The 71230-nt window shown below is 32.0% G+C and overlaps 5 protein-coding genes and 1 pseudogene across 7 annotated transcripts; 4 read left to right on the top strand and 2 right to left on the bottom strand.

Moving 5' to 3' along the window:
- The first annotated feature begins 3785 nt into the window (after positions 1–3785).
- Positions 3786–5876, top strand: LOC137836511 (non-specific lipid transfer protein GPI-anchored 14). The gene is made up of 3 exons (XM_068645187.2): positions 3786–4524; positions 5383–5484; positions 5603–5876. The coding sequence occupies exons 1-3, from the start codon at positions 4188–4190 to the stop codon at positions 5743–5745; spliced, it is 582 nt and encodes a 193-aa protein (XP_068501288.2). The 5' UTR covers positions 3786–4187; the 3' UTR covers positions 5746–5876.
- A 2097-nt stretch (positions 5877–7973) lies between these two features.
- LOC137837635 (uncharacterized) lies at positions 7974–27456 on the bottom strand. 2 transcript variants are annotated; one of them, XM_068646702.2, is made up of 8 exons: positions 27333–27456; positions 27155–27219; positions 26517–26870; positions 9514–10073; positions 9196–9388; positions 9015–9079; positions 8648–8858; positions 7974–8519 (listed from the first exon to the last, which is right to left on the bottom strand). In XM_068646702.2, exons 3-8 carry the CDS (start codon positions 26706–26708, stop codon positions 8157–8159), a joined length of 1584 nt encoding a protein of 527 aa, XP_068502803.1. In that variant the 5' UTR covers positions 26709–26870; positions 27155–27219; positions 27333–27456; the 3' UTR covers positions 7974–8156. The 2 variants fall into 2 exon arrangements, with proteins under 2 accessions (XP_068502803.1, XP_090157669.1); XM_090301543.1 differs by having other exon boundaries at positions 27155–27447.
- A 5584-nt stretch (positions 27457–33040) lies between these two features.
- On the bottom strand, positions 33041–36282 carry EMB2394 (Ribosomal protein L6 family). Its single transcript, XM_068646703.2, has 3 exons — positions 36153–36282; positions 34877–35185; positions 33041–33608 (listed from the first exon to the last, which is right to left on the bottom strand). The coding sequence occupies exons 1-3, from the start codon at positions 36185–36187 to the stop codon at positions 33272–33274; spliced, it is 681 nt and encodes a 226-aa protein (XP_068502804.1). The 5' UTR covers positions 36188–36282; the 3' UTR covers positions 33041–33271.
- A 4444-nt stretch (positions 36283–40726) lies between these two features.
- LOC137837637 (Heavy metal transport/detoxification superfamily protein) lies at positions 40727–43058 on the top strand. Its single transcript, XM_068646704.2, has 3 exons — positions 40727–41160; positions 41518–41599; positions 42519–43058. The coding sequence occupies exons 1-3, from the start codon at positions 41155–41157 to the stop codon at positions 42845–42847; spliced, it is 417 nt and encodes a 138-aa protein (XP_068502805.1). The 5' UTR covers positions 40727–41154; the 3' UTR covers positions 42848–43058.
- Positions 43059–56087: 13029 nt separating this feature from the next.
- On the top strand, positions 56088–57665 carry LOC137837638 (heavy metal-associated isoprenylated plant protein 39). Of its 2 annotated transcripts, XM_068646707.2 has the most exons (4): positions 56094–56257; positions 56450–56528; positions 56613–56890; positions 57351–57665. In XM_068646707.2, exons 1-3 carry the CDS (start codon positions 56249–56251, stop codon positions 56864–56866), a joined length of 342 nt encoding a protein of 113 aa, XP_068502808.1. In that variant the 5' UTR covers positions 56094–56248; the 3' UTR covers positions 56867–56890; positions 57351–57665. The 2 variants fall into 2 exon arrangements, with proteins under 2 accessions (XP_090158013.1, XP_068502808.1); XM_090301887.1 differs by lacking the exon at positions 57351–57665 and having other exon boundaries at positions 56088–56257; positions 56613–57133.
- An 8758-nt stretch (positions 57666–66423) lies between these two features.
- LOC150028098 (uncharacterized) lies at positions 66424–67541 on the top strand (annotated as a pseudogene).
- Positions 67542–71230: the final 3689 nt, after the last annotated feature.

The following is a 71230-nucleotide window of genomic DNA, read 5'->3' on the forward strand; positions in this document are numbered from 1 at the left end:
AGAATAATTACCTTTAATTCTAGTTTTAAATATTATTTATAAAATAATTATGGTTTTCAGTTAGTTAATTTGAATTTGAGAAGTCTATTATTAGACTATATAGTGATATTGTACCCTCCATTTGAAGAGCAATGATAAAATAAAAATATATTCTCTCTTCATAAATTGATATCAGAGTTATGGTCCCTATGACCAATAATTTGTCACTACCCCGATTAACAACGACAACAAACTATGACAATTGGAGCATCCAAATGAAAGTCCTTCATGGATCTCAAGATTCTTGAGAAGTGGTTCAAGAAGGTTTTGAAGAACCAAAAAATACCGCAAGATACCCGACAACCCAAAACACAACATTGAAAGAGACACGATCGAAAGATAAGGCAGTTTTGTACATGTTGTATCGAGTTGTTAATGAGTCATTTTTGAGAAAATTGTTGGTGCATCAACTTCAAGGAAGCCTGGGACATTTTAGAATGTGTTTAAGGGTGTCTTCTGAGTTAAACAAATGCATCTTCAAACTCTACGAGGTGATTTGGAGGCCATGAAGATGAAGGATTCGAAATGTATCTAGTTACATTACTCGTGTGCAAACAATAGTCAATCAAATAAAACACAATGGAAAAACTCTCACGGGTGCAAGGGTTGTGAAAAAAATTCTTCGATCATTAACCGATGACTTTGAAAATATTGTATGTGCAATCAAGGAGTCAAGAAATATGGAAGAAATGACCAATGATGATCTCGCGGATTCTCTTAAAGCACATGAACAATGAAAGAAGAAAAAGAAACAAGAAGTCTTGGAGGAAGCCTTACAAACAAAGATGGTCATCAAGGAAGACAAGGTGATATATGTGCAACATAACCTAGGAAGAGGTCGCAGATTTGGTCGTGGTCATGGATAATGATGAAGAGAGAGGACAAACGAACTAGCAAAACTGGCATGGCCGAAGCCGCAGTCATGGAAGAGGTGGTCATTCAAATTGTCCAAATGTTGAATGTTACAACTACGGAAAATATGGACACTACGCAAAGGATTTCCATATCGAGAAGAAAGTGGAAGAAAATGCAAATTTAGTCGAGGAAGATGAGACAAAAGATGAAGGGATTTTCATGATGACCAATGAATATGTCACTTTGGATAGTGATATGGTATGGTATCTAGACATTGGTGCTAGTAATCATATTTGTGGGCACAAACACCTTTTTGTTGATATTCAAGAGATATGAGATATACATGTGTCTTTTGGAGACTCAACTAAGGTTCCAAGACCTGGGGAAAATATGTTTTTCCCAAAAGGACGGAATAGAAGATACTATGGATGACTGTTAGAATTATAGGGCTACAATAAGAGGGGGTGAATTGTTTATTGCAGGTAGAGTGAAAGGCTATGAAGAATTAATCAATTGAAAATCTGTCCAGTCAAATAAAAAATTGTTTTTAAGCTTGATGCAGAAAATCAACCAGTTGTTTTTACGAAACAGTCGGTTGTTTTTATCAGCACTTTATAAAAACAAAGTTAAAGCATTTTAAAGAGTGTAAGGATAGAGAGATTCACACAGAATGTTTATACTGGTTCACTCTTCACCAAGAGTTACATCCAGGCCCCAGAAACCACTGGGTATTCCACTATGTAACCAACAACAGATTACAAATTACACACACACCAAAGAAGTGATCTTGAACCCCTCAAAAACACTCACTTCCTTTGGCTACAACACAACACAGATCAGAACACCCTTTGACTCTGTGCAACACCAGATCTTTACAGAAATACAAATCAAAGAGAGAAGGTAATAAAATACATCTGAGACTCCTGACTTCACACTTGATTTCCTTACAATCTCCCCATCAAGTGAGTCTCCTCTATACATTGCAAGCTCCTTCTCCTCCTTAAAATTATTCTACTCACGAGTCTCTCTTACTCGTTTAACACTCTCCATAGGCGATGCCAATTGTTTGATTCGTCAACAATAACTAACAAGAAAAACACACAAACAACATTGAAGAAAATATTTTTATTAACAATGGGCAGTCTATACACAAAGTCTACTTACAATACAGTGTGTAGTGTCTAAGCTCATAAATTTTCTATATATAGACCCTATACTAAGGAGTAATATAAATTGTTCGAAACAAACATTAAGACAGTTACCACAAACACATTAAACAATCTAACTTGTGTTAATACTACTACATTGTTCTTAGTAGACAAACTTTTTCTACTTCACATCATATGGTCTAACCAACCGTCTGACTAAGCTTTGTACATGATTTAGAGCCAACGATCGCAAAGTTATTGACGAAGATCGGGGTAAGATCCCTATAGAAGATTTTCCAATGCTCAAGTCAGTAAGAGTTAGATAAACTATAAAATATAAGAAGTATATGAGTATTAAGTGTGAAAAGTGAGTGAGTATTCCCTGTGGGATCAATATATATTTATAAACTTTTGGAGTTAAGTTGAAATATTCAAAAGATAATTAAGATGAACAAGGAATATGGTTAGTTATTGAGTACTTTGTGAGAGGTGTATTTTATAAGCGTTAGTTAGTTATTTCGTTATCCTTCATATATCTAATTTTTAAATTTGTATTTTCTTCAACCCACTTCAAGTATCACAAATACATATTCATATGATTTTTGCATAAGATTTTGGATAATTTTATTGAATCCTTTTGTTAGTAATTAATAGTTTCTTAGTGATTAGTAGGTTCAACTGACTCATTAGATAAGTTATGTTCCTCTTGATAAGAAATGAGACTAACTAAGAGCAACGATGGAGTAAGTAACACTTTGATCATGACTACGTGTAAAATCCTTGTGCGTAACTTGTAAGAAATGTTATTAAGACTATGAGTAAGACAACCGTAAATGATAGTTTTCAAACTTCACAATTTATGTCAAACATAGTCTTCAACTTTTGTCCTTTTATTATGATGGAAAGAAATCAAATATAAAGGTAAAATATTCGATATATGGAAGAACCGTTTGGTTTGGTGTCTGAAAATGTCATAATTCCAAATCTTTTGTTAGAAATTGACTTAGTTTTTGTGAAGAAATATTTGTTGAGCAAGTCAGGGAAGGTGTTCATATGTAATGGGTGCCACAAGGACTCATGTACCAACCCATTAGTGCAAGTTGCTTAAGTATTTTAAGGGAATTCTTCCATTCTTACTTTTTGAATTTATAATGCTTAACTCAAATTTCCATTTTGGTGAACCTTTTTTCAATCCCAGGGATCGATTTCATGACTTTTACAATCACCTTTTGGTGATTGGTACGAAAGTTATGCAGACAAATGATGTGCAAGCTCCATCTCTCCATTAATTGCAAGTTGCTAGCAGATTTTAGACAATAAAGTAATGACAATATGTATCACAACTTAATCAGTCATTCTTTTTATTGTAGTTTAGATGACTTGAAAAAGATACCAGTGATTTATATAAATAAATTAGAACATCGGTTATAACTTAAAAATATCAAAATTACAAACCATTAATGAAAAGACCATGTTCACAATACTTTTCTTTTTGGAACAGAAAAAACTATTTTAGGCTAATTTTCACTTTGAATTGCAAAACATGCTACTTTGTTTTCATTTTCTTCAAAAGCTGGTATAAGGAACAGAGAAAATAAACTATTTTCACTATTTCTTCTCAAATTTGTTCACAGTATGTATTGGTCCTTCCACCTTTCATTAGCAAATTGGACATTAAAGAGATTCTCTCAGAAACAAATAACAAGGAAGAACTATAAAATGATAGGCTTCAGCACTTATAGTGTTGGAAACATGTACTTTGGAAGATAAAATCCATATGTACAAAATTGGAGGGTGATTAGTAGCATATTATTGTCAAAAAGGCCTTCTTACTGTGGAAAATAAAATAAGCTGTTAGTGCACAACTTGCCTTTGAAATGACAGATCCAAGTCTACAAGCTGGTCAGCTTCAGTGAGTTCACATTCCAACCATAGAATTTTTTTTCTTCCCAATTTCCACAAAACCTTCTGATACTACAAAACCTTCTGATAAATTCAATCATGAACAAGGCATTTCACATGTAGTTAACAATTTCTACCAATAACCCTGTTCTGTATATAATCATAAATCTTGTTCCATACCCTACAACTATAAGTCTATATAATCTATCTCCACCTCACTCATTCATTCATCAGAATTGAAAAATGTATTCCAGAGCTACACCACCACAAATGCTAGTGTCAGCAATAACATTGGTGTTGGTTATGCATGCAATGGGGGATTCAGCTCAAGAGAAACAGAAATGTGCAGAATCACTGACAGGTGTTACAACGTGTCTGCCATATTTGGGTGGTGAGGCGAAAACTCCAACTGAAGATTGTTGCAGTGGACTCACGCAAGCCATGAAGAGCAACAAGAAGTGCATCTGCATTATTCTCAAAGACAGGGATGATCCTGACCTTGGCTTGAAGATTAACATTACAATTGCTGTTGGTCTCCCCTCTATTTGCAAAACACCTGATAATTTCTCACGGTGTCCAGGTATGTTCAAATCAAGCTTTCCTTTTCCTTAAAAAAATTTGCATTAGTTTGAACATCGACTAAAGATAAAAACAATTTATAGTATATAAATAGGTACAAATCTCACTTTCTCAACTGATTTTATAAGGTTGAATTAAACTTAAACTCTACTTCTTAATATGGTATCATCACTCACAAATATCTAGTATCACGTACGATTTGAAAATCCTCGATGTGTAGGGTGTGTTGAAGATATTAAAAATTCTCGATGTGTAGGATGTGTTGAAGATATTATTCTTATAAGGACATTTCATAGTATATAAGTGTCTAGAAACCTTAAACCAATTTATAAAGTTTAATTAGAGATAAAGTCCACTTCTAAATACATTAGATTCTCTTATTCCATTTTCTATCCAAAGAATGATTTATAAGCCTTGTTAACTGATATCAAATGACTTACGGTTTTATCTTTTGTAAGTTGATGGCAACATGTTATTAAGAGGGAAAAAAGTGTTTTAAGGGTATGTTTGATTTTTGTTTCCAGAGGCTTGTGGAAAATGGTGTTGGTGCATAGAGTGAAATTGAAGGAAAACAAATTTTAAAACTTGTATTTTGAACAAGAAACTGATTGCTTAGTATCAAAAGAGGGTCATATTCCACTTACTATGAAATGAATGGTCCTCAATTCGTGTATTTCAAAGTTGTCTACTTTTCTCTTTCATAACTAGACAATAACATGTTTGAAAGACTGGAAAAGTTTCTAAATCTGTCATTTTTTTTCTCTGTGAAGCTACTATTTCTGACTTTTCAACTCTGAGAGTTAAAAATATTTGGGTTTGATTTATCTCAAAATATTCTTGTCTGAAATTATTTGAGCAGCACTTCTGCACTTGGATCCTAAATCACCTGAAGCTCAAGCTTTTAATCAAAAGGGTCAGAACTCCAATGGTGGCTCTTTGAGTCCTTCTGCAAACCCTTCTGGTAGTGATTCTTTCAGAGAAATATTCGATTTTGGATATTATTGTTTTACTTTGAGGTTTGAGTTTAATGGTGTAGCATTAAAATTTGCAATTATTTATAATGTATTTTTGTTATTCAGCTGAAGGAAGTTCTGAGAATGGTAGAAACCAGGGAAGAGATGAAACGGTGACAGTAAAGAATGATGCATCTTATAAGGGAAAGAGATTGTTAGAAAAATTTGTTGCAGCTGCAGTTGCAGGGCTTGTAATTTTGCTTTTATGAGGTTTACCAAGATTCTAGATTTGGGATTTTTTTTATTATTAAAGCTTTTTTATATTTTTCAGATTTTTTTATTTTGTTGAAGTCGTGATTTGTATCACAATTTTAATTAATGTATTTCTTTTTTGTTTTTTTTTTTAAATCGTGTTTCAAGGTTAAATTTTTTTGTAGTTTTTTTGAAAATTTTAAAATAAATATTGTGACTTTAATTTTGAATTATAATTTATATTTAATGTAACTTGTGAAAATAAAAAGAATAATATTGTATAAATTAAGGGAAATGATTAACATGTAAAAAAACTTAATTAAATAATAATTAATCAAAAAACTTATTTATATTACACTTAATTAAATCATTAATTTAATCAATAAACTTTTTTACATTAAAAAAAATTATAAATGTTTAAAAACTCAATACAATTACCAAATTAAAATTAAAATCAATACATTAAATACACATTTTAATTTCAAATTAAAATCTAAGTATTTATTTTAAAATTTTAAGATAAATATTTAACTTTAAAACAAAACATACATTAAATAAAAAATAATTTACAAAATCAAGTAAAAAGAGCCATAAACCATTAAATATTTTTTTTTAAATTACAACACACATTTAAGTATGTATCAAAACTAACCTGAAATGACAAAAAAATAGCATGCAAACGTGCTACATCATATGATATTAACAAAACAAATTTAAAAAAAACTTCACAATAAATAAATTCGTCCTCCCACTTAAGACTTCAAAGTAATTTAAAAAATAAAAAAGCCTGAAAAATAATGAAAAAAATATTAAATCTTAAAGTTATCCTCAACCTATAAATGATGGATATTATGTCATCGAATAATGCCCATGAATCTGATTTAGTGAAGAAAAAAAAATATTTATTGTCTCCTTTTATAAATATATTTGGCAATCTTTCTAGTAGGTATTGTTTATTCAACCTTAAAAAAAAACTAATTTATTCTCTAAATTTTGAGTTGAAAAAAAATAATAAAAAAGAAATCATTAACAACTAAAAAGACATAAAACATAAAGTATAAAAATTAAGAAATAAAATATTATTAAACTCGGTTAATTCTTCTTTCTTTGCAAATATATGCAAATATTTAAGAGAAAACTACGGTTAAACTTATATTATATTAAATATACATTTTATAATTATTAAAAATTTACATAATACTATTATAAAATCAAAATATTCCTTAATTTTATTTGTATCAAATATTTAATAATATTATTATTAATAATTAATAAAAAAATATAGTTATTTATATAATAATATTATTATTATTATAAAAAATGAATATATAAATTAATTAGTTATTTTATTATTATTCAAATATTTTAAAAGACAAGAGTAAATTTATAAACTTACATTTTACACCTTTTAAAAAAATTAAAAATTTTCACACAATCATTACATCACTTACAAACTTCACTAAACTTTCTTCACAACTCTACTCTAACATATTTCAATCCAAACAATCTCGCATTCCTCTCAAATCACTCAAAATTCATTTCCTCAAATCTTCTTCCTAATCCAAACACAACATAAGTGACGAGGATGAACAAGTTAACATCTCAATGGGATCGGACGTTCTTAAAGACCTCCAAAAATAGGTCGGCCCAAAGAAAAATAAAAGTAGTTATGTGCATTAATAATATGAAATTTTATTATCGTGCAAATGAGTGTTAATTTAATTGGATTTTTTAATTCAATTGTTCTTCTTTATTTTCTTTATGGGAGTTATCTATTAGAAAATGTTCTTTTGTTTGTTTTAATGTTTTTATTTGATTGTTTTTTCATTTCTTTCTATTTAAACTCTCAATATATAGTTTCTCATGCTATTCTTAGAAGTTTCTTTGTTTTTCTTTACGTGAATTTAGTTAATTTTCTATCTTTATTTATTTGTATTTTATTTTTTGATTTTATGTCATTTCTTATTTGGAGATCTTTGTCTCCTTCCATGCGTCGTTCTGTCGAGGGTTCAAGTCTACCAGTACCACCATGTGATCCATCATTTCTCTTCTCGGAGGGTTTTCGGGCGCTGACCTCCCTGCTCTCGAGATCGGCCCGTGGTGGAGTTTTTGTATATTATGTTGCTGCATTTTCATTTCAAAAATAATAAGTTCCTAAATGTAGAAAACTTACTAAGTATTTCTAAAATTCATAATGAAAATATAAGGTAAAGATATAAAGCATAGATGTATATTAACCATAACATTTATCAATAAAAAAATCTAAAACTCATATTTTATGTGGTAGGGCATGGTTTATCTAAAGTCTGGTACAATATATATAATCTAGATTCTACTTTTATCCTCCCAAGATAACTCTATATGTGTGTTTGAAAGGGGAAACATGCTATGAGTGAATATGTTGAATTGAACATGGGAAAAAGATTGATTAAGATGCTATGGTTTGATTCTCCCAGTAACTTCTCTCCCATGAGTCAACTTGTTGAATTGAACTTTCCTTTCTCTGTAATTCTGCGTACAAAGATGGAGGCTCAAAAGGGGCAGGCATGGTGCAAGGGTTGGTGTTTGCAGGACCCTTCACCAATGATTCCATCATAAATGCCTTTTTCAATCCTTCTGCTTCACAAACCATTGACTCCACACATAGTTCAGTAGCATTGCCACTAATGGAGGGTTTGTATGTAAATAGTTTAGCATATTCATTTAGGAGATGAAACATGTAGTCGTACACATAATCCATCTTCAACTCTTCTTGAATGAAGTCATTTGCAGCCTTTCCAATTTGAATTGCCTGATGAATTTCACAAATAACAATGGCTAAACATTGAGAATGTGTTCAAATATTCAGAGGTGAAAATTTTCAAGATTAATCTTAGAAAGCATATATATTCTGCAGAAAAAACAAAACTTGAAGATTACCCTTTGCTTGTTACTGTTCCCCCAATCTACAGCAAACTTAATGGACCTGCACTTGTCATCTTCCTTTATGGGCCAATAGTGGTGCAATGGAACGAGTCCTCTTGTGAAAAAATCATAGTAATGTGGTTTTACAAGTAGAGTGGTAGAGTCACATGCCAGGATATATTTTTCACTCACTGACCAAGCAGAACCTTCAATGTACAGCTTATATCTGCACAAATCATGAAGAAATTGAAACATGTCCAACAACAAAAAATGCATTACTACTGATAAATTGAAAATGTACTATTACACAAAATAATAAGAGGAGTTTAGAAATTGTCCCTTCCATACATCATTAAAAACACTCTTCCATGTTTAATTATACCTATGAGTGCATTGGCTTGCCAAGTCTGATTGCTTAAACCCTTGTTGTGATTCTCTTCCCCAATCCTGGATAATGTTCATTAGTCAAGAAGGAGAAGAGAATATATATCTATATATAATAATAAAGATAAAACAAAATGAGTGTAATTAAAGAGAGCTAAGAAGAAAGATGATATATATACCTGAGCATATAAACGAGCATTCCAATCTTGATTTTCAGAAACATTGCATTTCATGAGGTCTTCTCTGGTTTCTGCAACAACTGGATTACCTTTCCAATATGCATAAGGCTCTCTGTTGAGCCATGGTATCTTCTTGTTCCCTTCTTTCAACTCTCCCAACAAAACTTGCCATGGCTTTATATTGACCTCAGCCCTATGCACCAATGATATACAATAATATGCCATCAATGCTAGCTAAATCGTTTTCTACTCAGTAAAAGCTTAGTTTATGTACCATGATGACAAGAACAGTAGAAGAAATAAGTGTAAGGGAGTTACCATCCCCAGAAGGACCAATCAGGAAAGACAATGTCCAAGGTATCATCATTCCCACAGTATCTAAACAATGGTGGTGGCTGCTGAGGAACAGGTCCACTATATTGATTAGCAGAAACCACAGGCCAATCCACACAATCAAACATGAGTTCCAAATCAGGCACTTTTCCAGGGTACCTCCTTAACAACTGCAAAATGCCCCACAATGTAAAAACATCCCTTGTTTGGAAGGCCTTTTCGTAGGTCTCCAAATAAGCCCTACCCTTCAATATCACCAGCTTGAAATTTGCTGTTGCCTTTGCCTTCTCCACCATCTCTTGTGTTATGCCTGTGTGGGCCCACGGTCTCAGGTCCTCGTGGATCCAGCGGAAGTAGTCAGGACACGTGGCAGATGAACGGCTCTGATCATCCTCTTGGATTGGGTTTTGGTTGGTGGGGCATGTTCCTGTGTTGTTGTATACATTGCAGTTCAAGGGAGTCTCTCGTTGAATCCTGAGAGGGATTGTGAAGGGACTTGTGGTGCTTAATGAGGACTTGGCAGATGAAATTCCAGAAAATATAAACTACACATAAGCCAAAGTGAATCACCACAAAGATACTACATGGTGTTAGTAGGGCAATTCTTGAAAAAATAAGAGATACCATAGATTTAAATACATTTTATGAATAATTAAAATTTATAAATTATGAAACTAAGTAAAATTGGAACACATATCTAAATTGTTATGATAGTTCCCATTTCAACTCATTGTAAATATGTGCATATTAAAATAAGTGTACAACAAAGAAAAGTAAGGATATTCCCTCACAACCTCTTGTAAATATTTGCATATTAAAATAAGTGTCCAACAAAGTAAGGATATTCACTGACAACCTCCTCCACTTCCTTTTTTTTTATCAATTATAAATAAATTATTTATAGACAATTCAAGATGTTTCAACCCTTATACAAAATCATTGAATTGTGAGAACAGAGAAAACAACCTAACCTGCACCTGCAAAATGGGTGCATCACACCACACAACACCGCAACATCCCCTTAGGAATAGAGTCCTAGCCAAGTTTTACTCCCCTTTCTTGCCCATTAAGGAGAACCAAAGTATCCACCCATCATGCAACTTCCATGTATCAGGTGATTAGAGGTAATTATTCCATCTGATAACAACACCTTCAGATGCAGAAGAACACAGCCACATCACATGATTTGAGCCTCCCCTTTTACATACAACACTTGTGACACCTTGCGAGCCAAAACCAGAGAAAAGACTTATATTCAGGGTTAACTTCAGCTACATAATCAACCGTCTTTGGCCCTTTGCTTGTATCTACAAGTCATAACCATTTAGTGGCATTGACAGAGGCTTCCCGAAAACCGCCAAGACCAGAGACGAACAAACCACTGCAGTGAAAAAACTGGCAGCTACAGAGCATACCTAAGGTCTTGAACTTTTGATATCTGGTTCAAGAGTTGCTTCAGCTTCATTACCATTCTGTCTTAGTGTCTTTGCTTAAACAGGTTCAAACCAGCTCCAACAGTCCCGACAACCAGTACAAAACCAGCATGAACGCTGGGAACAAACCTGCATCAGCAGCACCAAAATCCAGCACTGTAATCTACACAACACCAGTCCATTCCATGACCACCTGCAGCACCTCCTTCCCCCTTCTACACAACTTGATTCCTCCAATACCCACTTACTTATAGCTTCTAACGCAAGACATTGGGTTCAGGACCCAATCCACTAAGGAGTAATTAAAAGAGTCTGACTTGTGTTTCATCCATAACCAAGATTTGAGTTGTGCTTGTTGAAACATTTCTTCTGCATCTACTGCACCTTGCTTGTGTTGGTGTTGAGGGAATAAAACAGAGCAACGTGAACAGAAAATATATATTTTATTTCACTGCTGTTTTTCAAATAAGAATACAATCTCTCTAAATAGTCTTACAATAGACTTCTCAAATTCTACCTTCTCTCTCATAAAACCTATACTATAATTTACATTTAAATCATAGTATAAAGGACATTCAAAACTAGAATTAAAGATAATAATTATTGGCTATTCAGATGCTAAAATAAAACTAATGACGGCTCAAGGCTTTGAGTTTAATGCTAACAAATTCCCCCTTAAACTCAAACCTTTCATATTATTCATTCAGATTGTTGCTTTTCTGATTGTCATCGCTCACACTGCCTCCAATATTTTTCTTCACTGCATCAATCTGTGCAGAATTTTGAATTGAATTACTTTTAATTTTCCAAACAAAATCTTCTCCACTTTCACCCTTTGAATTAAAAGGATTTAAGAAAGACTTTGACTTCAATGAGCTTCGAAGATAATGATTATACCATATTTCCCTTTCAGATGATGTCTCAACACCATTCCATTTATGGTCTTCTCCTAAGTCAAAACCATTATTTTCAAGTAAAACACATGAACGAAAAGGGGCTTTTAATTTGAATTGTAATTCATTCACCTTTTCTTTTTATGTCAAAAGCAACAAATGGAGTTCTTCAACTTGATTGACTCTACTTTCCTTGTCTTTCTCCATATCAACATATTTTTCTTCCAATTTTGTAAACCTTTTTTTCAGGTTATCAAATTTTGCTTCAACACTCTCCAATAATTTTCCCATACTGAGAATATTATTCTTCAAGTCAGGTACATAAATTTCTGTGACATTTTCTTTGGATTTAAAGGCAATGTGCTCCTCCTCCATTGGATTGAAAGCAAAACTTTTTCCCTTCATTTCAACTTTAAACAAATCTCTGCCATCAACATCTTTGATTAAACAATGTTTATTTTCAAACATCACCTTATAGCCTTTTTCCAACAATTGACCAACACTCAAAAGATTTTGATCAATCTCTGGCACAAAAAGAACATCTGTAATGATTTTTATACCTTTATAGCTTGTGATAGCTATTGTGCCTTTTCCTTTTACTGCAAGGTGTTCACCATTTCCAATCCTCACCCTTTTAATATCAGTAGTTCTCAATTCCTTGAAGAGTTCCTTGTCATGTGTCATGTGGTTGGTGCAACCACTGTCAATTAACCAAGATGCACTTGAAATATTGCTGCAAAAACTAGTTGCAACGAAAAGTACATCTTCCTCCTCATTTGCAATTTGAGCATCTACATCTTGTTGCTCACTTTGGTTTCTACAAATGATTGCTTCATGCCCAAGTTGATTGCACTTGTTGCACTTAGCATCAGGTCTTCTCCAACACTTAAACGGTGGATGACCTAACTTGTTGCAATGCTTACAAGGAGGATAATTTCTACCTTTGTTTCTCCAGCCACCTTCATGTTTGACTAGTAAGGCTCCTTCTATTGCTCCATCTTGTCTCATGGCTCTCCTTTGTTCTTGTGCTTGTAAAGCATTTAAGAGCTCTGCAAGAGAAATCTTTGATAGGTCCTTTGTGTTCTCCAGGGTTGTTATGGTGGCTTCAAACCTCTCTGGAACTGTTACAAGCAGTTTTTCCACAATTCTTGAATCTTTTAACACAGATCCAAGCAACCTCACTTTGTTAGCAATGCTTAGAAGTCTGTCCAAGTACTCTTTTACGGATTCCGACTCCTTCATTCTCTGCAATTCAAACTCTCTTATTAGATTCAGAGTTTGCATTCCACGAATCCTCTCTTCACCTTCATATTCTGCCTTGAGGTAATCCCAGATTTCTTTTGTTGACTTCAAGGACATTATCCTTGTGAATACCATAGGAGATACAGCTGCAAATAAACATGCTTTTGCCTTTGATTTCTTTATCTTTTTTTCCTTCTGTGATTTTATTTGTGCCACCGTAGGGTTTTCTGGAAGGGACTGAATTTCATAGTCCTCTTCTACAGCTTCACATAAATCCAATGCTTCTAGGTAGGTCTCCATACGAACAGCCCACATTTGATAATTGTCTCCATCAAAGACAGGTGGTGCCATTACTGAAAAATTTGATCCTCCTTCCATTGGTGCACTCTACTAACCTCACAGATCCCTCAAGAAAATAGCTCTGATACCAATTGTTGGTGTTGAGGGAATAAAACAGAGCAAGATATTTGTGAACAGAAAATATATATTTTATTTCACTGCTGTTTTTCAAATAAGAATACAATCTCTCTAAATAATCTTACAATAGACTTCTCAAATTCTACCTTCTCTCTCATAAAACCTATACTATAATTTACATTTAAATCATAGTATAAATGACATTCAAAACTAGAATTAAAGATAATAATTTTTGGCTATTCAGATGCTAAAATAAAACTGATGATGGCTGAAGGCTTTGAGTTTAATGCTAATAGCTTGAACACTACCGAATTCCTATGGTTCCAAATACACCTAACTACTGTTGTCCAAACCCCTTTCCAAACCAGATTTTGATTATAACTAACCTGGAACAGGTGAAAACTCTCGAAGTGGGTCTTAATATCGTTATGTTGGACAAACAAAATACCAATCCACTTAAAGCACATGGACCAGACACGTGTTGCATATTTACAATCTAGGAAGAGGTGTTGACAAGATTCATCCTTGGTCTGGCATAAAGCACATAAGGTAGAGTTCATCAACACCTCTCTCCTACTCAAACACTCTCTAGTTGATAGTCTATCCATCAGAATTCTCCACGCTACGGTCACCACACTGGGAAAGCCTTAGCCTTCCAAAGAGACTTGAACACATCAAGTTGAGGGCCTCTTCCATGTTTAGATAAGCATTCATAAGCGGAGTTCACAAAGAAACATCCCGCTTCATCATTCCCCCACACCTGAACATCCTTCTTTTCTTTAAGCAAGATTGTCGTGGATATGTGCACTACAAGCTCTTCTACCAACGAGGATTCCCACTCAAATCTTTCACGCCTCCACCTTAAACGCCAACGCCAAACCGACTCGTCCCACTCACCTACCTCTTCCACCTTTTGCCCCTGGTTTAAAGACAAAGAATACAATCAAGGAAACAAAGTTTTGAGATTACAATTACCAACCCACACATCCTCCCAGAACTTTATTTTGTCTCCACATCCTAATTTCCACCCAATTTCTTTGTGAAATCACCCTTCTCCTCCACCCTCCCTACAAACTTTAAGCAAGTCTCTCCACCACCACAATTGATGTTTGACCAGTGTTTGCAATAATTCTAGTTCCGAGTCATACTTCGAATCCAACAAATCCTTCCATTTCCCATTTTCATCTGATATATACCTCCATTTCCATTTAGCCAGGTGAGCAGCATTGAACTTTCGGATGTCTCTCAAACTCAATCCACCCTCCTCTCTAAGTTTACACAAAACTTCCCAACTTACTCATGAAATAGCATATTTATATCATATTAGATAAATTCTTCAATTTGATACTTTTTTACTTATTTTTTACTCAATTATATCTTAAAGTTCTTATTGACTTGAACGTTGTTGAATAATCTTATTAGATGAATAACCATTCGATTTCTATTATAAAATTCTAACACCCTTTATAGAAGAAGTTGATTCACGAGAACATCCACATCAAATTACTCCAACTTATTCTCAAACAGTTCAAACAATAAGTATTAACAGTATTTATCTTTTTCACATATACAGAACTTTTAGATACAATATCATCAATTAAAAAATATGTATTGAAATTATTGTAATGCTATCTGAAGTAAACTTTTTTGAGTTGCTGTTGTTGTAGAGCTCACGAAAGTTGAGTGGCTTTCTTTATGAATGAGTGAAAAAATTTCAGAATCCTTATTAAATTTATTTACGTATTTAGTCAAGACTAATCATTATTGGAATCTTTCACATTTTATAAAAAAAATCTTACAATTTTTTGTAAAATATTCATATAAAATGTCACATAGATTATGAAAATTTCTGATAGGGAATAAGGATGTGAAATAGACGATGCAACTTATATAAAAGTTGATTACATATTTTCAACAATTTAGCTTAATCTAACCTCAATTACTCTTTCCTAGCTATTTGGACTAGTTGAATGAATTAGTTAAATAATTTTTATAATAAGTACATAATCAATGAAGCTCCTCCAACAAGGTAAAACAAAATCTACGTGGATATGATGCAATCTTAGTTTGTATCTTCATTTGTAGATTCTTTTTTTTTTTATTTGATTCGAATATCTTTTATGAATGATGAACACTATTGTGAAAGCATGAAGAATTGTAGAAATTTGGAAGAGATAAAAATTATGACGATCAATCTAATGAGGTTATGCCAACATTACTAGGAGGAGTCTAACAAGAAGACAACTCTAGAGACACTACAAGAAATAAGAAAAATAGTGTAGGTCTTTGAGAGACACAAACAGGAAAACGCCCACGCAAAATTGCTTTTAGCGTAGGTTCAGCGTCAAACATAAAATGGAAGCTAATACCTTTGACGCTAACACTCTAGCGTGGGATTGAGTGGTGGACGTAATTAGAGTGGGCTAAACCTACGCAAAATGGAAGCAATTTGAGTGGGCTAAACCTACGCAAAATGGAAGCAATTTGAGTGAGCTAAAACTATACAATGTGGACATATTTTCAGTGGGTTAAACCTACGCAACGTGGACGCATTTTGCTTTAAATTAGTGTGGGTGTAGCCTACACTTCTTGGACACTAGGAGGAGTCTAGCAAGAAGACAACTCTAGAGAGAACTTTGAATAAGTAAAAGTGTCTCAAATTGGACAACATTTCATTACTCAAATCAAAGTTATAAAAACATGTACAAGAGACTACTATTTATAGGAAAAAGTCTCTCAAAACCTCTCAAATGAGAGTGTGAGAAGTGTCACCACCTTATTGGTGCAAATCCTCTTCATTGGAAGAGTGACAAATGGCAAGCCTTCATTTAATGGAGAAGACATGTAGAGCATCATGTCTTCCTTACCTATATTTCTATTTGCACCCCTCTTTTACTATTTTACACTTTACTTTCTCTCTTATTTACACCATACTCTACTTTGGTACAAGGCCCAATATTTCCTAACTACTTTATACAATTTTTACAAGGCTAAAAAGAAGAAAAAAACTTTACAATCTCTCCAGTAAGTCTCGATCATCGTCTATCTTATTAGCCAAAAGTTTCAAGATTGGATGATTTTCATCAAGATATTATGCAATTTGAAGTTATATCACAAGAATACAATATACGAACATAAAATTTGAATATCATTATAAAATTTAGAAAGAATAATAAGTATAACACTCTTTATATGACTAAAGTATAAGTTTTTTTTTTTTACAACAGGAGTAATTTCTAACATATTTGATAATTCTCCACATCTCACCCCATATTCACTAGCACAAAAAGAGTGTTTGACAACTTTAAACCCTAAACGTCTATAAACACCTGTTCAAATGGAGCGTCGTCTAATAAAATGCAATCACAATTTTAAAATTAATATAATTATATAGACGACAGTTCAAGATAAAAATGTAGTCTATAACACATAGGTTACGATTATTCATATAAATCGCAGTCTGCTAACAATTATCGTCTATAATTTTATTATAGACTACTGTTTCAAAACTATAAATAACATGTACACTACAGTTCTAAAATTGTTGCTTAAGTACTTTAAAAAACGCTATTTAAAAACATTTTTGCAATTCTCACATCTTATCATCTTATTAATTTTTGTTAATAATATATTGGTCAATGCTTTTTGTTTTTTACAAGTTATAAAATATGATTGAGTGACGTATAAGAGAAAATGGTGAGATAATGAGGGTCAACTTTCTGTTAGAGGAATTATATAGTATGAAATTTTACAAAATAATAAAACATATTGTGTATCAATCGATACCAGATGAGCTAGTCTCGGACTTGGTGATCGACCGACCGAGTCAAAGTACACCTCAACTCACGCAATACATAATAGTAATGACAATTATAATAGCACTTAATGAGTCACATTCATATCCCGGAATATATGAGAAATATCTCCGACAATTGTTGAGATTTTATCTTGAAAGAATCATTATTGCCTCCATGCGATCATAATTATTATAGCCCGTGTTATCAGAATTATTATCGTCCCAACATAATTTTTGTTATTTAAATATGTTATGATTTAAATCTGTTGAGAGCTTATCTTGAAAATAACAAATATAATTGTTGTTATTTAAATATGTTATAATTATCATCATTCAAATCTATTGAGATTTTATCTTGAAAATAACAAATATAATTGTTGTTACTAAAATCTGTTATGATTATCATCATTTAAATTTGTTGAGATTTTTATCCTGAAAAATAAAAAAACATAATTTTTGTTGTTTAAATCTGTTATAATTAAATATGTTGAGATTTTTTTATCCTGAACGAATTATTATCGCCTTGTGCGATTAGAATTATTGTCGCCTTGTGCGATTAGAATTATTATTGCCTCATGTGATTAAAATTATTATCACTTTGTGCTATTATAATTTTTATTGCCCCGTGCTATCAGAATTTTTATCGTCCTAAGATAATTGTTTTAATTTAAATTTGTTATGATTATCATTATTTAAATCTGTTGAAATTTTATCCTGAAAGAATTATTATCGTCTCGTGCAATCATAATTATTATCGTCTCAATTTATCTTGAAAATAACAAACAAATTGTTGTTAGGATTATCATCATTTAAATCTATTGAGATTTTATTTTATCCTGAAAATAACAAACATAATTGTTGTTATTTAAATATGTTATGATTATCATCATTTAAACTTTTTGAGAGATTATTCTCGTCAAAAAAGACGAATTGGAGGAGTTCAAACAAAACTCTATAAATAGAACATGAATTCCAAAAATAAGATAAGTATTACTCTATGGAAGACATACTTCATTCACATATTTTATCCTCTTACCCACTTGATTGTTGGAATATTAGCAACATGTGGAATCTAAGGAGGGTTCTCAACCGAGAAGGTTTTAACGAGGTACTTTACAAGTATATATTATATTTTTGCTTATACGGTTGAATAGAAATCCTACCGACCGCATTATCTCCCCGAGCGACCATGATAAATTATCGCCCCGAGTGATCAACAAATTATTATCACCTCGCACGATCAACAAAATGTTATCACTCCGTGCGATCCGTATAAATTATTATCTCCCTGTGCGATCAAAATAGTATCGCCCCGCGAGATCAGCAAAATGTTATCGTCCTGAGCAATCCGCATAAATTATTATCGTCCCGCGCGATCAACAAAATGTTATCACCCTGAGCAATCCGTATAAATTATTATTGTCACGCGCAATCAACAAAATGTTAATCTCAACTTTATTTGATGAAAAAGGCCACTAATAGGAGTTAAAAATGTAAGGAACCCTTCGCCCTACGTGATCCGCATAAATTATTATCGCCCCGTGCGATCAACAAAATACTATCGCCCTGAGCGATCTGCTTAAATTATTACCGCCCCAAGTGATCAAAAAAATATTATCGCCCCGCGCGATCCGCATAAATTATTATCGCTCCGCGCAATCAACAAATTACCCCGAACAATCAACAAATTACCCCGAACGATCAACAAATTATTATGGCCCCGTGCAGAATTATTATCGTCCTGTGCCATCAGAAATATTATTGTCCCATGCGATCAAAATTATTATCGTCTCGTGCGATCAGAATTATTATTGTCCCATGCGATCAAAAATATTATTGTCTCGTATGATCATAACTATTAACGTCCTGTGCAATCAAAGAATTATTATCGCCCATTGCAATAAAAAAACACGCATCACATCTCTCCTTAGAAAGCGCAAACAACCATTGTAAAGGTGATGAGAGGAAGAGAGAGAAAATGCAAGGTCCAGAGAAGAAAAAGTTAGAATAGTGTTTTTCTAATATATCAGTGCATGGATACATTGATGTATTTATAGTATGAAAAGCCAAAGTGCTTTAAACTGAGGCAAAGAGAGTTACGTAGTTAGTTACGTAATGCAGAGAGAGTTGCGTAGTTAGTTATGTAATGAGTTCATTAACAGTCCCCCTTAAACTTAGGATGGGTAGATCAAGAACCCTAAGTTTACATTTGAAACTGTGAAATGAAGCACGAGAGACAGGTTTGGTGAGGATATCTGCGACTTGAAACTGGGTTGGAAGGTGAAGAAGGATGAGACATTTGTCTTGGACATAGTCCCTAACAAAATGCAAATCCAACTCAAAGTGTTTAGACCAGGAATGCATCACAGGGTTTGCAGCAAGCTGAGCAATTCCCATATTTTTAGAATAAAGGTGCGATGTAGAAGTAGGAAGACGGAGTTCAGCCATTGGAGACTTGATCTAGAGAATATCCGCAAGAGCATCTGCAACACTTTTGTATTTGGCCTTAGTGCTACTGCGGGAGACAACCTTCTGTTTCTTCGAGGACCAAGAAATAAGGTTGCGGCCAACATAGATGTAGTACCCTAGAAAAATTTGTGGTCATCAAGATCAGTGGTCCAGTCCGAGTCACTGAATTCAACAACCGAGTAGTTTGGAGAAGGATACAAACGTAGACCTTGTGTTGTAGTGCCTGCAAGGGACTAAAGAATACGTTTAACTGCAGTTCAGTGTGGGAGTTGTGGGTTGTTCATGAATTGGCAAACTCTGTTGACAGAGAAGGAGAGTTCAGGACGAGTGAGTGTAATGTATTGAAGAGCGCCAACAACTTAGCGGTAGAGAGTAGGATCTACAACCGCGACAGAAGCATCAGCAACGAGACGAAGGGAGGAGACGATGGGTGTAGGTTGAGGTTTGGAGTCGAGCATGTGGACACGCTGAAGAAGATCGTGAATATATTTATGTTGTGAAAGATGAAAAGTGTTATTGGGGAGCCATGTAACTTCAATTCTGAGAAAGTAATGGAGTGGACCAAGGTTCTTTAACCCAAAAATTGTGTTGAGGTTGTGAATGAAATCCTGCACCAGAGGTTTAGAGCTACCAGTGATGAGAATATCATCAACATAGACTAATAAAAAAATTGTGTCAGTAGGTGTGAAACGAGTAAGCATAGAGATATCATTTTTGGAGGATGAAAACTCATGCGAACAAGTGTGGTTGAGAGTTTTTGAAACCAAGATCGAGGAGCTTGCTTGAGACCATAGATGGCTTTGTTGAGACGACAGACAAGAGATGTATCAATGCTGGAAAATCCTGGAGGTTGGTGCATGTAGACAAGAAAATCAAAGTCACCGTGAAGAAAAGCGTTGTTGATATCAATCTGATGAATTGGCCAAGAGGAAGATAACACAATGGTGAGAACTAAGCGAATAGTAGTGGGTTTAATACCAGGACTAAACGTATCTATAAAATTCTAGCCTTCGCGTTGATGAAATCCTTTTGCTACCAAGCGTGCCTTGTATCGTTGTAGAGAGCCATCAACATTATACTTCTTTTCGAACACCCATTTGCACCCAACAACATTAGAAGTTGGAGAAAGAGTAGTCAGGGTCCAGGTATTGTTTTGCATAAGGGCGTCATATTCAGCTTGCATCACGTGAAGCCAATGAGGTTAAGTCAGTGCTTGTTTATACGTTGAGGGTTCAGGAAAATCAATAGAGAGAGAGGATTAGAAAGCTTTGGGCTTGAAAATGTCATCCTTAGCACAAGTAATCATCGGGTTAACATTAAAATTAGAGGCAGTTGTTGGCGTCAAGGAAGCAGTGGAGATCGAAGGTGAAGGTGCATAAGACAGCAGAGATGGCAACTCGGGAGAGAGACAGAGGAAGGTGATGTTGAAGGAGAAGCATAAATAATAGTAAGCACAGGTGAAAAAGTAGAAGAATCAGTGTTGATATTGGCAGAACTCGTGAACAAACTATTAGGCATAGAATATAGAAAAAAGAATTCACTAAAGAGCACATTGCGTGAATAGATAAATTTGCCATACGATGTTAAGCATATAGAGCCTTTCCAGTTAGAAGCATACCCAAGAAACAAGCATAAAGACAAACGAAAATCAAATTTGTGTTGATTATATGGGCGAAGCAAAGGATAACAAACGCATCCAAAAACTTTCAGAATGGTATAATCAAGTTTGCGAGAAAAGAGCATTTCATACGGACTAAGATTATGTAAAACAGGAGTGGGTAAGATATTAATAGTGAAAACTGCATAAGAAAAAGCTTCACCTAGAAATGCAGAGGTAGAGAGGTAGCAACAAGGAGAGCTAAGCCGATATCAACTATGTGGCGATGTTTGCGTTCAACCGAACCGTTCTGTTGCTGGGTGTGAGGACATGTGAGTCTATGAATGATGCCATATGTGTTTAAGAGTTTGGTTTTCAGCAAGAGCTTTAAATTTTAGAAAAACAGAAGTAGCTTGAGATTTGTGTGAAATGAGATAAAACCATGTGTATTTGGAAAGAGCATCAACATAGTACAGGGAACCATTAGTGGAGGCTACATGAGAGGGGCCCCAAATATCAACAAACACAAGTAGTAAAGGAGCTATATAAGTAGTATGGGACTAAATAAAAGGAAGTTGATGAGTTTTGGCTTGTGCACAAGAGTCACAAAAAGAAACATCAGTATTACATGAAATATTGTTGGAACGCATAACAAGTTTCACTATTTTAGATGAAGCATGAACAAGACGTTTATGCCAAAGATCATAACTATGCAAGTAGAAGTATAGGAAGTAGCATTAACAGAGGAACATAAAGGTCTATGTAAAGTGCGAAACACGTAAAGACCATCATGAATCCTTCCTTGAAGAATAATCTACTTGGTAACCTAATTTTTAACACGGCAATGGTTAGGAAAAAATTCAAAAAAGACACCATTATCACGTGCAAATTGAGAAATGCTGAGAAGGTTCTTGTTAATACATGGTACATGTAGAAGATTATTAAGAGTAAAAAGATGATTTGAAGAAGAATTACATAGAGAAGTATAACCAACACTGTGAATAAACATACCTGAACCATTACCAAGTTGAACATTCTCAGAACCATTATAGATTTGTTTCTTGTTGAAAACAATAGGATCATTGGTGATATGATGAGTAGCTTCGGTATCTGGATACCATAGAGGATCACTCACCATGGAAGGAGTACCCAGAATAGATGGTTCAGGATCATGAAGAGGTTGTTGAAAAGAAGATGTATTAGCAGTTATGGGTGAAGAAGAAACAGCGTCAGACTGGGTCTAGCATGTTAAAGTTGTGTAGCCAAAATTGAAACATAGCTGACACTGAACCCATGGTTGAGAAGATGAAGAAGGAGCACCAGATCTCCAAGAATTAGGGAGAGGGGGACGAGAATAATTATGACGCTTTTGGTGAAACGGTGCACGAGAGGAAGAACGACCTCCTCGCGAAGAAGATTTAGAAGACAACGAGGGTACCCAACCAGTGGAAGAGAAATGCACTTGAGCAGGAGATGAATCAAGAAATTTGTGTTTATCAAAGCGATCTTCTTGAGCCAAAAGCAAAGACTCAATATGTTGAACTGTGTAAGGATCAAGCAGTGAGGTGATAGATGTGACGAAGTTGTCATATTCTTCAAGGAGACCATCAAGAATTGAATCTATATGGTCTTCGGCAGAGATTGGAGAGCCAATAGAAGCAAGAGAATCAACCACACGCTTGAGAGAAAGGAGATACGTGGAAAAAATACGTTGACGTTTCTAAGTTTTAAGTTGAAGTTTTCGTTGACGAACCTTGGCACGTGTATGTGAAGCATAATAGACAGTAAGTTTATCCCAGATAAGATGCACAGTGCAGAGACCAACCATAGGGGTTAACATGGAGGTGGACATAAACGCAAACAGCCAGGCAACGAGGAGATGCTCTTGCTATTTGTGCAGAAGATATGCAGGATTAACATAACCATAATCATGGGTGAGATGTTTGGGCAGCGTAGAAGAGGAAGTCAAGAAATGGAGAAGATCAAGCCCTTCAACCAGAGCAAGAATCTATTGGCGCCAAACAAGAAATTCTCATCATTAAATTTTAGTGTGAGAGGGGTGGAGAAGGTGTGAAGCGATGGGGAGGAATGGGAAGTGGAAGAAGAAGAAGAGGGAGACTTGGCTGAAACAGAGGAAGGAGATGTTGCCATGGTGAAAAAAAAAATCACCAGCTCTTGATACCATGTAAAGGTGATGAGAGGAAGAGAGAGAAAAGGAAAGGTGCAGAGAAGAAAAAGGTAGAACATTGTATTTCTAATATATCAGTGCATGGATACATTGGTGTATTTATAGTATGAAAATCCAAAGTTCTTTAATTTGAGGCAAAGAGAGTTACGTAGTTAGTTACGTAATGCAGAGAGAGTTACGTAGTTAGTTACGTAATGGGTTCATTAACAACCATTTTACAAATCTTTAGAATTTAATCTCTTCGAGCCTAGGGACAAGTGTATTGGTCAGTATCGGGGGAACCAGTCTCAGGCCTAGTGACCGACCAACAAATCAAAGAACACTTCAAGTTACGTAATAAATAACAGTAACGACAGTTACAATAACACTTAATGGGTCACATTCATATCCTGAAACATGCGAGAAATATTTCCGACAAATTAGCTAAATACTGATTAACTAAAAGAGCTAAATATTGATTAACTAAAATATGTTATAAATATTCTTCAGATATTCCAATATACCAATATATATCCCTATTAATCAGGTATCACAATGAATATCAGTCAATAACTGATATCCGACCCATCATGGCAATCAACACTATAAATAAAACTTTTTGCGAAAGTGTAAGGGACACTTTAATCGGCTTTATAATATACATTCTTTATACATATTACTTACTTGAGTGTGAGAATACTTTTTTCAGGTCTACTCCGATCAAACTTCGATAACAAAAAGATAAAACTTAAAGGAAAAAGTAAAAAAATTATTGGCACATAAACAATTATGTAACCAGTTCCATATATTATTTAAATTATCTTTATCCATAGAGATACATATTGTGTTTCATGAAACTTACGCAGAAAGATACATATTGTGTTTCATGAAACTTACGCAGAAATAGTCAAACAAACCCCAAAATAAAAACAACGACGTATTATCCACGTACCTCTTAGAGAGTTGAAGTAGGAAAACGCAAATGTAGCGCTGTAAATGACCTACTTAAAAGCTTTGAATAGGTTAAAAAAAATAGAAAAGTGAGAAGAAGACAAAGCTTCCCTTAACATATGGTAAATTAATAACATATGTACAACAAAGTTATGGGTCCAATGAAATTTACGTGCATGAAACAGGTGGCGCAAACTTACAAGGCACGTGATCCCTTACAATCAAGAATTGGTTCCCTTTTTTGGGTGTCATAAAGTTTTTAAGGACACGTGGTCACCAAAGCAAGAGTAAGATTTCTTATAATTCACGTTCTTTGGAACCGACACTAGCGGCGTTTATTTTGGTGAGGCCATGGAAATGGAAATTTCTAGCAAAAACACTAATGATTTCAAGGAAAAATTTAGCACATTTTTTTAATATATTCTGTTTGATGTATCGAAGATTATTAAAAGAGACATTGTGTCATAGGTCTTCGACAAAATATAGTCTTAAATAGTTTAAAAGTTGAGATAAATGACAGTTTAAATATGTTTTTCTTACCAAAACATTGTTTAAGGGTAAAATTGTGACGGAGTACCAATATCTAAAGCTGACAATACTTTAATTTGCAGTGATTGTCTCTAGCGATGCTATATTTCGGACTTGAGGTCGAAACATTGGCATCGTCTGTAGGAATTGTAAACTCTTTCCCTTAACCCTCAACGGAAGGCTATTATTCTGGTACGACCAAAATATAGTCATACATCGCTTAGAAATCGAAATCCAAAGCAGCTTAAATACTTTCCTCCCTTAATCCACAAAAAACCCACAAAAATGTCTTTTAAGGACAAAACTGTGAAAGAACGCCGATCTCTAAAACAAACAATATATTGATTGTAATGATTCACCCTAACTATGTTAAAACAAACAATATATTGATTGTAATGATTCACCCTAACTATGTTAATTTTCCGAGATCAAAATCAAAAATGTAAAATTCAATACATTAATGAAGTTCCGTTGTCAAAATTTAACGTCGTTCAATTGTTTTCTAGTTAGTCAAATTTTTGGACCATTTAGATACTGAATCCCCCTAGCGATAAGCTACCACGAGGAGAGTTTGTATTTTTTGTTTTGTTTCTCACTTAGGTTTTCTACTTTGGTAGCGAGGTCTAAACCTACCACATCTATATTTCACTTTCCATTACACCTAAATTAGTTGACATACTTCTCTTTTCCACATTTATTATCAATATTTTTTATTATAAGTTTTTCTTAATTTAATTACTTTCCAACATCAATGATCAATCATTTATGACTAGTATATATAAGTCTCATCTTAGATTTAAACAAGTCTAAAAGTTTATTTTCTAAAATAATAAAAGTTTAGAAAAGCTTAATCTTGTTATTATTCAAATGAACTTTATTAAATAATAATGAAATTTAAGTTTAATTTAATTTTATAAAATTTATAAAATTGATTTAATATAAGATTTTTAACATATATATCTAATGTCGAGACTTGAAAACCGTAAGAATATATATTTATAAATGATTGGATTAATCTAACAAATTATTTTAAATAAATTTTAAATAAATAATATATTAAGAAGTGAATTTTAGATCTAATTCAATTTTACAAAATTAATTTATAAGTTTAAATTCACATATATTATAAAATATTTTTATTTTTAATTGATATGTTTTGTGATTACATTTTTCTGAGTAAAATTATGTGTAGTCTATATACACAATGTTTAAATAAATTTATCTATAACTAATTAGAATTATTGGTGGGTATAAGTCTAAGAGAAGAAACGACAATGCCGTTTGGTGGTTTGTTCACCGATGCATGCCAAGGGCCAAGGGAATTCACACACGCCTAAGGGATTGCCCAACGTGTCTCTGTTTCAGAGAGAACCGTGACGTAACAAGAGCATCCAATAACGTTAAAAATAGCACACACATTGATCCAATCAACGTAGGAGGTAAAAGGATAACAATAACGATAATAATATCAATAATAATTAGGAAGAACACTCACTTCTGTGTCAATCACGCGCGTGTAAGCCAACGCGCCGACGATCAGCACGACGGGGAAGAGGAGAGCCGCCGCTGATCGCGGCAGCGATTTCATGACCGGCCAACAGATTCCATCCTTATTGGAATGACGAAAATGCCCCGATCCGCTGTACTCTTGCATCGGCGTCACTACAATTTCGTCGTTCTCTCTCATCCTCTGTTTCTTTGCCTCTGTTTTTGTCTCTGCGCCACTTCACTCTTACCCTTTTCAAGTTTTCAGCTTCTTTTAAATGGTTTTAAATGGAAAGTTTCAAAGCTGAAAACTTTGGAATGGGTCTTCAATTGGGTCGGTGAGTTATACCCAATTGGATTATCTCTATAATGAAGAAGAAGAAGAAGAAGAAGAAGAACAGAGAAAACTTAGTCCATGTTGCATAAATGTGCATAGCATATATAATGGTTGTTTAAAAGTGATTACTGAAAAGCCAAAAACCACGTCTGATTTGCTATAAAACGTAGATTTATAACTACTACTTTTTGAATAAACTAGATAAATCACATATGAAACTGTGCTACAAAACGTGAAACTTGTAACTAATGTGGGGTGTGTGAAACAAAACACAGATCATGAGAACCGACACAAAGAGAAACATAACAAACCTGAGATTTTTCTTGTGTTGTGTAGATTGGAGTTGAGTATATGTGAATCTAAGAAAGGTGTTTAACTTTATTACAAAAGTGAGGGCATGTAGATGAAAGAAAGATCAAAGGTGAGAGAAACATATAAAAAATTTAACATGAGAGAGAGAGAGGAATGAATGAGTGAGTGTGGATTCACCATGGAAAGGGAAAAAAAAACTATGAATCTCGTGAGCACACTGCTGTGTGGGTTTGTCTCAGTGGTTGTTATATATGGTGCTATGAATTATGTGAAATGTGAAATGAGACAAATTAAGAAAAAGGGTCATTTTGCAAATCTTTCTTTGATGGCCACAATTTGGAAAAGAAGTGCACACATGTTGCAGTTTCATACTTGCTGGTTTTGGGAATTTTTTAATTTTTTTTACCTCCATTTTGTTATTCCTTTTTCTCTCGAAAGAGACCATTTTCCATAATTCGACAAATTTAACGTCTTTGTCACTTGAAACAATTTTTTAGTTTTTTCCATCCTTAGAATTCTCGAAACAATTTTTTAGTTTTTTCCATCCTTAGAAATCTCCAAATTTTTTCATGATTTTGTGATTGTAGTAGTCCAACAAGTTTTCACTGTGAGTTTTTCGCATAATAATTATTTTTCTTTGATTCACCGTAATAGTAAATGTGCCTGAATATTCATGGGATTTTAATTGGTGTGAAGATTGGTTGTGCTTTCCTTCTATTACCATACCAATTATGTGCATTCATATTGGCTGAACATTAGAATCAATTGTAATTCCACAATTAAAAAACATAAATAAAATTAAGAAATCTCTTCTTTAGTAATTTCTTGTAATAATTGATTTCAATTTTCATTTTTCATTTATTTTACTATAATAGTCTTTTTATTGTCATAACATTAATCACAGTGCATTTAAAGTTCTCGTATTATTTTAAAATTGTTTCCAAAAACTTATGCTAACATTAATTGGTAAGAAGATGCACAAAGTTTCTTTATTATTATGTTATCACATTTAACAATCATTTTAACCGTGTTTCAATGAGCCACCATGACTTAATTCTTCATATTACGGTAATTTTATCAAAATGGTGCAGTTTTTTTTTAATTTTATCAAATGCAAAGCATTGGTCAAAATTGACAATGTTGTAAGCAAGATCAATTAATTAATCATAAAATTGGACATCGATTGACTATTTCTCTCTTAATTAAAATTGTCAATTCGGTTTGCAAGTTCAATTGATTTTTTTTTTTCAAAAGAAATGACAATTAATAACCCTAAACCATAAAGTTGAAGTTTAAAATTACTTTTTTTTGCAATAATTTTAAATAAATTGAGTTAAAAATGAGTTGTGTGATAAATTAAAAATATTTACTATTTTTTAAATATTGTTAAAGTTAAAAATACACTTATAAAAAGGTGATATGATTTATGTATAAATTTTTAGATTATATAATATATGAAAGTATAAATTATATAATATGTAAAAAGTAATAATATACATGTATTTATGTAAAATAAATGTATTAAAAAATAAATTAAAATATTGAATAGAAGTCATTAAAAGAAGATGATATTAAAATATTTGATGAGAACAACTTTACAAAGGATGATTCTACTGTCTAGATGGACAATTTCTTCTGTTATGACCTTCATTGCGACAGTAAGAACATTTTTTTGGCTTGTTTTGAATTGGTTGATCCATTTCATTATGTAAACGAGTTGTAATTGATCGTCCCGAGTTTTTACATCGCATGTGGGGGTCAGGTATGAAATTTGGCCCAGTATAAGTAGACCAATAATCCTCATTTCGAACGAGATGGAATTCAACTTGATATGTCTTTCTAATCGTGTGGAGGCTGTAAACCGGATCAATGAATGTCGTCATTTGTAAATGACAAGAGGAACAAAGGGCAATAACGTGACGATAAGGAAGTCAAATAGCTTGGCACACCACCAATCATTTAATCTAACTGTATATAACGAAGTTCGTCAACCATGTTGGGGGATGGCTAATTCTTGGACATCAAATTAAGAATTTTCTACATTAAACCTTTCCACAAAACACATAGTCGAATCTTGTTGATTTTTTCTAAATAAGGTTGTGATATCTTCTGGACAATAATGACTTGCACGTAACATGGTGTCTATTTTGAAGGCTCGCTCAACAAACCATGTTTTTATTTTTTCGAAAGTTTCCTTAACCAAAGCAGAAGGTAAGGAATGAGCTCTCATAAGCACGAAGTTAATGCTTTCCATTAAATTTGTGCTATCTATCTAGAAAAATGCTTGCTTGAACTCATATCACATAACTGATAGCTTTGCCTGTACTGTGGGTTGTTTCATCTCATAAGTTGTCATAAAGAAGTAAATGAAATTAGTTAAATGGTAAAATGTCGTAATTATCTATGAGAGAAGGTAAACAATGTTATTACCCATGTTAATCAACTGTCATTTGAGCTCAGCATTTTTTAATTTTCTGTTGAAATTCGATGCGATATGGTGTATGCAATACACAGAAACGAGGTTGTCTCCTTCCCATCTAACTTCTTCAGATTGTAATGCTGAAATTATACTGGTTCCTCTATCAGTCATCATGCACAAATTTGGCAGAGATGTCACATATTGTCGCAATAATTCGAAGAACCAAATTAAAGCCTCCCGAGTCTCGCCTTCAACAATCGCAAACACCAAAGCAAGAGCTTTCTGTTTTCCCAACCAAGCTTTTCTATATGTGATGGTATAGCCATACAGATTTTTTATTTCTGCAATTAAGCTTTTAATTGGGACCGAAGGGTTTGCTTTTACTGAAGTCAGCACCATGGACGCAATATGGGTTGAGTCCAAATTAACATGGTATGCCGAAAGATTTGTTGACAAACAACTATGTTGTGCATCAATTTTATTTATCTCCCATTGACTTCGGATTTTACTAAAAGATGCACGTAATCTCCATTGTCACCCTCCATCATGATGTATACACCGAGCCACATATTTGTCTAACGACAACAAATTTGTAATCGTTGTCTATGTAGTATTGTTTTATGGCATTCAATTTCGCCTCCTTTGACATGAAAGACATGTGTTCATTGAAGTCGCGATTAATGCTATGTTCGGATTGACTGCTAGATAGATAGCTATGTGGAATAACCGTCATAATCGTCTAATTCAGGAAAATCAATTTAATAGAAATGGTCATTTGCATGACAAGTCAACATACATGCAATGGTACATCAACCATACTGTCTACTACATCTTGCCTATAGGGTCATCATCCGATGATGATGTAAGTTCAATTACAAAATTATTTATTATTCTCCATTCACTCATCCAAAATTAACACATATTTTCAAAACAGTATGATATGCCACATGAGACTACACATCCTCACTATCAGCATCATGTCCGTTCTTCTTCTCAAGTTGAATCGTTTCAACAACAATCTTTTCATCCGTCAGGTGTTTAACCGACTCAGTTGTTCGGATATAGGGATCAACCTCACATGTCATTCCAATCGTCATTTCATCAACCACCTTTCAGCTACTCAACATCTCCATCTCAACAACAATTTTTTGTTGGTCCATCAAATCCCTTTGCAACCTCTACCATGACCCCCCATCTGCCTACAATCCAATGTCATCCATGCAATGTTATCTACCAACAATGCCTTCACAAGTGTTCAGAAATCAGAATGATGATAATGAAATCAAAGGCACTAACGATGACATTCCACCTCCACCACTCACACCCTTCCATCTGAACAACAACCACAACAGCGACCACGAAACAACGAAGAAGACCACCATGTGGCACAGCTTCGCATAGATGATAACTTTTCCTACATTTCTATTTTATAATCATGTATAAATTGTACTTATTTATCATTTAATAAATATTTTTTAAACGCTACCCTATTTATTTATAATTGTATCAATTATAAACACTACTTCACGAACATAATTTCAATTTTTTAAAAACAACAAAAGTATTTTTAATTTTAACATTATTTAAAAAGTACTAAATATTTTACATTTATTACACAACCTATTTTTAATCCAACTTAATTTTGGGTAACTTTGTCTATTGTGAAAAAAAAATTAGTTTTAATTTTTTTTAATATTATTTATTTATTTATAAAATACAAATTTTCACAATATTATTATTCATTTCATGTAATTTTAAACAATTTAAAAATTATTATTATATAATTTTTTTAATTTTAAAAAATATTAATTATTTTAAAAAAATTTAACTTGCCAATTGAATTGACAACTTTAATTGAGAGAAATTTTCAATTCAATGTCTAATTTTATTTAAACTAAAATTTTTAATACATTTGAAAAATTTAATTAAAAACTAAAAAATAGAGAATTAATAAATTTAATTGATGTTTCCTACACGCAATTTTACAATTTGAAAAAAATACTCATTCCTGGAACCGCACCATTTTAGTGAAATTCTCAAATATTACTCTCTTGTTTGAAGGCTTAATTACTACATTGTCCTCCATTTCACACATAAAAAAAATTATCTACAGACGCTTATTATCATTTACCTTAAATAATATTTAAAACTTGATAACCAATAATTTTTTATTATATGATGTTACTCATGTAACACCCTTGAAAAAAACCACGTACTTAATATATATTTACATTTGTTTTTCCTAATCTAAATCTTTATTTCCTTTTTCATATAGATTTATACACATTATAAAAAGAACAATCAAAACATTCATAAACTATAATCTATAATTCAATCTTTCGATTTTTTGTTTATAAGAAAATTTTCACTTTTATATTTGAAAACTTTAATGTTTAATTTCCATAAATTTTTATATTTAAGTTTTATTAAATGTGTCATTTTAAAATAAAATAAAGTGTAAGTGTCACCTAATAACGTAAATGCCATTTATTAAAAAATGTCTTATAGCACCATTTTTAGTTCTTTCTATGATTATATAAAGAATTAATATAGTAAAGTCACTTACTATACGTTGATTTAATTTTTAATTAGTTCATCTTTTTTGTTCTCTGATATATATGATTCTACTTAATACATGAGTAGATAATAGAAGTTTTGGTGGCAATACTAAGGAAATATAGAGTTTTTCTATTGGCTTTTGCTAGATTTTACATCTATAAGATATTTTGGTTAAATGTATTTATATTTATAATAAATATATTTTGTAAGTTGTTTCTTGGATAAATCTCTTCTATTATATTAAATTTTTATAATATAGTTCATAATAATGGTAATAATAATCATAGAAATATATAACGGATGATTATTTTTTTGGGGTGAATTTAAAACTATTCACGGCTTCAAAACTAATATTTCATATCAGTTCATGCTGTAAATGTTATTGATATTTAGTCACCTTAAATATGTTTTTTAATATATTTCATGAGTAAATATATTTATTGAAATACATATTTATTAAACTATCCATCTTTAAATAATATTCATATCGTTAATAAGAATATTAATTTCGAATAAAATATACTTTAACTCTCATCTATGTTTTTTTTTTGTTTGGTCTCTCGTATTAAAAAGATTCACTAGTTCTTTAAAATTGTTATCTCATAATGGTATTTTTTAAAGCTGATTTTGCATTATCAATATTAATGGCTGACGTAATTTTATATCTCACCCAGTTTGTCACATGTCACTAAATTAAAGGGCTTAGTGTGATAAACTGATAAAATGATTAATTTGATCTAAATGTACTATTTTCACTGAATAATTTATTATCTTTTATCTTCTTAAATTCATTTGAAATTTGATGAACAAAAAGGTTAAAGACAATATAGAAATAAAATTATTTGAAAATGAAAACATAAACAAAGATCAAATAAAAAAAACACAATGCTGAGTGCTATTGTTGAGATTTATCTCAAGATAAAAGAAAAATCTGATTATCATGATAGATTATCCATCAACAGCTATTATCACAGTTCATGATAGCTAAGCATAAAGGACTCAAGCTTATCTCAGAATATGAATTTCTCTTGGTATGTATAACATTTTCATTACTAACAAATGAAGGAAAATAACAGGAGAGAAATGAAAAAGGAAAATAACAGGAGAGAAATGAAAAAGGAAAATTGAAAACTCCCCATTACTTCTTCTTCCCTGCTTTTCCTTCCTTTCTCCTTACAATTTCATCAGCATATTTGACACCCTTTCCTTTGTATGGTTCTGGGGGTCTCCATTTCCTAATAGAAGCAGCAAACTGGCCAACCTCAGATTTATCAAACCCACTAACTGTGATTCTTGTGTTTTCTTCCACCTTCACTTTGAGGCCACCAGGGATTTCCATCTTAACAGGGTGAGAAAATCCAAGATTCAGCACCACTGCGTTTCCTTCTACCATAGCACGATAACCGACACCAACAAGTTGAAGCTTCTTTTCAAAACCTTCAGATACTCCAACAACCAGGTTGTTTGTAAGCGTCCTATAACATTTATGAGTCAAGTATGAATATATATGAACAAATGAAATATAACTAGGATTCAAATTTAAGCTACCCAAGCTAAAACGGTGATTCTACTCATACAAGAAAAACTTTCATACTTACAATGGAATGATCAATACAGAGGAACTAACATCATTAATAGCATTATGCCAAGCCAAGACAACAAACAAAAGGTACGTATCTGCAAAATGTATTGCACAGATTTGAATGTTTTGAAGACTATTCACAAATCCAGGTACGAGTCTAACTAAAATCCTTTGGGACACTACTATATCTCAAGTTCAATACTAAGAAATAACCAATCAAGGGCTAATTGTAAGAGTGAGATCAGTGTTTCTCAAGCCAGCTATGAAAAGCTGCAAATAACCCAAGCTTTTCATTGAATTACAAACGTGGCGAGAAAGGGGAGGGGAGTTGTGGGAAGAGCATGGGAACCATCAAAATGGAAGTTTTCAATGTGAACTTAATGGAACCTTATCCCGAACATTATTAGTTACTGCTTGTTGTAGAAGGGAGTAGTAAAGGTGCAAGAATAAGAACTATCAGGGTTCCAATAACCAGAATATTCTCTGAGTTCATTAACATTGAATATTGTAATCAGAATATTCCTTTTAAGTTGTATCAAGTTCAGAGTTCATTCCAGAATTTGAATCTATGGGATTCAGGTCACAAGGCCAGCCAACATCTTTATCGTGCATCAATGCTTGCCCTTGCACTACAACATTCTAATTAGAATCAAATAATGGTTTCATGAAAAAACAAATAAGTTATCAAAGATATATTCAAGACCACAAAATCCCCAAATAATATAATCACCATGAATGAACCACTAAATTATCATGATTAAAAAAAGCATTGCCTAATTGACAAGTAAGCCCCATTCTGTATCACTACTTTCCAGTCTTATCTTTCAAGCAATTAACACAATACTAACTACCAACATTTAGCTCAAATAATTTATTGCCATGGCTATTACAAAGAAACACGAACAAATGAACAGTAGGTTATAAATTTACTACTATGATTATGCCACAAACATTGGTGCATTATGCAATGGTGGCAGCAACATATCCTATATTCTATAATCAAATCAAAGCTTTTTTTCCCCATTTTCATCTCAGTGTGTTTAGAAAATAGTTTTGAAATAATGAGACAAAGGTGCAAAGTAATTAGCATATATTAAGACAAAATGGCAATTTAATACTCCCAAATCCTAATTTAGAAAAGAGGTCAGTAAAATGAAGTACCTAAAAAGCCCATGCATTTGATTGGCTCTTCTGGTTTCAACTGCCTTTCTAACCCTTAAAGTCCCTGCCTCTTCCTTCTCAACCAACACTTCTCGAGGATAAGTTAATGCAAGTTCTCCCAAAGGACCTTTCACTTGTATACCCTGTCCTTCCAATTTGACTGTAACATTGGTTGGCACAGTAATTCGTTGCTTCCCGATTCGTGATTCCTTACATTCTACAGTCTTTCTAACGAAACCAGCTTGAGCACCAGGAACACTAGAAACTCTGAGCTTATTTGTCTCACCCACAAAAACAGTCTTCAAATTGCTGAAATAAGACAGCAAACAACTAGTGAGATTTCTCAATACTATATAACATTTACTGTTCTAAAGAACCTTTTCATCACCCAAGAATTATATCAATCACATGAACAAATTACAAGAAAAATAGAGAAAAACAAGAGTGCTGTAAATAGACACAAGGCCAATTTAATTCGACATTTCCCTAAAATTAGAAGTTAATTTCCACTTCATAGCCTTGTAGTGAACGGCAAAATGCACAGTAAAGTGCAACATCCAACTTGAACAGGACGCATGCTTCACATCAACATGTTCGTACAAAAGCAATCAATGAAGTGGGCACAAACAATAATCTCTCAAAATTATTTCTGTTAACAGTAAAATCATGAATACAATTACATTCCCAACTAATGATTTCATCAAGAACTCCCTGTAAGCATACTCATTAAACTTCTCCAAGTCTGCACATGTCGCTAGCAATGTAATATAGCACACTCATAATCATTATTCGTCACATACTTACAATACCACTAACAGACATTTCATCAAATGTCCTCAAAGCAACACCCACTTCATTGAATTCCAAGTTCAGATTCACAACATTATTATCATTGTCCACGAGTAAATCATCTTCGAACCAGATTCTACTAAAGACCCACAATTACTTGAGCCATCACATAATTCTTTAGACCCAATTGAGACTTGAGGCACTCAGCCATTCAAGTGGAAGAAAACTACATTCACATGGTGAAACAGTGAGAGTTCAGAACAGTGGTGTTTCTCAAAGTTTAAAACTTTGTATGCTTCTACGATAAAGGAGCAAAATCCCGTAAAGGGTGATTTTTTTTCTTCAGTGAAATGTAATACTTGATAACCATATAACCGAAATTGAGCATTGCAATGTAAAACTAAAAGTGCTCCAAAACAGAGGGAATTGAGAAAGGGAGGTAGCATAAGTGAAGCAAAGAAGAGAAAGAGAGAGTAAGAATCTTTACCTGATACGAAAAGAGGAAGTAACTGAGGAAGCCATTGTTACACCTTCCAAGGTTGTTCCACCAAGAACTGAAGGAAAATCCTTATCCAATGAAATACTGTTTTTTTTTAATAAAAGAGTGATTGGTAATTTGAAATAACCCTTTGTGGTCCAAGAAATGTTGATGAGGTAGCTCTTATTGGGCTTTTGATTATACTTTTTGGGCTGTGACTTCCTGCACCCATTGCTTTCTGCACCCGACGAATTTTTTAAAATTCCATTATGTCCTTGTCTTCTTTATTTTGAAAAACGGTGTAGGGTGCAGAGAAACTTGCTTTTCCTCTTTGGTGGTGGTTTGAGATGCAGAGGAGGTGGTTTTAGTGTGGTGATGGACGGGCCGTTTGCATTGTAAGGTCCGCCGGTTAACATTGTTGTGAGGTAAGAAGACATTTAAGCTAATTTTTTGCATTTTGTTCGAGCTGAGGTGGTCACGGATACCAATATTTGGAAGCCTGATTTTAACCTTACGGATGCAAGCGTCCGAAAGTCATTGTTAAACACTCCGGATATAAACATACGTAAGTAATTAACATGTGCAGTTGAAGCTCCCGGACGCCTATGTTCGTAGTAGAGAAATGCGTTACAGATATCATTATCCAGAATTGGGTTTTGTATTCTGGATGTACATATCCGGAATTGGGTTTTGAATTCTGGATGTACATATCTGGAATAGTTAATTGTGTTCCAGATGTGGGCATGCGGAAGTATATTTTTTGACTTATGGATTTCTATATCCAGAAACTAAGTGGCGGTGGCGGCAGCTGCGCGAAAACGAGTGGGTGTTGTGATTGGGTGCAAATCTCTCTCTTAACCTAATTTCAATTTCATTAAGAACATTTTGATATTTTTACAAACTTAGGGTATTTTGGTATTTTTGCAAAACATGATTCGGTGCCAATTCAAATTGATTCCGTGGAGGAGAATCAGCCTACTTTTTTGGGCCAAAACCCAACATGAGTTTAAGCTTGAGTGATCCCTCCAATGAAACGAGGTCCATCACTCTACTACATCTTCTTTTAATTGTTTCACCAAAAAAAATATTTTAATAAGCTGAGCAAAATAAACTCTTTTATTTGAGGATATACTCTACATATTGTCATGAAGATTGTGTCTAGGGAAAGATACTAGTTTTCAATAATATTGTAAACTGAGTTTCAAATTCTAGTTTAGAGAAGTGAACATTTCATGTTTGATTTAGTTTTGAAGGAGAATTCTTTGAATGAATCATATATGTGTTGAAAACCAGAAAAGAAATAGTCTAGAAGATTGTGCAAAAATATTAGAACATTATTCAATAGTTTTTTCTTGAAAAGATTAAACTAAGAAAAAGTTGTTAAAAAAGTATAACATTATTAATCTTTATGGAATTACATGAAAGACAAATTTTAATGTATATTAATTGTATTTTTAGTGAGATTATGTAATTTTTATTCTCTATATTTTCTCCCATTTACCAAGTTGAAAAGAAAAACATCTTTTTTAGTCACAAATATCATAAAATAACTATTTATCAACAAACCATTAAAACGATTTTTTTTCTTTTTAATATCTACATTTAAATATGAGGATCCAACAGATATAATTGAAATTTCAGAAACAAAAATTAAATAATCACATTTAAAAAACAAAGAATTTAATTGAGAAGATGTGAGAATGTTTTTTACATTATTTTTTATCTCAATTTTACACCAATGATGTGTTAAATTTAAACTTAAAAACTAAATAGTAAATATTGGTTTTTAAAGAATCTAATATAATTACTTTAAGAGATCAAGAGAAAGATATGGTTTCCATTTAAAAATTTAAAAAAAATCTCTAAACTATGTGTTTTGTAAGCATTGTATACACATTTGAGCAATTTCACACCTCTAAAAAAGCTTGGATAGGGGTCATAACTAATTAAAACCTTATAAGTGTTGCATCAAAACATGTTTGAGATGTGGATAAAAGAAAAGGTATGTATAATATATGAAGAATGAGATGTATAGATCATGCTAAGCCATTATGCTTTTGTTAAGAGCTAAGAAAACACTTTTGAGTTGTTGCTTCAATGTTCAGTGGGAAAGTAGATTTTGGGAAGTTGGCTCAGGTACTATTCTTGGTATGAGAGTAACTAGCTGAGCTTGTGCAAGATACTTCACAACTTTATGCTGTAAAGTGTGTTTGCTTTAAAATATGTCAAGTCCTTCATTCAATACACACACTGTTCTCTGGTTTCAAGACTTCTTTATGTTCATAAATTGGTTTCAACATCTCTCATATTTATCTGTACTTGCCTCCTTTCCTCACATGCAAGTGCATGGTTTTACAGAGAAATTTTTCTGTGAACACAAAAGGATAACTACAAAGCATTCTTCCTTTATCAATAAGGTTTAACATAGTTAGTGATAGTCAAGTTAGATACTTTGTAATGCATTTACATTCTTTTATTAAAATATATTAAAAATTTAAGCCTAAGTTTGCTTATAAGCTTATAAAGTAATTATGAAATATTTTTATATTAACGCATCTTCTCACTTTTTTTAAGTAGATGTTGTCAATTTGTATGTAAGATTATATATTTGTAAAACCCGATAATAGATGACTTAATTTTATAAAACTGACTTATAAAATAAGATTAGCATTCACTTGTATACGATGAAATGTTTATATCTTTATCTTTTAAAAAAAATATTTTGAAAAAAAAAGATTTTTTCTAAAATTTATATCAATTAAGAATTTAAATTAAGTTTGAGTTTATATATATATATATATATATATATATATTGTAAGTTTTTGATAGCTTTTGTGCAAAGAAGCTCTTGAGAGGAATATTATGACATCAGCTTTACTGCAGAAGATCGTTATACGCCTTTTCTGCTACGATTGCGATGTTTATGGTCAAACAAATAGCAAATATTAATTATTTTAGGATATTTTTAAAAAAAATTGAAGTTAGAAAATGATATTTCAAAATTATCTTAGAAGTTTTATTTGACTTTAGTAATAAAATAATTTAAACATTTTAAAATAAAGTTGTAAGCATTTCAAACCGTTATGTGAAATAATATAGTTTTTGATGTTACATGCACCAACCTGCAACTCCAATATCTTTTAGGTACTTTAAGATTCAAAAAAGAAAAGTTGATCATACATATCATCTTTTACATCCCTTAAAACATATACATGAATGATGAAAGATGTTAAACAGAAAAAAAATATATAAAGAAAAAGATGTTTCCATACATGCACGAGTTACATTATAATTCTTTATGAAAATATTATACTTTCATTATTCAAAATAATATTGAGTTATAATCCATATCACTAAAAAATGAATAAAAAAAACCAATCAAACGAATCTTTGCTCATTTCAAAAGTTTTTATTACTCTTTTTGTGTGTACATCAACATCAAAGGTTTTCAACTTTGAAAACTACTCTTTTTACACCACTAAAATTTTATTTAGTTAGTAACTAGTTAACTAACTATAGTGAAATGAATTGTTTGCCGTTTAAATTTTTATAATACTTTATAAGTGAATTTTGTTAATTAGTCGTTTTAATCTTCTATAAGTGGAGTTAATTTTATCATATTTTTATATCATTTAAAAAAGGATCGAGTCGATTAAAAATTTTGCAAATCTATTTTACATATATATAATAGTTAGAAACTTTAATCTAACAATTAAATTTTTTTTAAAAAAGTTGATGTAAATTTATCTCTTTCTTAAGAAAAAAAAACACTACAAAAAATTCATTAAATAAAAATCAATTTTAGATAAAAAAAAATAATTAGTTACTATAATAACAAAATTAAATATTATTTTAGAGACTAAATTTTTTTTTCTAAATTAATTTTTATTATTGTTAAATAGTTTTTAAATTGGTATATAATTAACTAGTAATGTTTTAACTACCAATTATTTAGATTTTAAATTTAGTAACAAAAATCTTGATAGCTAATTAGATACCAATTTAGAAACTATTTAACAATAATAGAAACTAATTTAGAAACCAAACAAAATGTTAGTCTGTAAAAATGGTCTCTAATTTAGTAACTATAACAACTAATTATTTTTTTATCTAAAATTAGTTTCTATTTGATAATTTTTTTTGAAAAAGTTATATAAGTATGAGGAAAGAAGTTTAATAATGAGTAACACATCAAAATTTAACAATCCCTTCAAAATGACATGATATTTTAGCCTCTAAAGAATCTTTATTTGTAAATATTAATAACATTTTACTTGGAGAGAGAATCAAATGTAGCAAAACATTTAAACATTTAAGCACTGTAATGAATGTTTATTTGCTCAATTTTACATTTGATAACTCTTTTATCTATACATAAAAAGTGTAAAGAGAAATAAAAAGTATGATTATTTGCAAAGAAGGGACATTATTATAGTGTATGTGGATGTTAATTAGATGTTAGCCAGCATGCAGGTTGGTTAGTTTAGAAGGAAGGTCCTACAGCACTGCAACATATGCAGGTAGGTGGCATGATGGTGTGTACATGTCCAACAAAGAAAAGAGAAAAGGTGAGGAATCCATGAGTGGTGTCTACCATTTCCATCATTCCACTCTCAGATGTTCAAATTTTGTTGCCAAGAGTGGTCCATAGGTGGTGGCAAGTCAATGGAGACAGGCTGAGACTGTGTGCCTCAAAATTGGGGAGCCTAAGAGAGAGGAATCCACGCTTTTGTTTTCCCTCACCCCACGCGTGAATATACTATACTCTGCACCCTTTTCGGGTTTCAAAACCCAATCATCCTTTTTCACCATAACTCTTTAAAACAGACCCTTCACATAGTTTTTCTTAGCCAATTAACACCACCATCATCACTTTCTTCCAAGTTAAATCCTAAGGCCAAGGGTGCCTCAAAAACCACAACACAACACACTACTCTCCTCCTTTTCTTGCATAGAGCCTTTCATTTCCATACAAGAAGGCTCACTTGTTTCAGTTTAAGCTACACAAGCAATGTCTGTAAGTCCCTTCTTTCTCATATTATATCTCTTAGAGTACACACAACAACCACAGAATGGTTTAGTTCATACCACTTGTTTCTGCCTCTGAATAGAAGCTAAGACTGAGATTGGTACAATGTGACACTGCAGAATCATTCATGCTATAACGACTTTGAACATGTATATCTAATGAATGATTGGATTGTATACAGTTCAGAAATACTTTTACTCTCAAAATAACATTTGTTTTTTTCTTCATTATTGCATTGGAATTTCATGACAGCACTTTTTCATCTGATATTTGTGCATAGCTTTAAATATTATCTTGACAAATATTTTTCTTTTAGAAAGTACTAACAAGCATTTTTCTTTGCAGAATATGATAGAGGTGAGAGTTCCAAATCTTGACTGTGAAGGATGTGCTTCAAAACTAAAGAAAGCTCTCTTCAAACTCAAAGGTACATTTTTGCATAAGAAATTCTGTGTTTTTTTTCTTCTGTTTTTTCTTTTTGGGGCCCCCTTTCATTTTCTGGAGGCTCTGGATTGAGCTGGTAGACATGGGCCATTGAAGGGTAACAGTTGTGTAATGTGTTGCTTATCTTTGCATTTTATTTGGGCTTTAATTTCCAAAGTCCCCACATGCATTCCTCACTTGCTTTGCAAGTGTAGAACCACAAGTCAAGAATTTGGTACACCATACCATTCTGGGGTCCATGCAGACCTTCCTGTTGCCAGTTGGGCTCCATATTTCTTCAGACATGTTTTCCAATCTAACAAATTAGGTGGCTCCTCTGTCACACCTTAACCAAACAACATTAATTGTCATTACAGGTGAAAACAAAAACAGCTCTATAGGCTTTCAAAAAATTAAAAACTTGATTAATGTTAGTTATATACAACTATACATCTTTAGTTCTTGTTTCATTACTTTTTATAATGTGTATTCTATTACATGGATAAAAGATGTCTTAAAGTGTACAACTTTCTGGTTTTTTTGGTAGCAAAAAAAAGTGTATCACATTTCTTTCTTCATGAAAAAGTGAACTCAAGAGAAACATGACATGATGAGCTCTCATTCAGCATGGAAATAAGCATACCCAAAAGCAAGCAAAAAGTACTACAAAGTATACAAAGTGACTTTTACTTAATCTGAGTTGGGTCATCATTCACCATATGTATAATTGAGTTAGTCATGTTTCTTTAACCACCATGCTTAGAAATTTAGCTTTTTTAACTTGGAACATAGTTATACTTACTACTTTTTATTGTTTTCAAAGATGAGTTATGTAAGTGTAAGAACTCAAATCAAGATTTAGTTAGTAGCATATCAGAATGTATTATGTTATGATATTTGAAGTTTGAATGTGTGATTTGCAGGAGTAGATGAGGTAGAAGTTGAAATGGAATCACAAAAAATAACAGTGAGGGGTTATGGCTTGGAGGAAAAGAAGGTTCTGAAGGCAATCAAACGTACAGGGAAAGTGGCAGAACCATGGCCATTTCCAGGGCATGCTCATTTTTCCTCATTTTACAAGTACCCTAGTTACATTGTTAACCATTACTATGATGCACACAAAAGTGAAGCAACCAATGGAGTTCACACTTTCTTCCACACCCCTGCAGTGTATTCAGTTGCTGTGGCATCTGATGAAGCCTTTGCTTCTCTCTTCAGTGATGATAACCCTCATGCTTGCACTATAATGTAATTGACTTAGACCAGTTTTATGCATACCTTTTTCCTCACTTCAGGTTTAGTTTCTCTTTGAAGAGAAAAAGAAGTTGAAGAAGAAGAAACTGAATGAGACATTTTCTCCTAGGAAATTAGAGTTTGTTTACTATTGGTTGATTTTTTTTGCCAATTTTCTTGAGTGTATTGTCTTGTGCCTCCTTTTAATATCCAATGAGTTTCTTGGTCAATTTCTTTTTTGTGATGTTGTGTATAATTTACATATAACAGAGTGGCCATACAAAAAGTTAATGTGAAGAAGTATGCCAAGGGAGAGAGTAAAAACATGTTCATTAATTAAATTTGAATAAAAAAACTTTGAAAAATGAATTACTTCATTTGATAAGTGGAGAGTTTGTATAAAAAAAAATAGAAACAGAACATACCTCTCCAAAATGTCTTCTAAATACAATAAACAATCCGTATAAGAAATACTTAATTTTCTTAATCAAGTTCGAAATTTGTAAATGAAAAAGAAAATGTAGTGAAAACACCTTCTTGCACATATACACACTTTAACATTTTTGAAATATTAATTAGGTGAGTGTTTATTGTTTACCTCTCAGTGTTCTAAAAAGACTAGAATAATATCAATAGTGTCTTGCTGATAAAAAAAATAAAAATAATAGTGTCCTTTTTAAATTAAAGGGAAATCAACCAAAAACACCTCCAAAGAGTAAAAAGCTTGAGGATGAAACAATTTTTGGAGGTGGGGGATGAACCATTAAGCGTCTTTCTCTTCTCAATTTTCCTTAACTATAGTCTTGGTTATTTTACATAAGTAACTAAATCATTCCTTGCTGGGTTCAAATGTAGTCAAACAATAAATTTCATGTATTTTATATATATATATATATATATTAAATATATATTCCTTTTTCTTCTTGATACTTATTATGTTTGGAAGCATAGCATATGTTTTTAAAATTCAAAGGCTGACAGAAAAATAAATTGGTTCATGTAAAAAATCATGAGTAGAAATAGATATTGGTTTATTGTTTATTTTTATTAATATACTTAAAAATAATTTCTTTAAATGATGGAATAATAATTATAATAAAAAAGAACTTATGATTTATGTAGTAAATAATTCACTAAATAAAAACTAATTTTAAAGATAAAATATAATTAGTTACTTTTTAATTAAAGATTAAAACAATTATTGATATCTAAATTAGTTTCTATTATTAATAAAATTTATAAATTAGTATTTAAATATTTACCAAGATTAGTTACTAACTAAAGTTTATTATATTTGTTTTTAATGATATAAATTTTGGAATTTACTTCAATCGATGGAAAGCCTTGTGATTTTTTTTTCTCAAGTCGTGGTTCTTAGTAGGAGCATTATTAACTTGGTTGAGAATAGTAATAGATCTATTAATGATCTATTTAGTTTTGGAATAAAAAAATCAGAATTTCTTTTGAAAATATTCCTCTTTGTATTTACTTATCAAGTTTGTGTAGGGATGGAAAAACGGGACGGACTACCTATTCCAAACTGCTAGTCCGTTTAGGCTCGTCCCATATAACTTGCAGTCTGCACGTATTAAGTATGGAGCAGACTACCTGCATGCCTCGCATAACATAAGAATCTGGAAATTATTTTCTCCACCTCTATATTTTCTTCATGCAGCCTCATATTTCACATTGCAAAATTTTTATTCACATCTTATTATGCTTGTGTCATGAGAATAATATTGTGAAATCATTTACCTAATGTATCTAAATAAAAAAGAATTACTTTTATTCAAAAAAAAATATTCAAAAACTATTTTTTATTAATTTTTGGAAAAAATATTTCTTATGCGGACTAGCCTGCAGACTTGTAGACCAACTCTTATACGCGACGAGCTAGTAAAATCAACCTTCATATTCTATGCGGGACAGACCAAATACAAAACGGACCTATAAAAGAAAAGCTAAGTCCTATTACCATACTTATTTGTAGGAATAAATTTTGCTGATTAAAAAAATTTGTAGAAATAAATATGATCTTCCACAATTTCCATTGTATTAATGAGTTTGCTGTGATTCCCACTTTATTTATTAATATACTCTAATATATTAATACTTTAACATTCTTATTTTTTTATTAAAAAGTAGAACCACTAGAAAAATTGGTATCATTGTGCACTCAAGTTTGAACATCATCCTTTACACAATGAAAATTATATAAAATATAAATAAATTATTTATGTAAACAAAAAACATTAAATATTAAAAAAACAGTTAAATATAATTATGACTTAGGTTTGAATCAAACTTAATGATATTCAAGAAAATTGAGTTTGAGTTTCTTAGTGGCACATGTTAGGAAACGAAATTCTTCTTCACAATACTATAAGGTTTAAAATATTCGATTTATATTAAAACGCTCCTAATTTAATGTATCAAGATTTTCCATGAGATATTTAAAAGATTAATTTAGTTGAAATATTTGACATTTTAAGTAAAAAGGGCAAAGAAGCGAGATTCATATCCAATCTTTAGATATGTGATTTTGATTGCTGTATAAAAGAGTAAGAAGGTGTCAAATGCATAAATGTAAATTTTCATGCATAAAAAGTTGTATATAATCAGTTAATTAAAAATCACATGAGATATAAAATCAATAAATTTATTATACTTCTAAGTGGTATAAATGTATAAAAGACTAAAAATATTGAGCACAACAATTATATTTGAAATGTTTTGTTGGTATTTATGATCGAATATTTCACCAATAACATGGTCAAACCTAGTTTTTAGGGAATCAAAGAACATTTCTTTGTATGACTTTATTAACATAATTATGGTGCAAAAACGTTAACTCCAACATTGAGTTCGTCCAATGACTCACATAAATTCAGGCTTAGTATTGGATGTCCACTATAACACTATAAATATACACTACAACCAAGATAAAATGTACGCATTCAACCACATTTATTATCTCAAACCACCATGTTCTGATACTAACTTAAACATCAAAATACATTTTGATGTCTCAACAAATTCAGGCTTAGTATTGGAAGTCCAATATAACACTATAAATATACACTACAACCAAGATAAAATGTATGCATTCAACCACATTTATTATCTCAAACCACCATGTTCTTCTGATACTAACTTAAACATCAAAATACATTTTGCAAAACCCGAGATCGAGAATCAAGACTCACACGACTCTAACACAAAGAACAATTACGAGAAGACCGAGAACTTCCAAACACATACAAAAACATCAAATTATTAAATATTAAATACACATGAAAAAACTTACCTTAAAATTTAATAAAACATTATATTAAATCTAATTGCATGTTTTGAATTTACGTTGTAACCATGTTGTAAACATATATAATGGAAAATACTCTCCAAATAGAGTTGAGTATGAGAAAGTAAGTGGAGATGTTGAAGGACGATCATTGAATTATGGTGTGTACAAATTGGCAATGTACTCTACTATTTAATGCAGGCCATAAGAGAGTTTTGTGTAAGTCACTTAGCACCTTTGAATGTTGAGATTCTTCATTTGGAAAAGAAACATTTTGAAGATAATGTGCTTGCCAATATTTGGCCAACCCAACTGACCCACTAAATGTAATTTCTACTTTCAACCATTGAATTTGAATCTGCCATAATTATTCAACCACTTGACCCTCCATTGTCCTTGCATCACCAGTGGCTAAATTGTGGGTGTTTCATAAGATGAATGGAATGAGTTTTGCAGAAAAGATAAGAATCTCTTTTTTGAGAATGTAATGGCTTTCATTTTTTTTAATGCAATGCATGAGAATTTTATAGTTGTAATCAATTTAAAGTTATTTTACATGTATTTTTAAAGTAAATATATACTCTCGACGTTTAAGAATTTTATCATATATAATAATAGATGATAATATAAAAAAATATTTATAATGTTAGTATATTTTGATTAAATTCATACAATATTATATTCTTTTTAGTATTTAGCAGGACTTTCTATAAACATTATAAGAAATTTATTAAATAGCAACTAAATTTAGAAACAAAAATAATTAGCCACTACATTAATTAAATTATATACTATTTTAGAGATTAAAAATTATTAGTGTCTAAAGTGGTTTCTATTATTAATAAAAATTTATAAATTGGTATCTAAATTAACTACCAAGGTTTTATCTACTAATATTTTAGATTCTAAATTAGTCTCTAAAAGACTAATTGAGACCAATTTAAAAACTACTTTATAAATTTTTATTAGTAATAGAAACTACTTGAGATACCAATAATTTTTTTAGTTTCTAAAATAGTTTCTAATTTAATCAATAGTAACTAATTATTTTGTTCTCTAAAATTAGTTGCAATTTGATGATTTTCTTGTAGTGAAACTAAAAAATATTTGAAAAGATTTAAACAATATGCCTTCCTAAATAAAGAGTAATTAAATGAAATTAATGTGAGAGATAAGAGTACGAAAGGAATATCTTACCATGAGAGAGTACAAGAAAAATATCTTACCATAATTAAAATTATCTTACCATGAGAGAGTACGAGAAAAATATCTTACCATAATTAAAATTATCTCTTTATAGAACACCTTCTTAATCGTAATCACATTTTTTTATACAAGGAAACACATGCTCAAAGAACTTAACACTGTATAGACAAAAAAAAAAAATTATAGTTTTAATATAAAAAATAACATATCCTTTTGTATTATTTTATAACCTATAAACAAAATTTTCTAACTCTAGGATCAAGCTTCAATTTGTCTCTATGTATATTGAAAAGTAAAATACAAGGAACCAAAAACTCTTAAATTACGCAGTTCAAGTAATTGACAGTAGACTAAATTATAATGAGTATTCTTACCTAACTAATAGAGGGTATTATATTTAGCAAATGAACAGGGTGTATTACATCACAAGAACAAAAAACAACAAGAATATTGGATTGAAAAAATAAATTATGTGTAACATTCTAAATGTGTTGGTGTTTTATCTCCACAAGAAAATTTTGTTCAAGAGTTTCTATGCAAGTGGCTTTATATGAATAGTACAAAGATTATCATACATAATTTTGCAAGCAAATTTACTACATTATCATATTTTATAATTTTCATCCTATTATTAAATTGATTATGAATTAGAGTAATCAATATAAGTAGAACATCACTGGTTTCAGCCTTCATTATCATTAGAAACATCCAAGTATATCTATTTTTTTATAAAAAACTTTCATGTTACCCAAGTATATCAATTATGATAATCTACAACAGTTAAAAAGAAATTGTGACCATGAACAGAAGTAATGCTAAAATGACCCCATATGTCTACATGAATCATATAAAAAAATATGAACAACACGAGTATTGCTTTGATAAAAAAAAGAGATCTTATGTTGTTTAGCATAATGGAAAATATCGCAAGACTTGTTTTCTTCAAAATGAACATAAGAAAAATTATCATTGGTCTATCTCATAATCTTATCAAAAGGATGTCCTAGTCTTCAGTGTCAAATGTCTTTATTATAATTTAAGATTTCATATTCTTCACTTTTTGACTCAACCATGTTGATCAAATACTCATGCTCTGGTACCTTCAGAAAATACAAACCATTTATATAGTCTAGCCAAACCAATCATCATCCATGAAACAATGTCCTATATCTAGAAATTCTCAAAAGAAAAAATTAGTTTGTCGTTATGGGACTCAACAGTGCGTTATACAAATAAAATAATAAATTGAATTCTGGTATGAAAAGAATGTTATATATAGTAAGAATAAAAAGGTTCCACAATTCCATCATAATTGGCTATAACATGAGTACATTAAGCAGTTTCACAAGTATAGGTTTGATTTTCCAAAACCTTATGAAATGAGATGTAGTATAAGTAACATTAATAGCTCCTATCACTACAAGAAAACAGTCATTTTGCATGGGTCAAAAACGGATGCAAAAGTTAAAAAATGGACGCTTATGCGTCGGATTATCGTCCGCTCCATATCCGACGAAAAAAGCCTGGAAGCAAAAGGCAAGTAGCGTGGGCCAGAAAGGTGGACGCATCTTGCGTGGGCCAAGCCCACGCAAAACGGACGCAACACGCAAAATCTGGGTGGACGTAAAACAGACGCATATGCGGTGGCTTATGCGTGGGCCAATCCGACGCATAATTTAAATTTCGCTTATGTGTCGGCTAGGCCCATGCAAAATTATATCAGATGTTGCGTGGGCTAGGCCCACGCAAAAGCGGGCGCAAATTTAAAAAAAACTAGCGTGGGTCATGGCCGACGCATAAAGGGAAGAAATTAAAAAATACAATTTAATTTGTTTTCTAGCCAATTTACCTATAAATAGTCAGGATACCTGTACAGAATAAATATCAACCAAATCACATTCAGACAAATTACTATCATTCACAATACATCCACAAACACATCCAATGTACAAAAGTAATACAAATAGTTAAACAAAATCTTTGATCAATTCAAAATGATATGAATACTTAAAAAAAATATTACAATTAAAATTGTACTTTACAAATGTAACTAAAACTACCAAAATGAATCCCATAGTGATGTGATAAACATGTAAAAAAATATAAACAATATAAATAAATAAATGAAATAATTAAAATACTTAATATATAATAAAAATGTCAAATAGTTAAACTTACAATATAGGATACACTTTAAGGAACATGTTGATCATCCTGCTCTGGATCATACTTATGATCGAATTGTGTTGTGTTATTGGATGCAGCTTTGTCACGTTCCATTGAGATAAGAATCTTCTTTTTATAAATCCTAGACGAATAGGATACAATAATGTTCAAGCTAAATATAAAACAATAATTCATACATCCTCATTCATACATCGTAATACATACATCGTAATTTCATTTAATGCATACATATAAATATCGTAATTCATAAATTGCAATTTCATTTAACGTGAACGTAATTGTCTTTATTTTTTACTTATTGCATCCCCTATTTCATTTAAACATCCACGTCACTACATAAACTTTATTCTTTACATCATCAATATTTTTTTTGAACACTACAAAAATTAAAAACTTCATAATTATTAAAAATTCTAAATAAATAAAAATTTAAATGATTTAAACCATTACATGGAAGTTAGCCTTAGTTTAGTTGTCTCTACTGGAAGACCAATTTAATATTGACAAGGACCCAATCACACGGCCGAAAATCAAATTTCTACTATTCTAATAATTTCTATATAAGTAAATGATTTGGGTTAACAACACGGGAAGTACATTGAAGAAAAATAGTTTTCGAAACTCAATTTTACAAAACAGTTTGATTTAAATTCAAAATAAAGTTGTGAACTTTCATGAAACATTCAATAATTTTGATATCAACAATCCACAATTTTTTAGTTTTCTCACCTCTCTCTCAGTTCCTTTGGTAAAAGACTCACCAATGAAACTGTTCACCTTTATGTATGAAGTTCATTTTCGTTTCTTGAATAATTTTTAGAATTTGATGGACTTGGTCTTGTGTAAATTGACTACCTTCTTAACTCGTAATTTGTTGATTTTCACTATTGGCAGTTTTAGTATTAATAAATCAATTTTGTCATGTGCAACAACAATGTTGATCACATGTTTACTCTTATTCTTGTACTATGGAGGAAAATTATGCTTAACATTGCATTCATTTTTTGTATGATACATCTTATGATAATAGTTACATTGTTTTCCTTGATTCTGATTTCGACCTATTCCACGTCCCTTTAGTAGCCAACTCCCATTGCTAAATTACTTTCAATTGCCTTGTCTTTCAACAATATTAACAATGGTTTTTTTTCCCTATCAAAGCATTCCCTGTCAACTAAACTTCATTCATATAGGGTAAAGGATCCATAAGTACAATTTGAGTTTCCACAATAACATAAACATAATTAAGACCCTTTAGAAAATACACGTGTTCAGATTTCTTATGATTAATCACATCATTGGTCAAGGCACACTACAAAAAAAACATGTATGTAGTGACGGTTTTAATATGGTGGTTATTAATAACCCCATAAGTGTTCGTATAATACGATATCTTAATAACCGTCACAATTACCCTTCATAACGTGTCATTTTGAACTACAACAATTCTCCTTCGAAATATACACTCTCCCGTGTTTTTCTGCCCTCCATACCATTCCTCATTCCCAATTTTTTTTTTCCAAAAACCTCATCAATTTGACTCTTTGGAAACTAAAATTGAATTGGAACTCTCTTCGCTCACAAAACCTCTAACTATCCCCATACCCTCTTCACTCTCCAGAAACCCTCAAACCCTTCACTCTTCACTCTTCTCGTGAAACCCTTCACTCTCGAACACTTCACTCTCACCACAAACACTCCCACACACCTTTACCTTTCACTCTTCTCGCGAAACCCTCACTCTTGCGCCCTCTCACTCTCGCACTCTCTCACTCGGTCTCCATAAACCCTCTCACCGGAAAACCTAACACTCCTTCAAAGAAAACCTAATTGTCCCCTTCACTCTTCTTGCGAAACCATTTTCGTTGTTTGTTCTGTTTGCCATCATCGTCGGCTTGAAAGACGCCTCCTTCCAATGATTTCAATTGTTTGTCGCTGCAACAGCCGTCGACTTGCACGATATCATTTTAAGATAATTTTGTCTTTGAAATCTATTGTTTGATTGCTATTATAATTGTGAACATATATTTGGTTAATGTGTGAACTTGAGGTGTATGGCTATGCTGCAGAGAAGAAATGTCTCTTGACATTACGTTTTTCCTTTGTACCTAATGTAGTGTTAACCTCCTATTACTATTTGGATTAATTCTCTATTCTAAACAGATGAAAAGAATATTCTGCAAAGAGAACTGAAAGTTGTACCAACAATAATATTTAATAAAAATGCAAAGCATTCATGACCCTATCCCAAATAATTGAAGAAATGCAACAGTTAAAACAATACCATTTAATACTTATCCCAAGGATAATAAAAACTACATATGAATCATGATCGAACTTCAGTAACAGTTTACTAAAGTCCAGAAAAATTTACTGGTATAGCTAGCTTGTCTTTGAATATGCATTGGTTCTTTGAATTCAAGCTCTTTCAAATTGTACAAAAAAATACGATGGACAGTTATTTACAAACAATTCATTATGATTCTAAATCATCCCTTTCTTTTAAACAAAATGTCAGAATGAGAAGCAAACACAATGATATTCCTCATAAATGAGATAATGTAATATTCGGGTTTTTGACCATGATGGGGTTATTTTTTTTTGTTTTTACCAAAATGGGGTCCGTTTAAAAAAAATTACAAATTTATATGCACAAATCGTCCCAATTTGACACGACTCTGCCATGTCATAATGAAGTCGTGCTAACTTGACACGACTTTTGTCCTGTCATACTGAAGTCGTGCCAACTTAGCACGACTTTTGCCACGTCATAATTTTTTTTTAAATTTTATTGTTTATATATTGGGTAGTAAGTTATGTAATGTTAAAAATTAATTTGATACATAATTTTCTAAGAGTGTTAGTTTTAAGGAACAAAAAATTGGATAATTGTGTATCACAATTATTCATTTTTTTTTTTGAAGTAATAATTTTTTTTATCACAATTCAAATAATCCATTTTTTAAACCTGTTTATTTTTTTTAATGTCATTTATATTAAAATATTAAAAGGTATAAGTACTGTAATTATTTCGAAATAATTAAATAATTTAAAAATAATTATATAAATTTTAAATAAGTCAAATAATATAAATAATTTGTAATTATTTTGAAATAATTAAATAATTTAAAAATAATTATATATCCAATTTTTTGTTCCTTAAAACTAACACTCTTAGAAAATTATGTATCAAATTAATTTTTAACATTACATAACTTACTACCCAATATATAAACAATAAAATTTAAAAAAAAAATTATGACGTGACAGAAGTCGTGCCAAGTTGACACGATTTCAGTATGACAGGGCAGAAGTCGTGTCAAGTTGGCACAACTTTAGTATGACATGGAAGAGTCGTGTCAAATTGGAACGATTTGTGCATATGAAGTTGTGTCAAATTAGTACGATTTGCCTAAATTTGTAATTTTTTTTAAACGAACCCCATTTTGGTAAAAACAAAAAAAAAATAACCTCATCATGGTCAAAAAACTGTAATATTCTCACAAAAGATACCTCGATTTCAACTCATCAAAGCTTTAAAGACGAGACAATACATTATAACTAGATACATGAATGTAGTACTACTTCTCAATATCACGTTCTGCTGAAGATAATACACCACAAATCATATAAACAACTCAAAATGAAAAACCTTATCCTTACTCCTCCCAAATTTCAAAACCTTTTCATCACTTAAATCACTGCAACACGCATGTTGAAGCAAACCCTTAATCAACGACACCATAGAGGCGTCGAGTTGAGGCCATGAAACACACAAACTCACTCTCACGTACACCTCTTACCATCGTGCAAAAATCACAATGCCCAACTCATCAACAACACTTTCGAAAGGGTAGTACTCCAAATCTGGCAAGATCTTCCCTCCGTCGCTTCTCTTTTCCTTAGTGGCATTATCAAGCACGAACGCCACAACCTCATTGAACGAGAGTTTGCCACGAAAAATGGGGGGCGCGAGGGAGTTAAGGACAAGGAAGGAGTAATGATACATAGACGCGACGGACGAATAGAGCCTTGGAGATGGCATAGACGCGAGGAGCTGGGACTAATGACCAGAACATAATAAGTCCACGATTAGGGTTCGAAGAGGAGATTTGTAATTGGAGAATGGAGAAGAAAGTTTGGAGTCATAAAATCTGAACACGATTAGGGTTTGTAGTTAGAGTAGAGAGAAAAAAGTTTCGAGTTGGGGAAGATCCGTCTTTGCAACTTTGAAAATGTGAAAGAAGACTAACCATCTGCACTGATTAAGTAGTTTATTATGATGGTTATAACCGATATAATAAATTTAATGTTTACTACAAAAATGTCATTGCACCATTTTTTATGACAGGTAATCTACAATAATCATCATATGTCGTCATTGCTTCTTATTTTTGCACTAGTGGTATAGACTCTCACAACAACACCATTATCCTAGTAACCATAACTTATGTGGGTTGGAATTTTTTTTAAATTTGAAATTCATATTACACCGGTTGGAAGGACCAACCAGTATAATATGTCTAGCTTCACACTTATATTTTTTTTACTTTTTTTTTATTTTTCCAACCGGTGTAATATGTCATGCAAATTACATTTTTTGTTAATTTTTTTTTTTAGTCTGAAAAAACATAGTACACCAGTTGATCTTTCCAACCGGTGCATATGTGTCAAATACTTACAAAAATATCACCGCATTTTTGTTTACATTGGTTCTCAATTAACCGACCTAATATGTTGTTGAAAAATGTGTTATTTGCACTAGTAAATATAATATTGTTAATTTAGGAGTTGAGGCTAAACATAATTTTATATTATAGAGTTTGACATCTTATTTAATTGTAATAGTCAAGCTTTCTTTAGAAACTAGTTTGAACTTACAGAGTAGAAGTTTTTTTTTCAACGTAAGTTTTAGATGATCTCCCATATATGATACCTTTGATAAGAAAAATAAAAAGTTTAACAAAGAAAGGAGGGGGGAAATGATACTACAATAAATCACCACCAACAACCAAAAAGTTTGCAGTGGTGTAAATAACTGAGAGGGGCCTCTTGAACAAGAATAGGTAGCGGCAAATAATAGAAATAAAAAAGAAGAAAAATCTCAAGGTTTTATTTAAAAATTAGGATTAAATTAATTTTTTAACCGTGAAAGACATCAATCACTTACCAAGTCAGCATCCAGCATATCCTAGTTAATTTGTTTTGGATATGTTTGATTAAGTGTAGTGGAGTGATCATAGCAACACATCTTTCGTTTTCACAAGTTTGAGGTAAGATGAAGGAAGAAGAAACAGCCTAGTAAAAAGCATATGACACAGGAGCAGACAATCTAGGAAGAATATTGTGTATGTAACCCATCCCTATGTCTTATACCAACTCACAATGCTTTTCTTCATCATAATTTTGTGCACAACAATGGATGTTTTGTCTTCATGGGGAATTCTCTGTCGGTACTCCATTGCCATTAGTAAAAAAATAATTGTGTTTTCTTACACCATGCATGTGTTTCAATGTCAATATTTGTCGTCTATCAGACATCACCTACTTACTAATCTTGTATTTTGTTTTTGATTTAAAATGTAATCAATTTCTGAGCTAGATCTTGTACCAAAGATCTAAACTAACATTCAAACATTGGTGCTACAATAAAAAGAAAAAAGAAACGACAAAGTCTACAAATACTTTATCACATTGTGCATTGCATTTGACCCTTATTTTACTATTCTTTATGGAATATTATTCTTCACCAAGAAACAATCAAAATAAAAGATAATGTATCCTGTGTAAGAAATTCTAGTGTCCAACAAGTTAAAATAATATTAATAACACAATCCATTGAATATATACATTAATTCTATACCTAAAGTTTCAATTTTATCTTTTATTAATCCCTAACCCACAATTTTTGTTTTTTGTTTGTTAATGTAATTTTAATCTCGAATCTTAAAGAACCCACAAGTTCGGTCACTTTTTAAAATTTTACATATGCCTTTTATATATTTTTTTTTATTAATTTTTTTTACCAGAATAAAATAAAACAAATAAATTAGAGTCACATTACTATTTAATAAATCTTCCACCTATTATTAAATGAACGAATTGAAAATAGTGATATGAAACTATTAAATAAAAAATAATTAATTTTTATATTAATTTATGTTAAAAATTAAAAGATTTATTAATATGAAAAGTAGTTTTTATTATTAATAAAATTTATAAATTAATTTTTATTTAATAATTTTGTATTAGTGTATAATGGCTCTAGAACAAGTGACCAGTGAAAAGGGCCAACATAGCAATTAAACTTGATTTTCAACAACTTTTGTTCCTCTCTCCCTCACCAAATTCCAATCCTCTTTGCATTTACACATTCTAATGTGCAATGATGCAAATTTCATTTTCCCAAGGTTGATAGGGAAAGATACCAAGGTGAGAAAGAAAGCAAGAAAGAAAAATAGTTAGAAAAAACCAAATGGCACAGAATGTGATCACCATGCCTAAAACACTCAAAAATTTGTCCTGTGTGCTGTCGAATTGCACCATATATGCGGCAAGAAATGTGCATTTGGAGGGTCCATCTGTTGGATGTGACTTCCACAGTCACACGCACAAATAAAAAGAAACAACTCCAAAACCTCACACCTTTACCCTTATATAGTACATGCTTCTCAATTTTCTCAAACCCCTTCTTCTTCTCTCACTCTTCCTTTCACACCTCTTCAAATGGCTCAGGTACCATTTTTCATTTCATCATCTCTGCATAAACCTTTTACTTTCCTTGGATTCCTTATGCTACATTTATGTACTTACATATCTATGATCCATTGAAATGACTAAGAAAGTTATGTTATTACTATCTTTATTCTTTACCATTTGCTTTCTCTTTCTTCTTATGCATGTTGCCCCTCTTTGGATCCACAACAGAAGGTTGTGTTAAAGGTTTTGACTATGACTGATGACAAAACCAAGCAAAAGGCTATTGAAGCAGCTGCAGATATCTATGGTGGGTGGTTTGTGAAAACCAAAGCCAAATTTTGTACCTTGAATTCATTTTGATCTGTTTGGTTTTTTGTGGTTTGATCCATAGGGGTTGATTCAATTGTCGCTGATGTGAAGGAGCAGAAGTTGACAGTGGTTGGTCAAATGGACACAGTGAAAATAGTGAAGAAGCTGAAGAAAGTAGGAAAAGTGGATATACTATCAGTTGGACCTGCAAAAGAAGAGAAGAAAGAAGAAAAGAAAGAGGAGAAAAAGGAAGAAAAAAAGGAAGAGAAGAAGGAAGAGAAGAAAGAGGAAAAGAAGGAAGAGAAGAAAGAAGAGAAGAAGGAGGAGAAAAAATAGAAGACACTACTCAATTATCATCTGGTTTTTTCCTTTTCTAATTCTACTTATTTTTAACTTTGTTTTGCATATTTTCCCATATTCAGAAGCAACTGTATGCTGCAAAAATTGTCCATAGAGTCTTTTTCATTTTTGATCATGTGGCTTTCTTCTCAAATCTGTTGTTCATAATACTTTTCAAACATGGATCAATCTTCAATTGCTCAGATGGAAAAGTTTTGAACTTTTAATAAAAGGGTGTCCAGAAAATTGGCCAATGGTGAAAAACATAGTTTTTTGTTCTCTTTTTACTCTAATATGGAGAACTGGGGAATGAAGAAATGGGAAAATGGTAATTGGGTGCAAATTATTTAATTTTTTAAAATTCAGTACCTTATTATTTTATTTACTTTTTTGCTTTGTTATTATGCTTATGCAAGTGGCTCTTGTGACTTGTGACTATGATGATAATATCGATGCTTTTTTTGTTTCTGCTTATGAACAGAAACCAAGAAATTTTGGGTCATCAAGAAATTCCTCCTATTGGTTGTGGGTCTTTTGATCTTAGCTGAATGGCACCAAAGTCCAAAATGGCTTGTAATTCATCATTTCACACAGAAGTGTGTTCTTGTGAGCAAACAAAAATGGTTTTCAAATTCTTTTTCTATTAGGGAAGAGGAATCTGCATAGGATTAATGAACAAACAATGTTAAGATAATAATTAATTTGTTGTACCAATGAATATTTATATATGATTTTGTAAACTAATGTACACTTAATAAAAATTAATTAACTTGATAGTGGTATTAAATTTTCACCATTTTTTATAGTATTTTTTAAAATTATTGGAACTCTTCAATTTTTTCTTTTTAGTTAATTAATGTGTGATGCTGATTTTCTTTTACTCTGATAACTAGAATGAATTTATCTTGATAATTTATAATATTTATTGTTTATTGACTAAATATTTAAAAAATAGTTAAGAATATTTTATAAAAATAATTAAATGCAAAATATTATTTAAAATAAATTTTATAGAAAGTAAAATATTTTTTTAAAGAGCGTGTATATACAGTGACAGATGTAGTAGAACTTAAATTTAAAGAACCCTTCTCCATCCAATTGTACTAGTTTGTTTTTTAATGATTTGAAACTTGAAATTAGTTTTTATTGAGTCATAGTAAATTTGTGTTATTATGACATTTTTATCCTAAAAAATTATACTTTTTCACAGAGGAAAAATGATCTCTTTTGTTTAAGATAAAAGTATACACATTTAATTTATATTATTGTAAAAATATCTCTTAGCAGCATTGAGTAGCTATGAACAAACATAGGATATTTTTTGTTTTAATCTCTTATGACTTTTATGTGTCATTGATGGTTATTGGTTTTGGAATATTTAAACTATCATCTTCGAGACTTCTGATGAAATGAGGTTTTAAATTTATCATCATTTTTGGAGAATTCACTTAAAATATTTGCTTTATAAAGTATCAAAACTAAATAATAAAAACTAAAACCAACTTTAAGTAGCACTGAGAAATGAAAAAGAAACTTAAATATCATAAAATTAAACCAAAATAACAAAGTACTTGAAGAGGGCTGCATAATATTTTAAAATAAAGAAAATAACAAAGTAATTGAAATATCTAATGAAAAGTATTTTTGCCCTTGTTGTTTTCTTTAACCACTTCATTTTTTTTTAGATATTTTTCCAAACTTAAACATTTAGAATATTTTTTTTAAATATTAAAAATCTAGCTTCTATTAGTAAATTTTAACAGAGTACATAAAATTTGACATAGAAAATAATATTCTGACTAACTTACAGTGTTTGCCCTCTTTAATTCTAGATCTGTGCTATTAATCTTATTTTATAAAAATTGTAATTTTAGTACAATCCTCAATTTTACATATGTTTATTTATTTTATTTTAAACAAATTAAATCATAAGCCTATCATCTTCACTCATAAAAAATATTATAATTAATTCAATATAAAAATTAAAACCAAACATATAAAATTCGAGATTTGATCAAAAAATGATAAATTTATCCAACATAAATCTAAAGTTACAGAAAAAAACAGGGAATCCAAATCATGGATAAGAAATTAAAAGAAAACAAAATTATAGTTTGGTTTAATATCTTATATCTCATTGATTGAATTGATAAAATTTAATATTTGTCAAAAAAAAACTGTAATATTAACTGAAATTTAAAAATATGATGAAAGTTTAATAGTTTTTTATTTATTTAAATAATCCCTTAGGGCAATGAATGACACTCCTCTAGGGGGGCCATGAGCATTAATTAAGGTACTGTACCACCCTCCACACTTTGGGCCACAATATTATTAGGTTGTTAGAATGCCTAATCATAATATTAGTCATTAAGCATGCAATGATGAAAAATTTAAAATTTGTAGTACCAGTTTCTACTGTTACAAAAGAAAATTACAAATGAATTCATTCACAATTCAAATAATGGGAGTAGAATGATCTGTCTTTTCATTAAAAAATAATTATGTCTTAAATTAGTTGAGATTTCCCATTAACTAAATATAAAAAACATTTTATAATATATAATAGATATAAATTTTATTTTATAAGTAAATTTTATAAGATTGATTTAGATAAATTTATTTTTTTAATGTTTTTTAATATATTATAGAGTTATTTAGAGTTTATCCTAATTAAATTTGTTGGACTGATAAAGTTATTTACTATTGGATCGTTATGGGATCACTGTACTATACAATTTCACATACAAGTTGACAGGTCTCGATCATGAAAGAGGTATTTGAGATAAAAATATTTCATAATATATAAGTTAGTACAAATTTCACATTATAGATTAATTTTATAAGATTAATTATAATTAATTTTATAAGATTAATTTAGATTTAAATTTCAGTTTTTTTCTTAATAGGAGCTGTTCCAACCTTATAATATGTTTATATTGTTAAAAATATTTTTTTTTAATTTTTTTAATTAAATATTTTTTTAATTAAACAATTTTTTTTTTGTTCTACAAAACGTTCCATTCATTTTAGGTGAAGAAATGGGTCCTAGCTAATGACTCAAAAGCTGTGTTGAAAAGTGATGAAATGGAAGAGGGGCCATTTGTTGTGAATTCAGGCTATAACTGCTGATATTGTACTTGCAATGATCAAAGATATGAATCAGTCAAATCTCTTTATGATGCTAAGTTTTGTTGCATCATCACCAATGAATCTTGACACAGACTTACTCAAATGGATGATTTTGATTGATCACAAACTTTCTACAATCTTGCCCTTCAGGGCACACCAATAGTTTATGCTTTAATTGCATTATTCATTGATTATCTTTGAAAATTTAATGATGGTTTAGATTGTTTTTTAGGCTTTCAGTGGGGGAAGAAATATTAAAAATAATGTGAAAAGAGTATCTGATTAGAAAAAATTACTTTTTGTTTTTTATTTTTCCAGCCATTTCTATGTTGTAAGCAATGATAAAGGTTTCAAAACATTAATATTACTTTTATACGGAATATCAAATATCATGTGATATAAAAAAATTTTAAAAAGCTATGGTTTCAATAAATTTATGTAAAAGATAAACATAATATATGTTTTATTATTAATATGAAAGATGAATTATTGACAAAGGTAACCCAGTTTTATGGTTAAAGCCTAGAAGAGTCCCTTCCAAGAATTGGAACAGAAAGATGGGTTTGGAGTGGGTTCGCATAGATTTTCAGTATGGAAGGGAAAGTAAACGGATTTGGGTGGATGTCTTTTGGGGTCATTTCAAATTGCACCTCCATAATTTAAAAAGATACTTCCAAAATAGTCTCAAAATCTCATTTTCCTCTTTGGATACATTATTTTTATACTTTTAAATCTTTTTAATATTGTTTTGCAATTAATTTTAAAAAGTGTATTATAAATAAAATTATTTTTTTAATACAAAGCTTTTCTTTTAATTGTAATAATATTTAAAGTAAACAAATAACACATTGTTTTAGATTACAAGAAGATCTTATATATTAATGATTAAATTTTTGTACAATATAATTGTTAATTTTTTATATAATATAGACCATTTATCTTGATGTGCACAATGTCAATTATACATATATGGTGTTCAATGACATAATAAGACACTTGAGGGAGGAGTTCCATATATATGGACTTCATTTCTCCATTTTCATCCCTGATAAGTGTTTGTATATACATACTTAATTTATCATGAACTCAACATTATGCATATATTTAATTAAAAATAAATCTAAGTTGTTTAAATTATGTATTATTTACATGTAATAGTGTGACACAACATTCTAACTACTTTGTTTGCACAAAGCAAGCATCCCTCATCGGCTGGTCATACATATGGGTGAGTGCGACAACTACCCATGTGTATGTTGGGTATGAAGTCAAGACCAATTGGGTTTGGCTGACTAGACACCATATTTAGTGAGTGAGCTTAATCATTGTACACAGTTGAAGCGCAAGTGAACATTGTTTTGTGGCTTCAACTGGGAGATTGTTGGGTATGAAGCCATGACCAATTGGGTTGAGCTGACTAGACACCATGTTTAATGAGTTGGCTTAATCATTGCGTGCCTTTTATAATCTCTATTTAAAGAGATCATTGTACTTGTATTTGGTGTGCAACAGGACATAATGAAAACATAATAGTTGCCCGTGTGGATGTAGGTTGCAGTTGGCGACCGAATCACGTTAAATCTTGTGTTGTTTATTTTTCTACAGTTGATTCGTGATTGTGTGTGTTGCTCCTGCGTGTGTTTTTTCCATCAAGTGGCATCAGAGCTTGGTTTGTTTACACACTAGAGATCCGATTAGCAGAAATTAATCGAGACGTGAAAATTGTGGTTGCAGCGACGTCCCAACACTAGGTTTCGTAGGGGTTGCAGTAGCATCCCAAAGCTAGGGTTTTGTAGAGGCGAAAACAGCATCCCAAAGCTAGGGTTTTGTAGGGGCTGCAGTAGCCCGAAGCTAGGGTTTCATAGAGGTGGCAACAGTATCCTAAAGCTAGGGTTTCGCAGGGGCGACAGCAGCATCCAAAAGCTAGGGTTTCGCAGGGGCTGCAATAGCGTCCCAAAGCTAGAGATTTGCAGAGGCGACAGCAGTGTCCAAAAGCTAGGGTTTCGCAGGGGCTGCAATAGCGTACCAAAGCTAGGGATTTGCAAAGGCAACAACAACGTCCCAAAGTTAGGGTTTCACAGGGGCTGCAGCGGCGACCCAGGATTCGCAACAGCCCAGATCTGCGACTCGCGGCAAGCGCACGTAATAGGCGGTGCAACGTGCAATGATGTGGGTCGCGACAAGAGTGGTGGCGCTTCATAACGTTGTGCAGGTGGCTTGCTTGCAGTAGAATCGTGTCCAAGCAGTGCGACGGCGGATCGCGTTTCACGGCGAACAAGTGCAGGTGCTTGCGGTGAGTGAGACGACACAGAGGTGCAGTGCGACGACAGTGACGGAAGATGCAGGGTGGCACGTGCATTTTTTGCTGATGCAGCAGTGACGGTGCGGTGCTAGACGTGGGGTGTGCCTATTTTTCGCTGCGACACAAAGTTAAGACAGTTCAGTTACTGAGCACATCGATAAAATGAATTCGATCTTAGCCAGACTTATGTCAGTGTGCATTAAGTTCGATGATGAAGTTCAAACTTTACTACTGCTATCGTCTTTGCCTGACAGTTGGTCCGGAACGGTTACACCAGTTACCAGTTCAGCGAAATCCGATGGATTCACTTTTTTGAGAAGATTCATGATCTCATTCTTGGCGAGGATGTTCAAAGAAGGAGTTCTGGGAAATTATCTAGTGAATCGTTATATGTCATCAGAGGTAAGAAAAATATCAGAGATAGTGGGAGCAAGAACAAAAGAAGGAGTCAGTCAAAGACTCAGGATTGCTCAAGTGTAACATGTTGGAGCTGCTAGGAGGTGGGACATTTTAGGAATCAATGCCCAAATGATAATAAGTCAACATTGCAGAAGACTTTGCGGATGAGGACCTTTTAGTCTGTTGCGCGGATAACAGTGTGGATTCCTGGGTCATGGATTCTGAAGCATTGCAGAATCTAGTTATTGGAGACTTTGGAAAGGTAAGACTAGCAGACAACATAACTCTTGATGTTACAGGCATGAGTGACATAGTGTTGAAGACACCAGTTGGTTTTGGGACTTTGAAGGATGTCAGAGTTGTTCCAAGCTTGACGAAAAGTTTGATTTCTGTTAGGCAGTTGGACGAACATGGACATGAAGTGAAGTTCGAAAATCATCAGTGGAAGGTCATTAAGGAAAATCTTGTCATGGCCCACGGAAGAGAGGTTCATTGTATATGGTCTAATTATCGTATGAGGAAGTGACCATCCCAGTTTAGAAGATAAACAAAGTCTGGTTCACAGAATCTCGTGGGAAAAAGAGGGTTGTCTTTACAAGAGAGAAACCCATAGCCACAGATCAGATTCAGGATGAACGAGCATGGAAAGGTTCAGGTAGACCAGTCAGAGGTACTTGTGGCAGTGGGAGCACGGGTCGTGCTTCAGCTGAGGTTCCTAAACGAAAGTGGGTTAGGAGAACCAGTATTCCAGCTGTTAAAATTTCTTGTTAAGTATGGAGTATGTTTGTTCTCAGGCTATTCCAGGATCCGACAATTCCTGTAAGTGGGAGCCGGTAGGAACAGAGAATGGGTCAGTGACTGACGTGTTGAAACTCATGGGAGTTTTAACGAAGTCTTCAAAATAATTAAGAAAGCTGGTGACAACTAGAGGTGGAACATTGAGTTCCTTGAACAGATTACAGAAGTACATGTACACAGTTGAAGCGTAAGTGAACATTGTTCCGTGACTTCAAGTGAGAAATTGTTGGGTATGAAGTCAAGACCAATTGGGTTGGGCTTACTAAACACCATGTTTAATGAGTGGGCTTAATCATTGTACACAGTTGAAGCACAAGTGAACATTGTTTTGTGGCTTCAAGTGGGAGATTGTTGGGTATGAAGCCATGACCAATTGGGTTGAGCTGACTAGACACCATGTTTAGTGAGTTGGCTTAATCATTGTGTCCCTTTTATAATCTCTATTTAAAGAAATCATTGCACTTGTAATTGGTGTGCAACAGGACATAATGAAAACCAAATAGTTGCCCGTGTGGATGTAGGATGCAGTTGGCGACCGAACCACGTTAAATCTTGTGTTGTTTATTTTTCTGCAGTTGATTCGTGATTGTGTGTGTTGCTTCCGCGTCTGTTTTTCCCATTAGTGTACCTACCACACATCCTCAAATTGTCGAATAACGACAAATATGACATTGCTAACAAATGTCATACTTTTATTAGTAAATAGTGTGCATCCCACCAGATGCAACAAATAAGTGTGGCATGCATACTCCCATTTGTGGTGGACGATGGACTCCTCATACACCTCGCACAACCAACTTAGTCTGACGTGAGCACATGACACTGCCTTAAATTTGTCACAATATCACTAAACTCCACCCCAAAGAGCTCAACCAACAATAATGACATTGGTGTGAAATTCAATGTCACATACAAACAACATTGCTCAACAATAGGGATATGCAACAATGCATACACATAATCCAAAGTGGTGGTCATCTCAGCAACAAGGAGGTGGGAAATGTTGGTGTGGTGGTACCACCTTTCCCAAAGGCTGAAATCAGACATTTATCAGCAATCTCATAGTTAATGTTACATAGTGACAACAACTCGGTGTTAAGCACTGCAACCTCAACTTGGGAATGAGAGATCCCAAACTTACTTAACTTATGTTTGTGTGTGACCAGCTTCAATTCACATTGATCCTCACCCTCCCATAGTCTACAAGTCATGTGATCAGTGTAACTCACTAACAAGGACGTATAAACAGGTCCCCTATAAGTCCTACTTGTTCACCATGTTCTCACTAGTGAAAAAAGAAAAAAACAATGATGACTTACTATGACGGGTGTAGTGTACCTGTCATAAAAAGTGGTGCGGTGACATTTTTGTAATAATCATGAAGTTTATCATGACAGTTAAAATTAAAACTAACATAGTAAGTATTTACTCTATCTATTCAGGGTAGAACCATCATAATAAACTTTTATTATGTCATTTTTTATTTCAACTGACATAATAAGTGTTTTAACCTAAAACAATCAATAAATTTAACCCTATGTAACCCTTTCACGCACTCTGAAGCTTCTTCTTCCTCAACAATTTTTTGAACCCTAGGGTAACCCTTCCGCGGGCTGAAGCTTCTTCTTCCACTATCTTCACTTTCTCCTCTCAAACAACGAAATTTCAAACCCTTCCACGTTGAAGCTTCTCATTCCACTATTGAGGTATGCTAATCGAAACTTATAAATGCAAATTTGATGCATTTCCCATTTTTTCCAAAATTTGTTTGGTTTTGAAACTAGAATTTCCCATTTTTCCCCAATTTTTTTTTTGAATCCCTAAATAATTCTTATCCTTCGTGCAATATTCAGGGTGCGTTTATATTAGCTCCTTCTCCTTCTCCTTGCAACTTGTGCGGTGAAATTAATTGGTTTAAGGTTTGATACATTTTGCTTGTATTACAAATGTGTTTGCAATTTTTTGAAACTGTGAATGTGCTTTGTTGTTGTATTGAAATTTTCAAATTTTGAACTTAATCTTTTAGTGTTCTCTGTTATTTTTTAATTCTTATTTTAGTTGATGGCTTCTTTTAACTTCTTCCATTCAAAAAAATCATGTTGTTTATTGTATGCTTATCTTTCCTTTCATCTTGATTTGAAAATCAGATTTCTTCACAATTTATTTGAAAATACAGGTCACATTAAGGTGGATTTCTGTATAAAATAGAATTTAGTTTTAATATATATTATCTTTGCAATAATAGACTTCATTAGTTAAATTTGTATGTATTAGTGCACACATTTGCAATGAAAGTGAAACAACTATGAAGATTACAACTATGGCATTGAGTTTGCATCTTCTCTCTAGTGTTTTGTTGCGTATGATATCAATACCAATCTGCATTGAAAGTTCAATTTCAATTTTTTCCACTGATGATTTTAGGAGTACATCTCTCAACAAAAGCAGTTTTCCAAAATGTTTTATATTTTTATATTTAGGACAACATCATTTGCTTACTAGGTTCTTCCAAAACTGTGATAGTTTTTTTTTATATTTTGAGACATCTTTTTTTATAAATATCTAGTGAAATATTATAAATTTTAGAGAAAATATTCTTGTAAATTTTTTTTAAAAAAAAAACATGTAAGAAAAGTTTCATAAATGGTCCAAATTTTGCAATAGTCCTTTTATTTTCAAAGAATTTTTATTTTTGCAATAATCTTTAAGTTTGAAAGAGATTAATTGCCATATAAGTACTTAACTAATTTCTAAAACTTACAACTCTAACATAGTATTAATGCAAAATGTTCCCTTTCCAACCATCAAATAATTTATTACAAATTTTCTAAAGAATGGTAGATAAATTATAATGTAACCCAATACCATACAATCCTTGTTAATCTTTGCATGACATATTCTATCACATAATCAATCACAGGAGATGTACTTTCCTCCATCCTGTTTTGATATCATGGTCCACTTGATTGTACATTTAGTAAGAGAAATTAGACTTTGTGGTCTAGTGTTATTAAAATGGATGTACCCAATAGAGTGATACATGAAAATATTAAAAGGGTATGTGAAGAACCAATATCGTCTTGAAGCATCAACTGTTCAAAGATATATTGCAGAGGAAGCTAATGAGTTTTGTACAGAATACTTGTCTGAAATTGAAGTTGTAGGGTTACCTAAATCTTATCAGCATCGAATAATTGTTGGAAAAGGTACTTGAAGTGCAAAAGTGATGACACATTGATCCAAGATGAAGTTATTCAAGCACATTTTTATATATTGAATAACACTGACATAGTCATACCCTACTTAATTGCTCACAAAGATATTGTGAAGAAAAATTATCCATGAATGTCTGAAAAGTGGATGATTAATGAGCATAACAAGAGTTTTTTTTTTAAGTAGTTCAAAGAAAAAGTTCAAAGTGACAACACAACTTCAGATACATTGAAATGGTTAGCATGTGAGTCAAACTTTGATGTCATATGTTGGAATGACTATGATATAAACAATTATTCATTTTATACAAAATTTGAAGATGAAAAAGGCACTATGCAAAATAGTGGAGTAATGGTGGTGGTTGAATCAATACATTTCTCTATTTCAAAGGATAAACATCATGTTATGCCTTCAATGTATTACTTTGGTGTAATTTAAGACATTTGGGTGATTGATTATACAAGTTTCAGAGTACCTGTTTTTAAATGTAAGTGGATTGAATGTAATTATGGCATTAGTACCGATGATTTAGGTTTTAGCTTGGTTGATCTAGAAAAGTTCAATTACACTAAAGAGCCATTCATCATGGCATCTCAAGTGAAACAAGTGTTTTATGTCACTGATCCTACTAACAAAAAATTGTCAATGGTTCTGCAAGGAAGAGTCACACATGGTACTAATGAGAATGATGATTTAACACTTGATATCGGTGAGACTCCATCTTTCTCCACAAATATGCCAACCTTGGATGTTGATAATGAAGTTGATGATGTTAATGCCACACGTGATGACCATCATGAAGGGTTGTGGGAGAATGTTCCAACTTAACAATGTAAACAATTTATTTATGTTTATTTTTTATAATGCAAATTTTGTGTGTTTACTTATGTTTATTTTGTATAATGCAATATTTGTCTTTTTTTCTTCGTTTTAGTCTATTTCATTTACATTTAATATTTGTTTGAACAGAGATATGATTAATCCAAATGATGCAACCCCTCTCTCACAAGATGGATTTCAAAGTTAACTACCTATCCACAAAAAGGGTAGATGTGCGATTAGGCTAAGGGACTTGACTGTTAGTCGTAGTGCTATGAAAGATTGCCCAACGAGTTCGATATGAATATGAGAAAAGTTTTGAAAAAGCATACACAAAATTCACTAGCTATGTGGCCTTGCTTGGTAGAAATAAGGTTAGTATTCTTATTGATGATTGGGACCATGTTCCAGAGACAGTGAAGACATAGATATGACATACTATCATGGTATGAAAATCTTATCAAACTAATTCAATTATAAGCAAACTAAAAAAAACATATTTATAATTGGTATTTATTATGCAGCTCACATATGATGTCTTAAATAATAGTATGTTGGGCACCGATGGAAGGGTTCTAAGAGCGACCTTACTAGTCGGTATATATATGGTCAGTTGAGTAACAAGAACCATTGTGAGATATACCAGTTTCTTGATGAGGAGACATGACAAACTTTCTGGAGAGACGATTAGACCCTGCCTTTCAGGTAAATTAAATTTTACATTTCAGGTGTATTTTTATTAAATTGTATTTTTACATATATTTTTATTAATTATTTATATGTTTAATGTATATAATAGGCAAGGAGAAAAGTTGCACAGGACATTCAGAAAAATAATGTCCAACCCCACAAATTGTCTTGTGGTGGATATGATAGGTTGGAGTGAATTATGATTTTTGAGGCCTCTACCTCAGCTCCCAGTGACGAGTCAAGTTTGAGTTTGATATCTCCACCTCTCTGCCACGAAAGGTGGAAGAGAGCTCGCAAAAAATTATCAGGAGATTACACATCCAAAGAAACGTTGATCATAGTTGAGTAGATTGTAAGTAACTCATGACATAAATTATTTTGATATTTTGATAAACATTGATTTTGGTGTTGAAATTTGCATTAAAATGTTTGTTTTACAAGATGACTTGGTCGAGCAAAGATCTTAGGGAACATTCGCTACATAAGGACGTGAAGATATTTTAGCGGTTGCCATTGGTTGTCCAAGCATCTAGGACGTGTTCGTGGTACTGGATGAGGCAATTCTTTGGTACTCCAGCTCGACATGTTACTTTATCACAACTTAGTGAGGCCACAAAGAAGCTTCTCAAAGATGAGTTTAAGAAGGACCTATTCGAGGGATGAATTGTTGTCGGAAATGCGAGCAAAGTTACTATTCATGGGAGTGTCCATTCAACCTCCTATTGCCCTTTCACCTCAAGAGGTTTCCTATATTATTGTCAACACAAAGGGAAGTTGTCATACTGTTGAAGAATCAGGGGATGGTGGTGTTGATATCCCAGTTGACTGTGAATTGTATGTTGATGATCCTCCCCAACATTTGGTGGCCTTAGGTAAATTTTATTCCAATTATATTTTGTTTATTTTCATAAATTTATGTGGTCTTAGGTAAAATCTATAAGTTATGATCCACCATCCATCATCGGACGATTAAGGATGATAAGATATGAATGGTGGTTATAGATGTTCGAGATTCTTTTGCTCAAGTTCATGTGCCCACTAAGGAGGTTCAAATAGTAGGACAGGCGCCAGGGAATTTTATCGTTTGGCCAACTAGATTGGCAAAGCCGATTGTATTAAAGGTTGTTTTTATCATTTTTAATATCTTTACACGAGTTATATTTATATACTAATTTTATTTAAATTTAGGATGAGTCTAAATATTCAAAAGTTGTCAACCCTCCAGAACAACAAATGTCTTCTCTTTAATGACTTGGTGCAATGGTAATGACAATTGGAAAGCAAATTGTCCAATTAGATATGCTTCCTGACGTTGTAGGCAAGACCAGTAGTGTCCTTTTTTTTATATGTCACAAGGATATTTGTGAGATTGTTACTGGTACTAATCAACTGTCTATATCGATTCTACAACTTTGATTATTGTAAGTATATGTTCATTAACCTTTAAAATAGTTTAATATATTCATATTTTACTCTAACATTATTTTTTCAATGTTTAAGGTATTTACATCACCTCTGCATCGAGAAGAAAAATGCTTATATTTATGGATTTCTTGACCCAGTTGCCCTTTAGAGTGTAAGAAATAAAGCGAGTGAAGTGAAACATACTTAATAGAGACATTTCAAAATGCAGGCAAAGAAGTGTGTTCATTGCATAAGAAAACTTACACTTTGGCCATCAAACATTTACTAGACGCGTAAGTTTTCATTATATTATATTTCCTACTTAATGATTAATATGAATTAACGAATGTCTACCTTTTTATAGGGCATTGGAGGCTTATTCAAGATTGCAAGGCCTTCCACATGTAGCTAGGAAAAAGATACAACTAATTGCACCTAATATAACTTATTTGTCCCCCCACTATTTAATAATGATATAAAATATCTTATATTTGTGTTTTAATTTGTAGTGTTCACATCAATCGGGAAACTATGAGTGTGGATATTATGTAATGAAGCACATGCACACCATCATATATGCAAACATTACTGACTCACAGAGAGAGGTAATAAAAATTTACTAAAATACCTTAATTATTTAGTTGTGAATTTCACTTTTAATTGATTAATTCAATTATTTTTTGTAATTATTCAATGATCCATCTCCATTCAAAGATAAAATTATAAAAGACATTAGAATGCACTGGGCTTCATTCTTTTTAAGTGTTTTTTATCAGATGTAAATCCCGTTAGTTTATTAATCAATGAATGAGTTTGTCTGTAAATTGTATGCAATTATCTAGATAACATTGATATATAGGTGATTGTTATCAATGTATAGAGTAAAATTGATCAATGATTAAGTTTGTCTACAAATTGTATGCAATTGTTTGGATAACATTGATATGCAGGTGATTGTTTTTAATGAATGGGAAAATTTTGATCAATGAATGAGTTTGTTTGTAAGCTGTATGCAATTGTCTGGATAACATTGATATGCAGGTGGTTGTTATTAATGAATCGAGTAAAATTGATCAATGATTAAGTTTTTTTAGAAATTGTATGCAATTGTTTGGATAACATTGATATGTATGTGATTGTTATTAATGGATGGAAAAAATTTGATAAATGAATGAGTTTGTCTGTAAATTATATGCAATTGTCTAAATAACATTGATACGTAGGTGATTGTTATTAATGGATGGAAGAAAATTAATCAATGAATGAGTTTGTTTGGATAACATTGATATGCAAATTATTGTTATTAATGAATGAGAAAAATGTGATCGATGAATGAGTTTTTCTGTAAATTGTATGCAATTTAGATAACATTAATATGTAGGTGATTGTTATTAATGAATGGAATAAAATTATCAATGAATGGGTTATCTGGAAATTGTATGCAATTGTGTGAATAACATTGATATGCAAGTGATTATTATTAATGAATGGAAAAAATTGATCAATGAATGAGTTTCTCTGAAATTTATATGCAGATGATTGTTATTAATGAATGTCGTAAAATTGATAAAACAATCATTTTTCTAATAACAACAAACTTACTA

Source organism: Phaseolus vulgaris, chromosome 4, assembly GCF_051622355.1.
Source record: "Phaseolus vulgaris cultivar YP4 chromosome 4, ASM5162235v1, whole genome shotgun sequence".
Taxonomy (NCBI): domain Eukaryota; kingdom Viridiplantae; phylum Streptophyta; class Magnoliopsida; order Fabales; family Fabaceae; genus Phaseolus; species Phaseolus vulgaris.

Bases quoted from the DNA above. Each gene is read 5' to 3' on its own strand.
- LOC137837638 (XM_090301887.1), top strand. The intron at 56,529-56,612 runs GTGGGTGGTTTG...TTTGATCCATAG, and splicing joins AGCAGCTGCAGATATCTATG to GGGTTGATTCAATTGTCGCT.
- LOC137837635 (XM_068646702.2), bottom strand. From the start codon at position 26,708: ATGAGAGAGAACGACGAAATTGTAGTGACGCCGATGCAAGAGTACAGC. The intron at 10,074-26,516 runs GTGAGTGTTCTT...GCTTATGTGTAG, and splicing joins CGCGCGTGATTGACACAGAA to TTTATATTTTCTGGAATTTC. The intron at 9,389-9,513 runs GTAACTCCCTTA...ATTGGTGCATAG, and splicing joins GATTGGTCCTTCTGGGGATG to GGCTGAGGTCAATATAAAGC.
- EMB2394 (XM_068646703.2), bottom strand. From the start codon at position 36,187: ATGGCTTCCTCAGTTACTTCCTCTTTTCGTATCAG. The intron at 35,186-36,152 runs GTAAAGATTCTT...GTCTTATTTCAG, and splicing joins ACTTCCTCTTTTCGTATCAG to CAATTTGAAGACTGTTTTTG. The intron at 33,609-34,876 runs GTACTTCATTTT...TAAATGTTATAG, and splicing joins CAAATGCATGGGCTTTTTAG to GACGCTTACAAACAACCTGG.
- LOC137836511 (XM_068645187.2), top strand. From the start codon at position 4,188: ATGTATTCCAGAGCTACACCACCACAAATGCTAGTGTCAGCAATAACA. The intron at 4,525-5,382 runs GTATGTTCAAAT...TTATTTGAGCAG, and splicing joins TAATTTCTCACGGTGTCCAG to CACTTCTGCACTTGGATCCT. The intron at 5,485-5,602 runs GTAGTGATTCTT...TTTGTTATTCAG, and splicing joins TCCTTCTGCAAACCCTTCTG to CTGAAGGAAGTTCTGAGAAT.
- LOC137837637 (XM_068646704.2), top strand. The intron at 41,600-42,518 runs GTACATTTTTGC...TGTGATTTGCAG, and splicing joins AGCTCTCTTCAAACTCAAAG to GAGTAGATGAGGTAGAAGTT.